At 38.2% G+C, this 72089-nt stretch overlaps 1 protein-coding gene and 4 pseudogenes across 1 annotated transcript; 1 reads left to right on the top strand and 4 right to left on the bottom strand.

Annotated features, from left to right (window-relative positions):
* Positions 1-558: 558 nt before the first annotated feature.
* Positions 559-4542, bottom strand: LOC128870629 (cytochrome c oxidase subunit 1-like; annotated as a pseudogene).
* A 25904-nt stretch (positions 4543-30446) lies between these two features.
* On the bottom strand, positions 30447-31266 carry LOC128870642 (cytochrome b-like; annotated as a pseudogene).
* Positions 31267-31270: 4 nt separating this feature from the next.
* On the bottom strand, positions 31271-33306 carry LOC128870628 (NADH-ubiquinone oxidoreductase chain 6-like; annotated as a pseudogene).
* A 114-nt stretch (positions 33307-33420) lies between these two features.
* LOC128870627 (NADH-ubiquinone oxidoreductase chain 5-like) lies at positions 33421-35006 on the top strand (annotated as a pseudogene).
* A 10339-nt stretch (positions 35007-45345) lies between these two features.
* Positions 45346-45843, bottom strand: LOC128870626 (uncharacterized). Its single transcript, XM_054113266.1, has one exon. It carries the CDS (start codon positions 45841-45843, stop codon positions 45346-45348), a length of 498 nt encoding a protein of 165 aa, XP_053969241.1.
* Between the last annotated feature and the right edge of the window lie 26246 nt (positions 45844-72089).

The following is a 72089-nucleotide window of genomic DNA, read 5'->3' as shown; positions in this document are numbered from 1 at the left end:
AATATAAATTTATTTATTCTATTCGCTATAGTAAGCCACCTGGAATGAACAATTTTTTTGGGGCTTTTTTTTTTTAAGCTGTCGTTGCAATGTCCACTTATAATAGCACTACAAATATCAAATAGGTATTTTTGCGCCACAAGGTAAGCACTGCTTTTTTTCACGAGAAATCAGCACCCACAAGGAAAATTTATTTCCTACAAGTTTGCACCAACAACCAAGCGCCACAAGATATGCAGTGCCTTTTCTCACTAGAAATTCGCGCCCACAAGGAAAATATATTTCCTACAAGTTTGCACCAACAAACAAGCGCCACAAGGTATGCAGTGCTTTTTCTCACTAGAAATTCGCACCCACAAGGAAAATATATTTCCTACAAGTTTGCACCAACCAAGTAGCGCCACAAGGTAGGCAGTGCTTTTTCTCACTAGAATATAGAAAAAGGGCAACGCGTCACTTCCGTCAGCGTACACTTCCGGTGATTCCCACGATTTTACTACCCATATTTTTCATAAAATGGGCCTTATATATCGTTTCTTAAGGAGTAAACTCCAAAAATCAAAATAAATGTTGGTATAAAACTGGGTCTCCTCCTCCAGCAGGGTCAAAAAAGGATGTATTTAAGTTTCGGTCTGTTAATAATATAGTAATTGCACCAGCTAGTACTGGTAAAGATAAAAGTAACAATAGAGGTGTTAATACTACAGCTAATACAAATAGTGGTATTCGATCAAATGTTATACCAGTAGATCGTATATTAATGACTGTTGTAATAAAATTTACTGCCCCTACGATTGACGAAATTCCGGCTAAATGTAATGAAAAAATAGCTAAATCCACTGAAGCTCCTCCATGAGCAATTACAGATGATAATGCAGGGTAAACAGTTCATCCTGTACCAGCTCCGTTTTCTACTATATCACTTACTAGGAATAGTGTAAGAGAAGGAGGTAATAATCAAAATCTTATATTATTTATTCGTGGAAATGCTATTTCGGGTGCTCCTAATATTAAAGGTACTAATCAATTTCCAAGGGAGGATGGTTCCATGTGTAGAAGTCCACGCAAGTGGGGAAAGTTACTGATCGCCATTCACTTGGGAATGGCCAGGACGATTCTTCTGCATATGGTTCAAGCAGCTCACAACGGCCGGGATTAGCCCACGTATCCTCTGGGTAGCTTCCGAACACCCGTTCGGGAGTGAGCTAACGTGAGAAGGCGAAACATTCCAGGATAGCTGGTTGTGCGTTGGGTTTGGGACCCGCCACTTAAAAATCCCCCCCCAATGAAAAGTTTGAAAAAGCCTCGGATGAGACCTCCCTATGCTGATGACGACCCCTGCAAACGAAATAAGGAATATGATTTGAGGGCATGCACCTGGAATGTCCGGTCCCTTAATGGGGAAGGTGCCTCTGCCCGGCTGGTTGATGTCCTCGTGAGAGTAAAGGCTGACATCACTGCCATCCAAGAGATGCGATGGACGGGGCAAGGTAAGAAAAACATAGGACCTTGCGACGTCTACTACAGCTGCCATGTAAAGGAGCGCAAATTCGGTGTCGGATTTGTTGTGGGAGAGAGACTTCGTCGCCAAGTACTGTCGTTCACTCCGGTGGACGAGCGTCTCGCAACAATCCGCATCAAAGCCCGTTTTTTTAACATATCGCTAATTTGCGCCCACGCCCCGACGGAAGAGAAGGACGATGCGACCAAAGATTCTTTCTATGAGCGCCTGGAACGCTCCTATGAGCGCTGCCCCCGCCACGACATAAAAATCGTGCTTGGCGACTTCAACGCCAGGGTGGGCAAGGAGGGAATTTTTGGTCCCACAGTCGGAAAATTCAGCCTGCACAACGAAACATCCGGTAACGGACAGAGGCTGATCGACTTCGCCGGGGCCCGAAACATGGTAGTCTGCAGCACCAGATTCCAGCATAAGAAGATTCACCAAGCCACCTGGCTGTCTCCTGATCGAAAAACACGAAACCAGATCGATCATGTTGTGATAGATGGAAGACACGCTTCTAGTGTATTAGATGTACGTACGATCCGAGGACCCAACATCGACTCGGATCACTACCTTGTTGCAGCCAAACTGCGCACACGCCTCTGTGCAGCAAAAAACGTGCATCTACCTACGCAAAGAATGTTCGACATCGAAAAGCTGCAATCACAACAGACAGCCAGAAGATTCGCCACTCGACTCTCACTCCTGCTCTCAGAGAGTACTGCCCAACAAACCGGCATCCACGAACAATGGAGCAACATTTCTCGTTCTCTACGTACCGCCGCCGAAGAAGAAATCGGATTCCGGCGAGCCCGAAAAAACAATTGGTACGACGAGGAATGTCATGCTGCCGCAGAAAGAAAGGATGCCGCCTATAGAGCCACGCTGCGATCGGGCGCAACGCGAGCCATGTGGGATCGCTACAGAGAGCTGAAAAAGGAAGAGAGACGTATTATCCGACAGAAGAAACGAGAGGCCGAAATACGTGAGTGCGAAGAGCTTGAGATGCTGGCCAACAGGAACAACGCCCAAAAATTCTACCAGAAAGTTCGGCGGCTTACAGAAGGTTTTAAGACCGGGGCGTTTTCCTGTAAGAACAAAGACGGCGAACTGGTGACTGACGTACAGAGCAATCTTAAATTATGGAGGGAACACTTCTCGAACTTATTAAACAGTGACAGCTGCGCATGTCACCGAGAAAGTGAAGATCCCGATACCCCAATCGTTGACGACGGAATTGTCGTTCCGCTGCCCGATCATGACGAGGTGAGAATAGCGATAACGCGGCTAAAGAACAACAAAGCCGCGGGCGCCGACGGACTGCCGGCTGAGCTATTCAAACATGGCGGCGAGGAGCTGGTAAGGTGCATGCATCAGCTTCTATGCAAAATATGGTCGGATGAAAGCATGCCTGCCGATTGGAATTTAAGTGTACTCTGCCCAATCCATAAGAAGGGCGATCCTGCAATTTGTGCCAATTACCGCGGGATTAGTCTTCTAAATATCGCCTATAAGGTTCTAGCGAGCGTATTGTGTGAAAGGCTGAAGCCCACCGTCAACCAACTGATTGGGCCTTATCAGTGTGGCTTCAGACCTGGAAGGTCTACCATCGACCAAATATTCTCAATACGCCAAATCTTGGAAAAGACCCATGAAAGGAGAATCGACACACACCATCTTTTCGTCGACTTCAAAGCTGCATTCGACAGTACGGAAAGGAGTTACATGTATGCCGCGATGTCTGAATTTGGTATCCCCGCAAAACTAATACGGCTATGTAAGATGACGTTGCTCAACACCAGCAGCGCCGTCAGAATTGGGAAGGACCTCTCCGAGCCGTTTGATACCAAACGAGGTTTCAGACAGGGTGACTCGCTGTCGTGTGACTTCTTTAACCTGATGTTGGAGAGCATCGTACGAGCCGCAGAACTTAATCGCTCAGGCACAATTTTTTATAAGAGCGTACAATTGTTGGCGTGTGCCGATGATATTGACATCATCGGCCTTAACAACCGCGCTGTTAGTTCTGCCTTCTCCAAACTGGATAAAGAGGCAAAGCGAATGGGTCTGGTGGTGAACGAGGGCAAAACGAAGTACCTCCTGTCTTCAAACAAACAGTCGGCGCACTCGCGTATCGGCACCCACGTCACTGTAGACAGTTATAATTTCGAGGTTGTAAAAGACTTCGTCTATTTAGGAACCAGCATTAACACCGATAACAATGTCAGCCTTGAAATCCAACGTAGAATCTCTCTTGCCAACAAGTGCTACTTTGGACTAAGTAGGCAACTGAGCAGTAAAGTCCTCTCTCGACGAACAAAACTAACACTCTACAAGACTCTCATCATGCCCGTCCTAACGTATGGCGCAGAAGCGTGGACGATGACAACATCCGATGAAGCGACGCTTGGAGTGTTCGAGAGAAAGATTCTGCGTAAGATTTTTGGACCTTTGCACGTTGGCAATGGCGAATATCGCAGACGATGGAACGATGAGCTGTATGAGCTTTACGACGACATAGACATAGCGCAGCGAATAAAGATCCAGCGGCTACGTTGGCTGGGTCATGTCATCCGAATGGATACAAACGCTCCGGCTTTGAAAGTATTCGATGCGGTACCAGCTGGTGGTAGCAGAGGAAGGGGGCGGCCTCCTCTGCGTTGGAAAGATCAGGTGGAGAAGGACTTGGCTTCACTTGGTGTGTCCAACTGGCGCCGGTTAGCACGAGAAAGAAACGACTGGCGCGCTTTGCTAAACTCGGCCAAAATCGCGTAAGCGGTTATAGCGCCAATTAAGAAGAAGAATCAATTTCCAAATCCTCCAATTATAATAGGTATTACCATAAAAAAAATTATTACAAATGCGTGAGCTGTTACAATTACCTTGTAAATTTGATCATATCCAATTAAGGCTCCCGGGTGTCTTAATTCAGTTCGAATTAGAATTCTTAGAGATGTTCCTACTGTACCGGCTCATGCTCCAAAGATAAAATATAATGTTCCAATATCTTTATGATTTGTGTAGAATAATCATTGTCGCGATTAAGACAATTAAAATATTCTTTATTATTAAAGAGTAACAAAGATTAAATGGCTGAAGATTAGGCGATAGATTGTTAATCTTCTATATATATAAAAATGAAAAGATGTTCGTTTGTACGCATTTTTTTGGGCCGATACGAGGCCAATTTTATTCGTTCTTTTTTCATATTATAGGGATCCTCTAGGGGAAGGTTTTTAGCAAAAAAAATTTTCTTTTAAATATTTTCTTCATATAAAAAAAGAAAAAATCAAAATATTGTACAAAACAAAACTTGCTCGATTCTTAGATTAAAGTAAGTTTCGAATCGACATTCATTTTATGTGTACAACTTTTTTTGAATTTTTCGTTATTGTATACAGAAATTTCAAATGATTCGAATGAAATTTTTTTTTTTTTTTTTTATTTCTTCCATAAAATATTACACCTGTCGTTATACAATAAGTAATTTGATTTACAAAAAGATGGAATGAGAGTGATATTGAAGAGCCAATGCCCCCAAGCTCATTTAGAAGTAATATATACATATTATTGTATTTAAAAACAAGTGGTTAACAAACAATGACATATACGATTAGTTGACAATTGATTACAAAGATTTTGCAAGATCTGTTGGTGTTTGATGGTTAAGCCGACTTTGGGTAGATTTTTCTTTATTTGGTAGTCTTCTCATCATAGGATTTGTATGCGTTAATAGTCTATTTATGTGTCTTCTGCTAGCGCTTTGTATTGTTTCATCAATAGTATCGATGTCAAGGTCGCGATGAATATCTGCGTTAGGTATGTACCAAGGTGCATTAGTTAAGGTCCTAAGTATTTATGAAAATAATGTTTCAATTCAATTGAGCAATGCTTTCTTTGACCAATTCTATATGGAAATGAATGCGTTTGCAAACGATGTTTTCGGCTATGAACAAATGTTGGAATCGAATGAAAGAGGAAAGAAACGCGAAATGATAAAAAAAATTCTTGGAAAATTTAAAATGAATGGTGCTTCATTGGAAAAATTCAAAGGTAATAAGAACATACACAAGATAAAGTTAGAATTCGAATTTTTAGATTTATTTTGTTTATTTCTCATTTTTTCAGAAGTACACCACACAACAACTCATTCCAACTCTGATTTTGAAATCCTGTTGGAATTGGTGATCGATAATTTTGTCACTATAATGGTCAATGGAAATTTGCGTCTATCAGACCCTGCATATTATTTACCATATCAACTTTTTGTGGAACATATGGACCAAATGAACACAAAAAAATAATTTAGTTTTGTTTTGATTTTTTGCAACATTTTGGTTTTCAGTTAATACAATAAAAACAATACTGTTTTTTCGTGAACACAAAATTCTAAATTTATTACGTTGTTTGTTTAGAATTTTTTTAGAAAAAAACTAAATTTTTTGGTTTTGAGGAAATTTGTTTATTGTTGCTATTTGTGAAAGCGTAGATATTTGTAAGTATTTGACTATAATCCTAAAAGTTAATGAAATACCACTATGACACATAGAAAACATTTTTTCAAAGGGGTGTTTTTCGAAAATTATAAAAAAAATTGTTTTCAAAAATTTTGAAGAAATAAAGTAAAATAAAAAAATTTCGAAAGCATGAAATTTTTTCAAAACCAAATTTTCCTCGAAAAGATAAAAGAAATTTCTTCGAAAAAATTTTAAACAAATAAAATAAAATAAAACTTTTTCAAGGCTATGAAATTTTTTCAAAACAAAATTTTCTGAAAACCAAACAAAATTTAAAAAAGAAAAATTCCTGTCTAACGGTTAGACGCGATAGAAGTGAAACCTTCCGTAAAACAAACTGAGAGAGAATAAGACGAAAGCAGCATTAGGAGCGGGATAATTATAGGTTTATTATAATATTGCTATAAAGTTCATATTTTATTTTCTTCATTTTATTATTATTCATCCTCAATGTTTTCAATTTCAACAAATGATACGATGGCTTATGATAGCTAAAATATGATACAAATGCTTTGGTTTCGATGTTGTCAACATATCTTTGAAACATATATTTAAAAATGAAATATTTACGAATATAAAAATACTGACGCAATACAGCACACGCGGTTGCTATTATGCGCGTCGTAACGCGTATAATACACAGACGTTCTAACATACACGCAAACATTCGTAAGACGCTTGGTTTGAATTTTTTATACATATGTATGTATGCTATACTATGGCCTAGCTTATGTACGTACATACATATTTGTGTTCTGAACTTCCAGCAAAACAATGCTTATTAATATACACATATGCATCTACATACAACCGCACACACAGACCCCTCACTTTATTCCTGTAAATGCGTATGTCGTCCAAAGCTAAAACTCTATGCCTAGCGACTACAAGAACAAAATGCATTAATAGGCGCAGGCGTAACGGCCATCACCCTAGTTGCCATAGCGCTGAACAGTCGCGGCGGCGCCGAACAGTTTCAACTATTGTACTGTGCAACAAAAACTCATCATCAAAAAATTGATTTATAAATTCGAGCTCATAGTTCTAAGAGCAAGTTCTTTCATTCATAAAACGAGCCGCCCATATGCTAATTTTCTCGACAATTCGAAAATAGTCAATATTGGAATATTTCGCGTAGAATTATTTGCCAATATTCAATTTTTGTCAAGTCGAGTGCCCGCGGCTCCGTAAATATGTTTGCACCCATATATGTATGTAAATATATGTTTCTAAATGCTCGACAACCGCAGCTGCCTGTTCAAGGTTACTGTACATTAGGCCGGGTCGATTTGTGGGAAGGGAAAAAAATCGCCCTTTGCTCTGTGAAAATCATTTTCTCTGGATCAGAATAAGAAATTTTGCCGAAGGAACCATACCTCTAAAACGATTTCTGATGTCCCCCAATATGGGTTGAACTTTTTAGTTTCTTTTCTATAACTCACATTCATTCATTTACATATGTTCTGACTAAATAAATTTCTTAAGAGAAAAAATAGATAATAATAATAATAAAGAAAAAACATAGCCATTTAGGTGATTTTTTCATGTAAAGGCCAAAAATGGTGATATTTTGAAATTGGGGGACATCAGAATTCGTTTTAGAGGTATGGTTCCTTCGGCAAAGTTTCTTATTTTGATCCCTAGAATACGATTTTCATAGAGCAATTAGCGAGTTTTAAATCGACCCGCCCTACTGTACATGCAATGCTGTGCCTATGAATGCGCGCTGGATTTCTTGAGAAATTTTACCGTATGTTTTGCTGTGGCGAGGCACATATGTACATACACACAACATATATACATATATCCGCATATATACATACATATATAAATTCACAAATTTAAATTTGCCTATGCCATCCTTCTGTGTGCCTGGTAATGAAGCATTTTCTATACATACATATATATACGTATATCTTTTTTCTTCTTCTTTTTGGTGTCGCTTTTTCGTTTCATCGAGTCTCAAATCACTCCCAACGATTCTAAAGAAGTTTTCACTTCAAAAATGGTGTTTTCAAAGCATTTAATATTCCACTATTAATAAAGAATACGTTTTTTCGAGGGGGTGTTTTTCAAAGCGGAAAAAAATCTTTTTTAACAAATCAATTTAAACTTGTTAAATTAAAAAAAAAATTGTTTTTTCAAAATATTTAATTTTCAGCAATTAACTGAGAAGAAATTTGTTAGAGCGAAGTGTTTTTCAAAACTTCAAAAAACACTTTTTAACCAAAAAAAATAAACCTTTTTTCAAAAACAACAGGAATGATAACATTGCCTAACAATTTTGCACTTTTGCACAGTCTAAAGAGGCATTGATACAGAGTGTATTTCCAAACATAGTTCAACATTACAAAAACCATGATTGACTCAGCGAAAGAGCAATTTTAGCTGGGAAAAATAAGGACGTCAATGATATAAATTCAGCTATTTTAGATCAAATACCTGGTGACATAGTTGCGTATAAGTCAATGGACACTATTACTGATCAAAATGAGGTCGTAAATTATCCAACTGAATTCTTAAGCTCACTCGATTTGCCAGGCTTACCACCTCATAATTTACGATTAAGAATTGGAGCACCGATTATTATGCTGCGCAATAGTAATGTGCCCCGACTTTGCAACGGTACCAGACTCGCTGTAAAGAAGCTAATGGGTAACGTTATCGAAGCAACAATTTTGAAAGGGAAGTACAAAGGAGAAGACATTTTGATACCCTGAATACCACTGATTCCGGCGGATTTACCATTCGATTTCAAACGTTTGCAGTTCCCTATTCGCCTTGCCTTCGCTATGAGAATTAATAAGGCGCAAGGACAGTCTCTACAAATGTGCGGTATTAATTTAGAATACCCAATTTTTTCTCATGGACAATTGTATGTAGCTTGCTCACGAGTTGGCAAACCATCGTCATTATTTACGCGAAAGATGAAAAAACCAAAAACGTTGTCTACCAAAAAGTGTTACAATAAAGTTCGAATGAAATTGTATCAAAGAATTTGCTTTGTTTCGTATTAATTTTATTCTCTTTCAGCAAATCATTGAATTTATCGTCTAGCGAAGCGGGCGAGGGTACGCTAGTCTATTTATAAGAATAAATTCTTTTTAATCAGAAATTTATTTATAAATAAATTCTTTTATCAGAAAGTTTATTTCTATAAGGGTTTTAAATATTTACTAAATAAATAGATTTAACTAAATTTTTAGTTTAGAGCTTTATAGTCAATAATGAAATGACATTAGACTGCAATTCTAAAGGAGTACAAATATAGTAGTACTAAGGCTTAAAAGGAGGATGGTTCCATGTGTAGAAGTCCACGCAAGTGGGGAAAGTTACTGATCGCCATTCACTTGGGAGTGGCCAGGACGATTCTTCTACATATGGTTCAAGCAGCTCACAACGTCCGGGATTAGCCCACGTATCCTCTGGGTAGCTTCCGAACACCCGTTCGGGAGTGAGCTAAAGTGAGAAGGCGAAACATTCCAGGATAGCTGGTTGTGCGTTGGGTTTGGGACCCGCCACTTAAAAATCGCCCCCAATGAAAACTTTAAAAAAGCCTCGGATGAGACCTCCCTATACTGATGACGACCCCTGCAAACGAACTAAGGACTATGATTTGAGGGCATGCACCTGGAATGTCCGGTCCCTTAATGGGGAGGGTGCCTCTGCCCGGCTGGTTGATGTCCTCGTGAGAGTAAAGGCTGACATCACTGCCATCCAAGAGATGCGATGGACGGGGCAAGGAAAGAAAACCATAGGACCTTGCGACGTCTACTAATGCTGCCATGTAAAGGAGCGCAAATTCGGTGTCGGATTTGTTGTGGGAGAGAGACTTCGTCGCCAAGTACTGTCGTTCACTCCGGTGGACGAGCGTCTCGCAACAATCCGCATCAAAGCCCGTTTTTTTAACATATCGCTAATTTGCGCCCACGCCCCGACGGAAGAGAAGGACGATGCGACCAAAGATTCTTTCTATGAGCGCCTGGAACGCTCCTATGAGCGCTGCCCCCGCCACGACATAAAAATCGTGCTTGGCGACTTCAACGCCAGGGTGGGCAAGGAGGGAATTTTTGGTCCCACAGTCGGAAAATTCAGCCTGCACAACGAAACATCCGGTAACGGACAGAGGCTGATCGACTTCGCCGGGGCCCGAAACATGGTAGTCTGCAGCACCAGATTCCAGCATAAGAAGATTCACCAAGCCACCTGGCTATCTCCTGATCGAAAAACACGAAACCAGATCGATCATGTTGTGATAGATGGAAGACACGCTTCTAGTGTATTAGATGTACGTACGATCCGAGGACCCAACATCGACTCGGATCACTACCTTGTTGCAGCCAAACTGCGCACACGCCTCTGTGCAGCAAAAAACGTGCATCTACCTACGCAAAGAATGTTCGACATCGAAAAGCTGCAATCACAACAGACAGCCAGAAGATTCGCCACTCGACTCTCACTCCTGCTCTCAGAGAGTACTGCCCAACAAACCGGCATCCACGAACAATGGAGCAACATTTCTCGTTCTCTACGTACCGCCGCCGAAGAAGAAATCGGATTCCGGCGAGCCCGAAAAAACAATTGGTACGACGAGGAATGTCATGCTGCCGCAGAAAGAAAGGATGCCGCCTATAGAGCCACGCTGCGATCGGACGCAACGCGAGCCATGTGGGATCGCTACAGAGAGCTGAAAAAGGAAGAGAGACGTATTATCCGACAGAAGAAACGAGAGGCCGAAATACGTGAGTGCGAAGAGCTTGAGATGCTGGCCAACAGGAACAACGCCCGAAAATTCTACCAGAAAGTTCGGCGGCTTACAGAAGGTTTTAAGACCGGGGCGTTTTCCTGTAAAAAAAAGACGGCGAACTGGTGACTGACGTACAGAGCAATCTTAAATTATGGAGGGAACACTTCTCGAACTTATTAAACAGTGACAGCTGCGCATGTCACCGAGAAAGTGAAGATCCCGATACCCCAATCGTTGACGACGGAATTGTCGTTCCGCTGCCCGATCATGACGAGGTGAGAATAGCGATAACGCGGCTAAAGAACAACAAAGCCGCGGGCGCCGACAGACTGCCGGCTGAGCTATTCAAACATGGCGGCGAGGAGCTGGTAAGGTGCATGCATCAGCTTCTATGCAAAATATGGTCGGATGAAAGCATGCCTGCCGATTGGAATTTAAGTGTACTCTGCCCAATCCATAAGAAGGGCGATCCTGCAATTTGTGCCAATTACCGCGGGATTAGTCTTCTAAATATCGCCTATAAGGTTCTAGCGAGCGTATTGTGTGAAAGGCTGAAGCCCACCGTCAACCAACTGATTGGGCCTTATCAGTGTGGCTTCAGACCTGGAAGGTCTACCATCGACCAAATATTCTCAATACGCCAAATCTTGGAAAAGACCCATGAAAGGAGAATCGACACACACCATCTTTTCGTCGACTTCAAAGCTGCATTCGACAGTACGGAAAGGAGTTACCTGTATGCCGCGATGTCTGAATTTGGTATCCCCGCAAAACTAATACGGCTATGTAAGATGACGTTGCTCAACACCAGCAGCGCCGTCAGAATTGGGAAGGACCTCTCCGAGCCATTTGATACCAAACGAGGTTTCAGACAGGGTGACTCGCTGTCGTGTGACTTCTTTAACCTGATGTTGGAGAGCATCGTACGAGCCGCAGAACTTAATCGCTCAGGCACAATTTTTTATAAGAGCGTACAATTGTTGGCGTGTGCCGATGATATTGACATCATCGGCCTTAACAACCGCGCTGTTAGTTCTGCCTTCTCCAAACTGGATAAAGAGGCAAAGCGAATGGGTCTGGTGGTGAACGAGGGCAAAACGAAGTACCTCCTGTCTTCAAACAAACAGTCGGCGCACTCGCGTATCGGCACCCACGTCACTGTAGACAGTTATAATTTCGAGGTTGTAAAAGACTTCGTCTATTTAGGAACCAGCATTAACACCGATAACAATGTCAGCCTTGAAATCCAACGTAGAATCTCTCTTGCCAACAAGTGCTACTTTGGACTAAGTAGACAACTGAGCAGTAAAGTCCTCTCTCGACGAACAAAACTAACACTCTACAAGACTCTCATCATGCCCGTCCTAACGTATGGCGCAGAAGCGTGGACGATGACAACATCCGATGAAGCGACGCTTGGAGTGTTCGAGAGAAAGATTCTGCGTAAGATTTTTGGACCTTCGCACGTTGGCAATGGCGAATATCGCAGACGATGGAACGATGAGCTGTATGAGCTTTACGACGACATAGACATAGCGCAGCGAATAAAGATCCAGCGGCTACGTTGGCTGGGTCATGTCGTCCGAATGGATACAAACGCTCCGGCTTTGAAAGTATTCGATGCGGTACCAGCTGGTGGTAGCAGAGGAAGGGGGCGGCCTCCTCTGCGTTGGAAAGATCAGGTGGAGAAGGACTTGGCTTCACTTGGTGTGTCCAACTGGCGCCGGTTAGCACGAGAAAGAAACGACTGGCGCGCTTTGTTAAACTCGGCCAAAATCGCGTAAGCGGTTATAGCGCCAATTAAGGAGAAGAAGAAGGCTTAAAAGATTTAACTTGTATTTATAGCTTTGAAGGTTATTAGTTTTTTTAACTTAAAGCCTTTGATTTTATAAAAAATAACAAAATAAAATTAAATTAATAATTAGGAATTTATATTACTAAAAAAATAGATTTAACTAAATTTTTATAAGGTTATATAGATAATAGATACTAAAATTAATCTAAATGTGGAAATAAAAGATAAAATTATTATGCATTTAAATGAAATTTTGTTAACTTGCATATAATTTGTTCAGTTATTTTCATTATAATTTAGTATAAAAGCTGCGAAACATAAACGTAAATAAAAAAGAGGTTGTCTGTAAAGTCGGTTTACTGACGATAGTTTAACGTGATAACGTCATATGAAAATACTGATTGAATGGTTGCATTTTTCAAAAGAAAATTTTAATTTTATTTGTTTGATAGATATTTTGTATGGATATAGAGAATGAGTTAACATAACATAACATAACATAACATAACATAACATAACATAACATAACATAACATAACATAACATAACATAACATAACATAACATAACATAACATAACATAACATAACATAACATAACATAACATAACATAACATAACATAACATAACATAACATAACATAACATAACATAACCTAACATAACATAACATAACATAACATAACATAACATAACATAACATAACATAACATAACATAACATAACATAACATAACATAACATAACATAACATAACATAACATAACATAACATAACATAACATAACATAACATAACATAACATAACATAACATAACATAACATAACATAACATAACATAACATAACATAACATAACATAACATAACATAACATAACATAACATAACATAACATAACATAACATAACATAACATAACATAACATAACATAACATAACATAACATAACATAACATAACATAACATAACATAACATAACATAACATAACATAACATAACATAACATAACATAACATAACATAACATAACATAACATAACATAACATAACATAACATAACATAACATAACATAACATAACATAACATAACATAACATAACCTAACATGACATGACATGACATGACATGACATGACATGACATGACATGACATGACATGACATGACATGACATGACATGACATGACATGACATGACATAACATAATATAACATAACATAACATAACATAACATAACATAACATAACATAACATAACATAACATAACATAACATAACATAACATAACATGTCATAACATAACATAACATAACATAACATAACATAACATAACAAATTACCCCGTATTAAAGCACTTATCAACAGCTTTCATTTGATACCCATATTGTACATACACAACCAAAGGTTACCCGGGTCCACGTTTTGACCTATATCTCGAGACCCCAGTCACGGAGCGGCATGAAAAATACTCTGTACTAAAGCATTCACCAACAGCTTTCATTTGATACCCATATTGTACATACACGTCCGAAGGTTACCCGGGTCCACGTTTTGACCTATATCTTGAGACCCTATCTACCAATAGGTATTCAAACTATACGGAAATCATATTCAATACCTACTTAACAATGTGTGTAAGTTTGGTTTAATTCGGTTCAAAGACACGGCGGGTCCACGTTTTGGCATATATTTCGAGACCCTAGTCATCAATAGGTATGAAGATTACCCCGTATTAAAGCACTTATCAACAGCTTTCATTTGATATCCATATTGTACAAACACATTCTAGGGTCCATTTCCTTATTTCCAAAATAAAATATAATCCATGTTACTCGTGGAGGATGTAGCTTTCGAATGGTGAAAGAATTTGCAGTTCATTCAATGCAATGAGCAAGGTAACTACATATGAGCAAGGTAACACTAATGAGCAAGGTAACACTAATGAGCAAGGTAACACTAAAGAGCAAGGTAACACTAAAGAGCAAGGTAACACTAATGAGCAAGTTAACACTAAAGAGCAAGGTAACATAACATAACATAACATAACATAACATAACATAACATGACATGACATGACATGACATGACATGACATAACATAATATAACATAACATAACATAACATAACATAACATAACATAACATAACATAACATAACATAACATAACATAACATATCATAACATAACATAACATGACATAACATAACATAACATAACATAACATAACATAACAAATTACCCCGTATTAAAGCACTTATCAACAGCTTTCATTTGATACCCATATTGTACATACACAACCAAAGGTTACCCGGGTCCACGTTTTGACCTATATCTCGAGACCCCAGTCACGGAGCGGCATGAAAAATACTCTGTACTAAAGCATTCACCAACAGCTTTCATTTGATACCCATATTGTACATACACGTCCGAAGGTTACCCGGGTCCACGTTTTGACCTATATCTTGAGACCCTATCTACCAATAGGTATTCAAACTATACGGAAATCATATTCAATACCTACTTAACAATGTGTGTAAGTTTGGTTTAATTCGGTTCCAAGACACGGCGGGTCCACGTTTTGGCATATATTTCGAGACCCTAGTCATCAATAGGTATGAAGATTACCCCGTATTAAAGCACTTATCAACAGCTTTCATTTGATATCCATATTGTACAAACACATTCTAGGGTCCATTTCCTTATTTCCAAAATAAAATATAATCCATGTTACTCGTGGAGGATGTAGCTTTCGAATGGTGAAAGAATTTGCAGTTCATTCAATGCAATGAGCAAGGTAACTACATATGAGCAAGGTAACACTAATGAGCAAGGTAACACTAAAGAGCAAGGTAACACTAAAGAGCAAGGTAACACTAATGAGCAAGGTAACTACATATGAGCAAGTTAACACTAAAGAGCAAGGTAACACTAATGAGCAAGGTAACTACATATGAGCAAGGTAACACTAATGAGCAAGGTAACGACACATTTTTTCGTGCGTGCAGCCTGTTAAATCGAATTATAAGACGTTATCACGTCAAAAATAATGTAATTAAAGTTATTACGGTTATAATTGATATAAGAGTATGCTGATTATTTAAACTTAATAATTGAATAACTAATCATTTTGGTAAAAATCCAATAAATGGTGGAAGTCCACCTAAGGATAATAAATTTAGAAATAACATAAATTTTAAAATTTTTGAATTTAAAAATGAATTAAATAATTGATTAATATGGTATATTTTAAAATTATTAAAGATAAATGTTAAACTAAATGATAAAAATGTATAAAATCAAAAAAAAACTATTCATATTGATTCATTAACTTGTATTGCAGCTAATATTCATCCTAGATGATTAATTGATGAAAATGCTATTAGTTTACGTAAGGATGTTTGATTTAATCCTCCTATTGATCCAATAATTGTTGAGAGGCTAATAATTGAAAAAATAAATGTATTTTGTTGAATTGTAATATATGAAATTAATATAATCGGTGCAATTTTTTGTCATGTTATTAATACTAAAGCGTTTATTCATGATAATCCTTCTATAACATTAGGGAATCAAAAATGGAAAGGGGCGGCTCCGCTTTTTAGTAAAAGGGAAGAGTAAATAATTATATTATGATATATTGAGTTTGATTGAAATATAGGGAAATTATTAAGATATATCATAATAATAGCAAATAATAGAACAGCGGATGCTATTGCTTGAGTTAAAAAATACTTAAGAGAGGCTTCGGTTGATATTAAGTTATTATCTCTTATTAGGGGGATAAAAGATAATAAATTAATTTCTAGACCTATTCAAGCACTTGAATTTGAAATGAATTTGAAAAGGTCGAGCCAAGGAGCACCAGGAGATTTGGTGGCTCCTAAAACACTCAGGCTAAAAAGCCCATTGTATTTAAAGCTCCGGAAAGGGGGTAGGTAGTCAAGGAGGGAGGGAGAAAAGTATCATAGAAAGAGATAGGAAAGAATAGAGACAGAGATAGAGATAGTTAGTCCTGTGAGAATTTTCCAGATTCTTTGACAAATTTGTAAATATCCTCCAGTTTTAGAGAACGAATAATACTCATTCTCATGACATCGGAACCCAATACTCGTAGTCACGCTCTAGCAAAGGCAGGACACTCACAGAGAAAGTGCTCAGTGCTATCCGCCTCCTCCAAGCACGACAGGCATACCGGGTCCTCGATGATTCCAATGGTGGTCATATGCTGACCCCATGGGTTGTGTCCTGTAATGATGCCGGCCATCAACCGAACGTCTTTCCTTCTAAGTTTTAGTAGAAAGTTTGAAAGTTTTCTGTTCGGACTTGTCACAAAACACTTTGCAGTTCTGCAGCGTTCTAGACCGGACCATCGCTCTTTATGTAGATTGCCTACATAATCGTTGATCCAGTTCTTGATTCCTGCGGGACTGATTCCGATTATTGGCTCTGGCCCCTGTGGGGGCACCGCTGATCCCCGGTTGGCCAATTCGTCGGCAATTTCGTTTCCTTGAACACCGGAGTGTCCTGGAACCCATATAAGTACAAGCCTGTTCTGTCTTGCGACAGAATTAAGCTTCTTCTTACTTTCTTGAACAATCTTTGAGGTTTGCTTCGCGTTCTCCAGGGCCTTCAATGCAGCCTGACTGTCACTGAAGACTCCAATGTGTTTCCCGCTCCATCTCCTCTCGATTATCCATTCGGCTACTTTTAGGATGACAAAAACTTCTGTTTGGAAGACAGTTGCCATTCCCCCCATAGCAAAGTGATACTTATTACTATCGTTTAAGTACCATCCGGCTCCAGACCTTATTTCAGTCTTGGACCCATCGGTAAAGAAAATATCCGTCAAACCTCCCTGCATGCCTCCTGGATTGCTCCATTGCTCACGCAATGGAAATCTGACATCAAATTTCCTTCCGAATGAAACTGTGGGTATCAGGTCATCTTTAGGTGCCAAAAACAGTGGATACTGCTCCGACAGCAACTTAAAGATTTCTTTGTGTCCCGAAGCTCCATCTTCGTGCCAGAAACCATATTTATGGAGTCTACACATAGCTTTTATTGCTTCCTGTTGTATCTTAAGATCCAGTGGGAGCAAATCAAGCATAGCATTTAGGGCATCTCCAGAGGTTGTACTCATGGCACCCGTGATGCATAAACATACACTTCTTTGCAGCCTGTATAGTTCCCGGATTGTGGACTTAACCATGCTCCGTCGCCACCAGACCACAGAAGCGTAAGTGATGATTGGTCTGATAAGTGCCGTGTATATCCATAGGACCACAGCAGGTTTCAGACCCCAAGTTTTGCCAAAGGCTCTACGGCATTGCTGAAAAATCTTGAATGCACGATTCACCTTTAGTGAAACGTGTGTCTCCCAAGTCAGCTTCTTATCCAAGATTACTCCTAGATATTTAACTTCGTTGGAAAGACCAAGTGTCACACCTTTCAGTGTTGGAAGACTGAGTCCATCCAATTTCCGTTTTCTCGTAAACAAGACTATAGTTGTTTTGTTCGGATTAACGGAAAGACCTTGTCTCATGCACCAATCATCGATTTTGTCAAGAATCCTCTGCACTTTCGTGCAAAGCCTCCTTAAGGATTTATCCGATGTTAGCGCACAGACGTCGTCCGCATATGCTTGGACGTGAAAGCCGAGTTCCTGCATCTCCACTAATAGGGAGTCTACGACGAAGCACCACAGCAGCGGAGAAAGAACACCCCCTTGGGACATCCTTGCTTGGCCCTGACTGTGATTTGCTCGAAATCGCTCCCACCAGCGGTTAACAGCCTCTCAGAGAGCATGGAGTATATCCATTTTATAATGGCTTGATTAACTCCGTGTCGTTCGGCAGAAGAACATATCGAGCCGAAAGTGGCATTATCAAAAGCCCCCTCAATGTCCACGAACACGCCCATTGTGTATTCGTCAGCTTCCAGCCCAGCTTCAATCTTGCTAACAAGATCGTGTAAGGCTGATTCACATGATTTTGCACTCTGGTAAGCGTGTTGATTTCTACTAAGTGGACTTCTCGGCAATACCCCCACTCAAATATGTTTCTCCACCACTCGTTCCAGACTTTTCAACATGAACGATGTCAAACTGATTGGTCTGAAACTTTTTGCTAGGGAATAGTCATCTTTTCCTGGTTTCGGAATAAGTACTACTCTTACGCGTCGCCATTGGGATGGTATATAACCAAATGCAAGACAGGCTGTGAAGATCCTTTTCAGGGCCTCAATCAGCCTGTCTCCTCCTCTTTTAAGCATTGCTGGATATATTCCGTCAGGTCCAGGGGCCTTAAAGTTCTCAAAAGGAAGATAAGGAAAACCTTATCGATTCCCTTGTCACTATCCGACTAGCAATATACCAGCTGTACCTAGAGGTTCCACCGTTGCCACCGTTGTTGTTCATGCCATTCTCAACTTCAGAGATAGTTCTACTACCCGGAAAGTGGGTTTCGAGTAGAGCATTAAACGTTTCCGATTTGGAAATGGTGTATGAACCATCAGGTTTTCGAATGAAATCCAGCCTTACTGAGCGGTCTAAATGAAGGGCCTTACAAAGTCTCGCTGTTTCCCTCATTTCTTCGACGTTACTTCTATAGGATTCAAGTTTGGCTTGCCGTACTTTTTTCTTATATTCTCTCTGTGTAAGTCGATGATTGGCCCAGTCCTCTTCTGTTTTGGTCTTTAAGGCCTTATTAAGAAGTTTCCTGGACCGTACACGAAGCTTCGACAGTTCAGGGTTCCACCAAGGAACCGCTTTCCCCTGTCTGCTTTGCCTGAGTGGACACAGTTCCTCAAAGCAATTGATTAAAGTACCTTCTAATTTCTTAGTCGCATCTTCAATCATTTCTGCTGATTTGAGTTTTTTCAGGTTTGGTAATCGCTCTGTTACAAGCTCACCATACCTGTCCCAGTCCACATTTCGAGGATTCCTACCGGAAGGTATTGATATTGTGTCGATTCCCAGTCGGAATTCGATAAGACGATGATCAGAAAGAGAGTCCTCCTCCAAAACTCGCCATCGGTTGATTTGATTTCCAACTGACCTATTGGTAAGTGTTAAATCAATCACCTCTTGTCTCCTTCTGGTCACAAAAGTTGGTTTGTTACCAGTGTTTTGAATGACCAAATCGGATGACAGGATAAAATCCAGTAGCTTGAGACCTCTGGGGTTGCATTTGCTGCTTCCCCACACAATGTTCTGTGAGTTTGCGTCACAGCCCACTATTAGCCCCAGATTATTGGATTCTGCGTACTTGACCACTTCTCTTAGCTCCCTCGAAGGAGGTGGCTGTAAAGAGTCGTAGGGTAGGTAGGCCGAAACTATAATAGCTTCGACACTGTTCCCACTTTTCAAGTACTTTATTTTTGCAGCAACGATATCTCCGGAGCATAGCTCTTTTAACATCGTGTGTTCGATCAACCTCGGCATGATAATACATGCTCGCGGTCTCACATTCCCTTCACAATGAAGTATTTGTCCCCACGACATATCACTTAGACCACAGATACGCTTGTGACATACCCATGGTTCTTGTATAAGTATTATGTGTGGGTTTGTTTGCAGTTTTGCATGCCTACGGCACAAGAGAGCCGTAGACGCTTTGCTATGCTGCAGATTTATCTGTGTAAATATTACTTCAGTCATGAGACTGAGTATATTTACGCTTTGTCCTCCACCTTATCCTGGACGCGGAACTGGATCCGCCCCAGATGTAGGTGGGGACGGCACCCGTACTTCGACTTAAGAACCTTGAGGGACCCAAGATCGATACCCAGTACCAGGTGGGTACAAGCACTTAATCGAGAATTAGATGATACCGTAATTAATGTTCCTACTATTAAAATAAAAAAAAAATTATTTTGGTAGAATTATTGAAAATTAAAAAGAAAAGGATTAAACCCTTTATAAATGGGGTATGAACCCAGTAGCTTAATTAGCTTGTTTTTTTACTAAATAAATAGATTTAACTAAATTTTTTATTACTATTTTTACAAATAACTAAATTTTTTATATATTATGATATATATACTTTGGTGTATGATGCACAAAAGTGTTTGATGCCTTTAGAAATAGTTTAATTCTATTAAATATAGTGAATGTAAAGTTATTACATAATTTACCCTATCAAGGTAACCCTTTTTATCAGGCAATTCATTAAAGGAAAATAACTTATTTGAAATGAAATAGGCTGTTTTCATTGAATTGTTTTTTTTTGTTTTTTTTAATAGTTGATTTATTAAAAAGGGGATACATTTAATTAAACTTGTTTATTTAATTATAATAATTAAATATAGTAAATTAATAATTATAGGATTTTATTTATCTAAATAATTAAAAATTCCAATATAGACATCTCCGAGAGGTAAAAGTACAACTCATAGATAAATATATAGATGAATATAAAAAATTTAATTTTTATTATTAATTTATACAAATGTCTAACGTTAGATCAAAGTATGTGCCTATACATGTAATATACAATTCTGCATCTTCTAATTTAAAGGGGTTTTTTAACAAAATTAATAGGCATCTATTAATTAATTAAATATCTATATACATATAGATATTTATTGATTTAACTTAGTATACGTCTTATTATTATAAAATATATTATTTAAGAAAACAAATGTTTTTTAAATTAAAAAATAAGAGGATTATTTATCAATAAATGTTAAAGTTTAATAAATATGAAAATTAAAAAAAAAAAAAAAATTTAGTTAAATCTGTTTATTTAGTAAATTCCTAATTATTAATTTAATTTTATTTTGTTATTTCACTAAATTTATTATGATAAATAATTTAAACTAAATATAATTATTTTATACTTATTAGTTCTATAAATTTATTTATATAATATATATTAATTTAAATTTTATTAACTTATTAAATTCAATGAAAATATTTGAAATGAAATAGGCTGTTTTAATTGAATTTTTTATAATGAAAAATAGTAAATTTGATTAGGGGTATTTTTACTTTTTAGGAGGAAATACTATAATATTTTATTAAATATAAAATTTAATTATAAGCATTTTTATACAAATAATTGCTATTTTTGATTTTACTAAATAAATAGATTTAACTAAATTTTTAATTAATTTTAATTATTAATAAGTTAATTAATTAATAATTTATACGTATTGTGTTGATTTTGTTGAAATGCTACTTTATAAAAGCAACCCTAGCAATGCATATGTTCATGTTCGAATTGTCGAACATATGTATTAATAAGAAAGCACATTAATTTTAAACTTGTTTCGAATGTAACCACGACTTGCGTTCTGTCAATAAAAGCAACAGGTTATGGGCCCAGGTACAAATTCCTGGAATCCAAATAAAGTGTATTGTTGAACTAAAAGTGTCAAGATGAGTTCTTCGCTTTTTAACATTGAGAAGTTGGACGAATCCAACTATGACTCTTGGAGTATACAGCTAAAGAGTGTGCTAGTTCATCAGGAGAGAACCTTCGAGAATTTGGTTGTAGCATTAGAATCTCGTGACGAATTACCCAAGCTTAGTGCTATAAAGATAAAGTTAATAGAAGAAGGAGAACGTCGTAATTCTAGTAGTGTGGAAAACACCGAAAGTAATATGTAGCAAGCATTTGCAGCGAAGTCGACGCAGGGTAGCGACAGAGAAAAGAGAAACGTTAATTTCAAAAATGTTACTTGCTATCGTTGTGGGCAGAAGGGCCACATAAAAAGCAATTGTCCGAAATCAATCAAGTTCGTGAATTCAACGAAAGAAGATTCAGCGAAGAAGCGTCAACGACAATGTTCGTTCACTGCCTTAGGTGCAACAGACTTCGACACGTTCGGCAGAGGAAAATGGTGCTTAGATAGTGGTACGACTGCGCATATGTGTTGTGACCGTACGTTGTTTTCGAACTTCGTGAATCATACAGAATCGATCGCATTGGCAGGTGACAAGAGCATTCGTGCCGAGGGTAAAGGCGATGTTAAAATACAAACTGGCATGTGTGATTTAACATTGAAAGATGTTTTATACGTACCGGGTATGAGAGGCAATTTTATATCAGTTGGCCGTGCCGTCGAAATGGGTTGCGCAGTAAGCTTCAACAAAAAATATGGAACGGTGAAAAAGAACGGTGATGATATTTTTCGACTCAAACAAAGCAACAACTTGTTCATGTTTGAAGATAAGCGCAGCAGTTGTTTTGGTGCCATACAAAAGCAAGCAATCATATAGCATAATAGGTATGGGCACTTGAATCATACCAGCTTGAACGAACTTGCACACAAATCTTTAGTTCATGGGATGGAAAAAATAAGTTTCTCGGAAAAGCCAGTATGTAGGACATGTATGTTATGCAAAATTCATACACAACCGTTTCCAAATACGAGTGAGCATACATCAAAGAATTTGCTAGATTTGGTGCATACGGATGTATGTGGGCCTTTTGATACACCATCGCTAGGTGGATCAAAATATTTTCTGACATTCATAGACGATATGTCAAGAAGGCTATTTGTCTATTTTATAAAATCAAAAGCTGAGGTGTTCAACAAATTTGTCGCATTTTGTACTATGGTTGAGCGACAAACAGGTAATCGTATTAAGGCGGTAAGAAGCGACAACGGCGGTGAATATATAAATAAACAGTTAAATGATTTTTTCGAGAGTCGAGGCATTATACGTCAATTGTCAGTTCCCTACACTCCGCAGCAAAACGGGGTAGGGGAAAGGGCCAACCGCACGTTGGTTGAAAGGTCCAGAAGTTTGCTGGTGCATTCGGGTATGCCCGATTCGTTGTGGGCAGAAGCGGTAGCGACGGCAGCGTATTTGCTCAATCGTGCGCCGACCAGAGCGCTCAGTAATGAAACGCCTTATGAGGCGTGGTATGGCAGGAAACCATCAGTGCAGCACTTAAAAGTATTTGGTTCTGTGGCGGTGGCGTTGGATAAAACGCATCATAAGAAATTCCAACAAAAAGGCGAGCAGTATGTAATGGTTGGATATTCTTTGGTGTCAAAGGCATATAGGCTATATGATGCAGAGTTGCGGCAAGTAGTCGAAAAGCGGGATGTGTTGTTCGATGAGGCAAGTTGCGTTGAAGGATCTGGTAGTAACGGAATAATGTTTGATTTTGAGTGCAAGCGGCAAGTTCAGATAGAAGCCAATAACAACAACAACAAATCTGGTGACACAAGGGAAGTAGTTAATGAAAAAGACAGCAGCTGTGAGAGTGACGCGAATGACAGCGATGATGGTGTTAGAGAAATCAGCAGCGAAAATGACGAATTTCTAAGTGCTGATGAGCAGCAGGTGAAGCGTGGACCAGGAAGGCCGATGCTGGTTCGGACAGGCATGCCAGGTCGTCCCAAGAAGAAATTTAACGTATTGAATGCTATGGACACGAATGAAATAGAAGTACCAGAAACATATGAAGCAGCAGTGGCTGGTAAGCAAGCGGATATCTGGAAAAAGGCGATGGACAGGGAGCACCAGGCTCTCACTTCAAATCAGACTTGGTCATTGGTAGATGTGCCTAAGCGGCAATCGGTAATCGGCTGCAAATGGGTGTATAGCATCAAAAGGGACAAACACGGCAACATTGATCGTTATGAGGCGCGTTTGGTGGCGAAAGTCTGTTCGCAGAAGTTTGGCGTAAATTATGAAGACACTTTTTCTCCTGTGTGTCCTTTCGAAACGGTACGATTTCTATTAGCGTTAGCGGTAGAGCTGAAAATGTATAGACATCAGATGGATGTGTGCACAGCGTATCTCAATAGTGAGTTTAACGATGTCGTTTATATGAAGCAGCCAAAAGGGTATTGCAGCGGTAATAATCAGCAAAAGGTTTTGCGGTTAAATAAAGCGATTTACGGTCTAAAGCAAAGTGGTAGAGAATGGAATTCCAAGCTGGATGCGACGTTGCGTGATTTGGGTTTCATTCAGTGCGAGAGCGAGCGATGTCTGTATAAGAATGATGTAGAAGGTAATCTTTGCCTAATACTTGTATATGTAGATGATCTCCTTCTAGCGTGCCAGTCAAAAGAAGTTATAAAGAAAGTCAAAAGTAACATATGCGAAAAGTTTGTGTGCGTTGACAAAGGTTCAGTACAGATGTTTTTGGGCATGCAGATTGAGCGAGATGGAGAACTGGGTGATATATAGGTTGAACGATCACAGTACATCAAGATCGTATCGATTCATGCAGACCGGCATCGACACCCCTGGACGCAGGTTTCCAGGTCTCGTGTGACAGCAAAAACTGTAAGAGGGTTGACGGAACGTCTTATCAGTCTATAATTGGGGCGCTGATGTGGCTAGCGTTATCTACGAGACCAGACATCTTTCACTCAGTATCGAAATTGGCGCAGCGTAATAAAGATCCGCATAGTGAACATATGGCAGGTATTATCCATGTGTTACGGTATTTAGCAGCTACGACCGATATGAAGTTACATTATCGTGCATGCAAGCAACCATTGAAAGGGTATGCTGACGCGGATTGGGGTGGCGATAGAGTTGACCGCAGGTCTTATACCGGCTACGTGTTCCTTCTGGCTGGTGGTCCGATATCCTGGAAGTCGGAAAAACAGGACTGCGTCGCCTTAAGTAGTACCGAGGCGGAATATTTATCTATGTCATCTGCAGCAAAGGAGGTGTTACACCTGCGACGTATTATCATCGAAATTGGTTGTGGCGATGCGAAGACACCAACTGTGTTATTTGGAGACAACCTCAGTGCTCAACACCTTGCAAAGAACCCTGTGCACCATGCAAGGACGAAATTTTAAAGATTAAAAATTTGATTTTAGCTCTAAAGTATGTACACATCGCCCGTCGCCCTTACTATTAAGATAAGATAAGTCGTAACATAGTAGATGTAGCGGAAAGTGCCTCTAGAATGACAATTTAAAGCTTATTAAGTAAAGTATTTCATTTACATTGAAAAGATTTTTGTGCAAATCAATATAAATTGAGTTTTAATATTTATTTATTAATTTTTTTTTATTATTAATATAATTTATTAAAAATAATTATATAAAATAATGTTGTAGTAGGTTTTAGTGAAAAAATAATTTTAATAATAGTTTATTATGTATTGTGAAAGAATATTGAAATAAATTGAAAACTTTTTGATTAAAAAGAAAATTTAGTTTATTGTACCTTGTGTATCAGGGTTGATGAAATAATTAATAATTATTTATTAATCTCGATTTTATAAGAGTTAATAATTTATTAAAGTTAATGTGTCAAAATTATTTTAAATAAATTATTAGAAATAAAATGTTATTCGTTTATAAAGGTATCTAGTTTTTTTAGAAATAAATTTAATTTACAAATTTTTAATTTTTAATTTATTTTTTAAATTTAAAAATTTATTAATTTGAATATTTTAAGGGATAAGCCTTAAAATAAAATATTAAAAATTATTGAATAATTGATTTAAAATGTATGCATCGAATTAGCAGTCATTTATGAGTTTGTTATAAATAATTTTATAATTTATATTAATTAATTCTGTTCTCATTGAATTTATATATTAAAATTTTTTTTATTATTTATCTATGTCATCTGCAGCAAAGGAGGTGTTACACCTGCGACGTATTATCATCGAAATTGGTTGTGGCGATGCGAATACACCAACTGTGTTATTTGGAGACAACTTCAGTGCTCAACACCTTGCAAAGAACCCTGTGCACCATGCAAGGACGAAACACATTGATATTAGATATCACTTCGTGAGAAATATTGTTGAGAGAGGCGACATTAAATTAGAATATGTATCAACTAATGAAATGATCGTAGATATATTAACGAAGAATTTGTCAAAAAAGAAACACAATGAATTTTTGGAATTGTTAAGCCTTAAGTAATGTAAAAATGATTTTGTAAGAACAGCTGCATTGAGGAGGGCTGTTGAAATGCTACTTTATAAAAGCAACCCTAGCAATGCATATGTTCATGTTCGAATTGTCGAACATAAGTATTAATTAGAAAGCACATTAATTTTAAACTTGTTTCGAATGTAACCACGACTTGCGTTCTGTCAATAAAAGCAACAGATTTTATATAAACAGTTAAATTCAATGAAAACATTTGAAATAAAATAGGCTGTTTTCATTGAATTTTTTATAATGAAAAACAGTAAATTTGATTAGGGGTCTTTTTACTTTTAGTGAGGAAATACTAATTAATTATTAGTTTATATAGATTTAACTATTTTTTTTTTATTTTACTTTTGTTAATAATTAGGAATTTACTAAATATTTGTTTGATTCAAATTTATTTAATATTTATATATTAATTATTAACTAATTAATGTTACTAAATAAATAGATTTAACTAAATTTTTAAAATATTTTTTTGATTTATTTAGTTATTAAAGTTTTATTTTGGCTTATATTTTTGTTATTGATTTATTTTACATGTAAATTTTTGTGTGAGATTTTATTTATTTTAATAATAATTAATTTTTTTTTATTCGCAGTAATTATATTAATTTTATAAATCAAAGAAATTTGGAATTAGTAATTTTATATAGTATTGGCTAAATTTGTGCCAGCAGCCGCGGTTATACAAATAATACAAATAAAATATTTTTGGTAAAAGTTAAATTTTATATAAATAAAATATGTATAATTTTATTAGCTGAAATTTTAAAATTATTTACTTTTATTAAATTTTAATTGAAGCTTCTAAATTTTATAAATAAACTAGGATTGGATACCCTATTATTTAAAATGTAATTAATAAATACTAAGGTAGAAATAGTTATGTTCTTGAAACTTAAAAAATTTGGCGGTATTTTAGTCTATTCAGAGGAACCTGTCCTGTAATTGATAATCCACGATGTACCTAACTTAAATTTGGTTTTCAGTTTATATGCCGTCGTTATTAGAATATCTTATTAGAGTAATAATTTTCAATAATTTTTATTAAAATTTATATCAGATCAAGGTGTAGCTTATATTTAAGTAGAGATGGGTTACAATAAATTTATTTAAATGGATTTAAATTTGAAATTTTTTTTTGAAAGTGGATTTGATAGTAAAATTTTAAAGATTAAAAATTTGATTTTAGCCCTAAAATATGTACACATCGCCCGTCGCTCTTACTATTAAGATAAAATAAGTCGTAACATAGTAGATGTACCGGAAGGTGCCTCTAGAATGACAATTTAAAGCTTATTAAGTAAAGTATTTCATTTACATTGAAAAGATTTTTGTGCAAATCAATATAAATTGAATTTTAATATTTATTAATTAATTTTTTTTTATTATTAATATAATTTATTAAAAATAATTATATAAAATAATGTTGTAGTAGGTTTTAGTGAAAAAATAATTTTAATAATAGTTTATTATGTATTGTGAAAGAATATTGAAATAATTTGAAAAATTTTTGATTAAAAAGAAAATTTAGTTTATTGTACCTTGTGTACAATAGTTTATTGTACCTTGTGATCAAATAATTAATAATTATTTATTAGTCTCGATTTTATAAGAGTTAATAATTTATTAAAGTTAATGTGTCAAAATTATTTTAAATAAATTATTAGAAATGAAATGTTATTCGTTTAAAAAAGGTATCTAGTTTTTTTAGAAATAAATTTAATTTACAAATTTTTAATATTTAATTTATTTTTTAAATTTAAAAAGTTATTAATTTGAATATTTTAAGGGATAAGCTTTAAAATAAAATATTAAAAATTATTGAATAATTGATTTAAAATGTATGCATAGAATTAGCAGTCATTTATAAGTTTGTTATAAATAATTTTATAATTTATATTATTTAATTCTGTTCTCATTGAATTTATAAACATTTTTTTATTAATTTTAAATAAAAGGTAATAATGATTAAATTAATATAGTATATTTAATTATTGTTAAAATATTTTATATTGAAAAGTTTATATAAAGAACTCGGCAAATTTTATTTTTATACTCGCCTGTTTAACAAAAACATGTCTTTTTGAAATATTATGTAAAGTCTGACCTGCCCACTGAATAATTTTAAATGGCCGCAGTATTTTGACTGTGCAAAGGTAGCATAATCATTAGTCTTTTAATTGAAGGCTGGTATGAACGGTTGGACGAAGTATAAGCTGTTTCATATAAATTTAAATAATAAATTTTATATTTTAGTTAAAAAGCTACAATTTTATTAAAAGACGAGAAGACCCTATAAATCTTTATATATAATTTTAACAAAATTTTTTTGATTTATTTAATATTAATTATTTCGTTGGGGTGATATTAAAATTTAATGAACTTTTAATTTTTTAAAATCATTAATTTATGAATTATTGATCCATTAATAGTGATTATAAGATTAAGTTATTTTAGGGATAACAGCGTAATTTTTTTTAAGAGTTCATATCGACAAAAAAGTTTGCGACCTCGATGTTGGATTAAGGTATAATGGGTTGGGTGTAGCCGTTCAAAAATTAAGTCTGTTCGACTTTTAAATCCTTCCATGATCTGAGTTCAGACCGGCGTAAGCCAGGTTGGTTTCTATCATTAATAAATTGTAATATTTTAGTACGAAAGGACCAAATATTAAAATAATTATATTTTAAATAATAGAATATTATTAATATAAATTACTGTTTTGGCAGATTAGTGCAATAAATTTGGAATTTAATTATGTAGTTTATACTACAAATAGTACTTGATTTTTATGGAAATAGTTTTATCTTTTGTTGGTAGATTAGTTTTGGTAATTTGTGTTTTAGTAAGAGTAGCCTTTTTAACTCTTTTGGAACGTAAAGTATTAGGTTATATTCAGATTCGTAAGGGTCCTAATAAGGTTGGTTTAATAGGAATTCCTCAACCTTTTTGTGATGCAATTAAGTTATTTACTAAGGTACAAACTTATCCTCTTTTATCAAATTATGTTTCCTATTATTTTTCTCCTATTTTTTCTTTAATTGTTTGATTATGTATTCCTTTATTTGTGAAGTTATTCTCTTTTAATTTAGGAATTTTATTTTTTTTGTATTGTACTAGATTAGGAGTTTATGCTGTTATAGTTGCTGGTTGATCATCTAATTCTAATTATGCTTTGTTAGGTGGATTACGGGTTGTTTATTACCAAAGTTACATTTGATTTGTCGTTATTATATTTCCAGTTAGACTTGTTTGATTTTGTATTTGTTTAGCTGAAACTAATCGTACACCTTTTGATTTTGCTGAAGGTGAATCTGAATTAGTTTCTGGGTTTAATGTTGAATATAGAAGTGGTGGATTTGCTTTGATTTTTATAGCTGAATATGCTAGAATTTTATTTATAAGTATATTATTTTGTGTAACTTTTTTTGGTTGTGACTTGTTTAATGTAGTATTTTATTTAAAATTGGTTTTTATTTCATTTGTTTTTATTTGAGTTCGTGGAACTTTACCTCGATTTCGTTATGATAAATTAATATATTTGGCTTGAAAGTGTTTTTTACCTTTTTCTTTAAATTATTTATTATTTTTTATTGGAGTTAAATTATTTTTGATATATTATATGTTGTTAATTGATTTTAGTAAAGTTAATAGGAAATTATTGTTCCTATATTATGTTTTCAAAACATATGCTTGTTCAAGCTCATTAACTAATTAATTAATTAAATTGTCTCATCATTTATTAATAAGTGGATTAATAATATAATATAAGAAGTAAATTACTGTTAAAATTTGTCCAACTAGTACATAAGGATCTTCTACAAGTCTAGTAACTACAGTAACTACTATAATTCAAAATAGAATTTTATTTACAGGATAAAATTGGACTCCTCGGAAGTTTTTTAAATGATAGAATGGTAAAATTGCTAGGATTGCAATTGATAGAACTCATGCAATAACTCCTCCTAATTTGTTAGGAATAGAACGCAAATTTGCATATGCAAATAAAAAGTATCATTCAGGTTGAATATGAACTGGTGTTACTAAAGGATTAGCAGGGATGAAATTATCAGGATCTCCTAACAAATAAGGGTTAATTAAAGTTAATAATAGAAGTGCTATAATTATAATAATAAACCCTACAATGTCCTTGTACGTAAAGTATGGGTGGAATGGAATTTTGTCAATATTAGAATTTAATCCAATTGGGTTATTAGATCCTGTTTGATGAAAAAATAATAAATAAATTAATGTTATTGCTAATACAATAAATGGTAAAATAAAATGAAATGTAAAAAATCGGGTAAGAGTGGCATTATCTACTGCGAACCCTCCTCAAACTCATTGAACTAAATCAATTCCTAGGTAAGGAATTGCAGATAATAAATTTGTAATAACTGTGGCTCCTCAGAATGATATTTGTCGTCATGGTAAAACGTAACACATGAATGCTGTTGCTATAACTAAAAATAAAATCAGTACTCCTACTAGTCATGTAGGTGTAAATAAATATGAGCCATAATAAATTCCTCGACCATTATGTAGAAAAATACAAATAAAGAAATATGATGCACCATTAGCATGTAATGTTCGTAATAATCAACCATAATTTACATCTCGACAAATATGATTAACACTATTGAAAGCTAAATTAATATCTGCTGTGTAATGTATAGCTAAGAAAAGTCCTGTTAGAATTTGAATAATTAAGCATACGCATTAATAGTGATCCGAAGTTTCATCATACTGAAATATTAATTGGGGCTGGAAGATCTACTAGAGCATTGTTTGCAATTTTAAATAATGGGTGTTGGGTTCGTAGAGGTTTCATCATTAGTTTAATTTATTAATCGTAGGTGTCCGTGGAATAATTTAGTAAGTTTTACCACTGCAATTAATGTAATTAATAGGTAATTTATTAATAAGATGGTAATTAAATTTGTTGGATAATTGTATAATTTATGAAGATTTAAAGAATTTTCTTCTGTAAATATATTTAAATTAATTATGGTTTGTATTTCATTATTTTGAATGAAGGATGAAATATATAGTTTATCTATAAGTCATCTGGTACTTAATAATAAAATGAAAATTAATATAAATGAGAAGGCTGTTTTCATTGAAAGAGAGAATATTTCATTTGATGCTAGGGATGTAACGTAGATGAATAATACTAATACTCCTCCTAGGAAAATTAAAAATAATACATATGAGAATCAGAATCTTTTAGTAATCCAGTTAGAAGACAAATTTGTATTGTTTGAATTAATAATATTAGTCCTATTGCTAATGGAAGATTTATTTGAATGAAAATAAGACTAGAGATTAATGTTGTGGAATATAAAGTTAGTTGTATAATATCAGGAGGTAGTTTATTTAAAATATTAATTTTGGGGATTAATGATAAAGTTATTTCTTTTCTCTTCAAGTTTTAAAAGATTAATTCTTATTTTTGATTTACAAGACCAATGTTTTTGTTAAACTATTAAAACTAATGTTAATGTTATTATATTGGGGATTACCTTGTTTTTTAATTTTAATAGAAGTATTTGTTTCTGTTTTTAATCGTAAACATTTATTGTCTATGCTTTTAAGTTTAGAATATATTGTTTTAAGTTTATTTTTTTTTACTATTTATTTATTTGAATTTAATAGATTTTAGAAGATATTTTAGTATCATATTTTTGACTTTTAGTGTTTGTGAAGGAGCTTTAGGTCTTTCAATTTTAGTGTCTATAATTCGAACTCATGGAAATGATTATTTTGAATCATTTATTGTATTACAATGTTAAAGTTAATTTTTATAATAATTTTTATTGTTCCTTTTTGTTTTATAAAAAATTCATTTAGAACGGTTCAAAGTTTACTATTTTTGGTAAGTTTTATTTTTATTTTAATGAATTATTGTACAAATTATTTTGTAAATGTTTCTTATTTTTTGGGATTTGATGAAATTTCATATGGATTAATTTTATTAAGTTTTTGAATTTGTACACTTATAATTACTTCTAGTGAATCTATTAATAAATATAGTAATTATGAAATTTTTTTTTAATTAATGTATTAATTTTATTATTATGTTTAGTTTTAACTTTTGGTAGAATAAATTTATTTATGTTTTATTTATTTTTTGAAAGAAGATGGATTCCTACTTTATTTTTGATTTTAGGGTGAGGGTATCAACCAGAACGTTTACAAGCCGGTATTTACCTTTTATTTTATACTTTATTAGTTTCTTTACCTATATTAGTAGGAATTTTTTATTTATTGTATATAATACTTTAATAACATTAAATTATTATCTTTTGATAAATTATGTTAATTGTTATGATTTATTCTATTTATCTTTAATTTTAGCTTTTTTAGTTAAAATACCTATATTTTTAGTTCATTTATGATTACCAAAAGCTCATGTAGAAGCTCCTGTTTCTGGTTCAATAATTTTAGCTGGGGTTATATTAAAATTAGGTGGATACGGATTGTTGCGAGTTTTTTCTTTTTTACAAGTAAGTGGTATTAAATATAATTATATTTGAATTAGAATTAGATTAATTGGGGGTGTTTTAATTAGTTTGGTTTGTTGGCGTCAGACCGATTTAAAGGCTTTAATTGCTTATTCTTCTGTTGCTCATATGGGAATTGTTTTACGGGGTTTTTAACTTTAAGATATTTAGGATTTTGTGGTGCTTATACATTAATAACTGCTCATGGGCTTTGCTCTTCTGGACTTTTTTGTTTAGTTATATTAATATTACATATGAGCGGTTAGGGAGTCGAAGTTTATTAATTAATAAGGGTTTATTAAATTTTATACCTTCTATAACATTATTATGATTTTGGTTAAGAGCTTGTAATATAGCTGCACCTCCTTCATTAAATTTATTGGGTGAAATTTGTTTATTAAATAGAATTGTTAGTTGATCTTGATTAACAATAATTTCTTTATCTTTGTTATCTTTTTTTAGAGCTGCCTATACTTTATATTTATATGCTTATAGTCAGCATGGTAAATAATTTTCTGGGGTAAAATTCCGGAATATTATTTATTATTTTTACATTGATTCCCTTTAAATTTATTAATTTTGAAGAGTGATATTTGTATAATTTGACTTTAATTTTATTTAAATAGTTTATTTAAAATATTGATTTGTGGTGTCAATGATATGATTTTTAATCATTTTAAATCGTGAGAAAGTATTTATCTATTTGTAGAATTAGGTTTCTGGTTTTAATTTTATTTAGAATTAATTTGTTTTTTTTTAGATTATTAGTATTAATTAAGGATTTTTGTATAGTATATTTATTGAATGAGAAGTGGTTAGATTTAATTCGTGTAGAATTGTTATGACTTTTTTATTTGATTGAATGCGCTTATTATTTATATCTTTTGTTTTATTAATTTCTTCTTTAGTTATTTATTATAGAAAGGAGTATATGGGGGGAGATTTAAATATTAATCGTTTTATTATATTAGTTCTTATTTTTGTTTTATCTATAATATTATTAATTATTAGTCCTAATTTAATTAGAATTTTATTAGGATGAGATGGATTAGGGTTAGTTTCTTACTGTTTAGTAATTTATTTTCAGAATGTAAAATTTTAAAATGCTGGTATATTAACTGCTTTATCAAATCGAATTGGTGATGTTGCCTTTTTATTGGCTATTGCTTGAATGTTAAATTATGGAAGTTGAAATTATATTTTTTATTTGGAAACAATAAAAAATAGAATTGAAATAGAAATTATTGGTAGATTAATTATATTAGCTGCTAAAACTAAAAGAGCACAAATTCCTTTTTCATCTTGATACCTGCTGCAATAGCAGCTCCTACTCCTGTTTCTGCTTTAGTTCATTCTTCTACTCTTGTTACTGGTGGAATTTATTTGTTAATTCGATTTAATATTTTATTATGTAATCCTTGAATAGGTCAAGCTTTACTTTTATTGTCTGGTTTGACTATATTTATACCTGGATTAGGAGCTAATTTTGAATTTGATTTAAAAAAATTATTGCTTTATCTACTTTAAGTCAGTTGTGTTTGATAATAAGAATTTTATCAATAGGCTTTTATAAATTAGCTTCTTTTCATTTATTGAGTCATGCTTTATTTAAAGCATTATTATTTATGTGTGCTGGAGCTATCATTCATAATAAAAGGATTAGGAATTTTTATACCTTTAACTTCTGGTTGTTTTAATGTTGCTAATTTAGCTTTATGTCGTATACCTTTTTTATCAGGCTTTTATTCTAAGGATTTAATTTTAGAAGTTGTGTCTTTGAGTTACATTAATATATTTCCTTTTTTTCTTAATTTTTTTCTACTGGATTAACGGTATGTTATTCTTTTCGGTTGGTTTATTATTCTATAACTGGTGAACTAAATTGTGGTTCTTTAAACATATTAAGAGATGAAGGATGAGTTATATTGCGTGGTATAAGAGGATTATTGATTATAAGAATTATTGGTGGTAGTATACTTAGATGATTAATTTTTCCTACTCCATATATAATTTGCTTACCAATTTATTTGAAATTATTAACTTTATTCGTTTGTATTAGTGGCGGATTATTAGGGTATTGAATTTCCAATGTCTCTTTATTTTATTTTAATAAGTCTTTAAATAATTATTTAGTGAGTTATTTTTCTTATTCAATATGATTTATACCTTATATTTCTACTTATGGTGTAATTAATCCTCCTTTAGTTTTAGGTAGAATTGTTTATAAATCTTTTGATCGAGGGTGATCTGAATTTGTGGGAGGACAGAATTTATATAATAAGTTGGTTGAATATTCTCAATTAGTTTATTTTTTACATAATAATAATTTAAAAATTTATCTTTTATTATTTGTTTTGTGAATTACTTTTCGTTTTAGATTTTTTTTCTTATTTTATTCAAGTATCTCAAATTATAGAGTATAACGCTGAAGATGTTAGGGTAATTGTTTAATTCTTGAATGTAGTGAATAAGTTATAGTAAATTAGGAATTTACTAAATAAATAGATTTAACAAAATTTATACACATACATAATTTATTTAGTTAAGCTTATCTATTACTATGTATGTATATAATATATTCACAGATAAATGTGGAATAACTTATTTGAAATGAAATAGGCTGTTACATTATTTTTTTTATTTAAGCAGTTTTTAATTTGTTTTATAATAAATAATAGTTTATTATAAAACAAAATTTAGTAGTTTTATTGATAAATTAATTTAAATAATAAAATTAAGTAATTTACAAAAAAAAAAATCACCAGTCTAACGGTTAGACGCGATAGAAGTGAAACCTTCCGTAAAACAAACTGAGAGAGAATAAGACGAAAGCAGCATTAGGAGCAAGATAATTATAGGTTCTTTATAATATTGCTATAAAGTTCATATTTTATTTTCTTCATTTTATTATTATTCATCCTCAATGTTTTCAATTTCAACAAATGATACGATGGCTTATGATAGCTAAAATATGATACAAATGCTTTGGTTTCGATGTTGTCAACATGTCTTTGAAATACCGCGTCAAAGGTGGTTTTTGATCGTGTTGTCGATTCAGTGCGATTGTTACACATTTTTAAATTGAATGTTGTATTGAGAACGTCAATTAAAGGAACCGCTGTGTCCAATGCAAAATTTACGTTAAAATCGCCACTTAAAATCATTGGAACTTTATTGTAATCTTTTCTAAGTATCCGCGATACTTCTGGTGTATACTTTATTAAATTTTCGTGAATGAATTCCGTGATGCTATTTATTGATTTTTTTTTCTGTCGATATTCACGACACTTTTCTGCATTATTTTTCGGCATAATTGTGGTAAATATTTAAAAATGAAAATATTTACGAATATAAAAATACACACGCGGTTGCTATTATGAGCGTCCCCAGCAAAACCTGCGCGACCGAAACTCTAACACAATTACATTTTTTTGAATGTTACAAACACATATGCACGCAGGTTTTACTGGGGCGTGACCGAAACTCTAACACAACTACACATATGCACTCGTATTTGTTTGAAAATCGACTTTTTTTTTGGTTCTCCGTCACCTTTGGAAAATGTGTAAACAGTAAGCAAACTTTGTTCATATATTTTTCCTCATTTTTGCATCAGTAAAATTAAACAAACGCCGTAGCCGAATGGGTTGGTGCGTGACTACTATTCAGAATTCACAGAGAGAACGTCAGTTCGAATCTCGGTGAAAACACCAAAATTAAGGAAAACTATTTTTCTAATAGCGCTCACCCCTCAGCAGGCAATGGCAAAACATGTGTATTTCTGCCATGAAAAAAAGCTCCTCATAAACATATCATAAAATAAAATAAAATAACTGTATAAAAAAATTTTTTTCTTGTGATTCGAACCAAGGATTTTGGATTGGAAGCTCACATTGCTAGCCGCTCGGCTATCGCACCATGCTGTCGGCGCTGGCCTAAAAGTTATTTAGTTCGTCGCTACGTGTATATGTAATATTCGTAGCCAAGAGTGTCGCTTTTTTCGTTTCCCTTTTTCTCAAATCACTCCCAACGATTCTAAAGAAGTTTTCACTTCAAAAATATTTTTAATTTTACAATGAAAATGTAATGTTTTTGTTAAACTATATAAATGGAAGTATAAATGGAATTTAACCAATACAAGATAAAAGTTCTAGATAGTACCATCAAAAGTTGATAGGGCAGACATTTGAAAGATCTGTCGTCGGTACGGGACCATACGATCTGCAAGTTATCTAGAGTTCAACAAATTTAACGATCATTTGATCGCTTGGTTTTAGTCTAATAAAAGCACACGTTCCATAAGGTCCGTGTTTATATTGCATGTATTAGCTCTAGAAATACCACAGTTATCCAAGTAACTGTTAACGTCTATGGAACCATAACTGACATAATGAGTCTTTTGCGGTTTCACTTTTAATTTGTTTGTACTAAGACATGCATGGCTTAATCTTTAAGACAAGCATATAACTACTGGCAGGATCAACCAGAATAATATTTTTATTTATATATTTTTCTTTGTTTTTCATATTTTAATTTTCATAAATTACGGTGTATATAAAAATTAAAGGGGAAAACACACATATAATAGAACCTAATTTTAGTAACACAATTTATTTATCATCATTATTATTTATTAATCACGTGTTTTTATTTGTATAAAATATTTGTATTTTATTTGGTCTTCTTTGTTGTGTTTTTCTTTCATTTTCTTTCGTTCAATATGCGCTCCCGCCGACCCCTTTGGCTTTTCTTATCAAAATTCAAAAACCGTTTTTTATGAAAAAGAATTTTCGTTCTCTGTATATATTTTATATAAAAATATAAGACCGACATTTCTTCTTAATATTTGCCAATTTTCAAAGAATATATCATTTTTAGTAACATTTTACTTTTTCTTCAAATGCATTTTTAATGTAATAATTTCATATATTACATAATTTTTCTCTCTGAATTGAAATTAATAATTTCATAATTCTATTTTTTAATCATAAATATATATGATTAAAAAAATTTCTCCTTTTTTTTCTTTTGTTTAAAATTTAATTTTTCGTATAATTTTTGTTTGTGTTGTTTTTTTTTTCTTCATCTGTTTAATTTCCTGTATGTATACAAGAAACAAACAGTTGAGGATAATTTCTATGTAATGCTAGTATAGAATATAAAATTTTCAATTGAAAAATTTATTTCTATTTGAACTAACTATAGAAAACCAGGAGTAAAATACAATAACACTAATATGCCAAGGTTACATTCCATCATATGTTACTATACAATATAAATTCTTCATATATGTACATATTTTCGAAAATTGTTTCTATTTTAACTATCGTATGGAAAACCAGGAATAAAATCACAATATCACCATTTTGACATAACTGAAATTCAAGTTTCATATAGTTATGATTCGATTTATGATATATGCTTCAATATCATTGGTTAGTTAAATTTTGAAATTTTCATATTATTCACATGCCTTCACAGTGAGTGTTTTTTGCCATGCACACCACTCATTGAGAAAAATGTATTGGAAAAATTCAATTCAATACGTTTCAGTTTGATTTCATATAATTCAATTACATTTTATATATTTCAATAATATCATCGATTTAACCAAATATATATTAAAATCATAAATTATATATATGATGATGGTTAGGTTAGGTTAGGTTAAACGGCTGCCCTAGCTAAAGGGCTCACTTGGACAAATGTTAAGAAATTCGTCCGTTGTGGTGCCATACATGGGAGAGGAGAGAGGAGATGGGAAGGATGAAGGAGCCTTGGGATTAGATACGATGATGACCATACATTTTACGACGGCGCCGACGCGGGCTGATTTACGTTCGTAGTTAGCCGTATCAAGCTACTAAAGCTGAGAAGAAGGTGTTGAGCTGATTCCACCTCGTCCTCCAGACAGTTTCTGCAGAACGGACTTGAGGTAATCCCAAGTCTTACAGCGTGAACACCTAACGGACAATGTCCGGTAAGGATGCCCACCAAATTTGGGAGCTGGGGCTTTGTTAGCCTTAGGGGTTCCCTTGAGCGTCCCCGATCTACCTGTGGCCAGAAGGATCTCGCTCGCTGAGTTGTCTCGAGGCCCATCTTTCCAGGAGCAGACCACAGGTTCTCAGGGAACCCCAATTCTCTCATTACGCGATGAAACCGTCTCCAAAGTTCCCTGTCTAGCCAGCTCATCAGCCCAGCAGTTTCTCTCTATGCCGCTGTGACCGGGAACCCAAATGAGCCTGGTGATGAAGTATTCGGATGCAGTCGAGAGAGAAGCCAGACATTCCCCGACTAATCTCGAACGCACAAACAGCGGGCCCAAGGCCCTAATTGCCGATTGGCTATCGGAGTAAATATTTACTTCCTTAACGGTAATTACCGAATTAAGCAACCAGTCCACCGCTTCCTTAATTGCGGATACCTCCGCTTGGAAAACACTACAGTGGTCCGGGAGCCTAAATTTAAGTTTGATGGGAGGCTCCTTACAGAATACTCTCCCACCAAACCTTCCGTCCAACTTCGAGCCATCCGTGAACATGTTTGCCATGCCTTGCCGCCGAATGTTGCACCCCGCCCACTCATCCCTTGAGGGAATGTGAGTAGAAAAAGGTCCGCTCGGACCTAGCGTGGGTGTACAGTGGTCCACCACCGTAGGGATGAACTCAAAGTTTTTAAGAATGCTAGAGTGTCCGCAACTTAAGTCTAGCCTATGGCCCGAACACATTAATCTGATTGCGGCGCATGTAGCGGTAGTTTTTCCTACATTGTCCACGGGCTCCACATTCAGCATAGCGTTAAGTGCTAGAGTAGGAGTGGTACGGAGAGCCCCACTGATTCCAATGAGGGCAGAGCTTTGTACCCTCTCCAGCTTCTTAGCTGATACCATCCTTTCTAGCGAGTTCCACCAGACAAGGACTCCGTATAGCGAGATTGGTTTTATAATCGTATTATAAAGCCAAAAAGTGACTTTAGGCGAGAGGCCCCATCTTTTGCCGATAGCGCCCCTGCAACCATACAAGGCGACTGTTGCCTTTCTGATTCTTTCCTCAATGTTTGGCTTCCATGTAAGACCTCTGTCAGGGATGAGTCCCAGGTACTTCACCTTGTCAGAGAGCTTCAACGGAGCGCCCAATATTGAGGGGAGAAACACTCTTGGTATTTTGTATTTCCTCGTAAATAAGACGAGCTCCGTCTTCAGAGGATTTATCGATAGGCCGCAATTTGCGGTCCAATTTATAACTAGATTCAGATAACCCTGCATCAGTTCCATCAGAGCATCTAGAAACTTGCCTCTGACAATAAGTGCCACGTCATCCGCGTATGCAATCACCTTACAGCCCCTCCCCTCCAGCTCCACCAGCAGACCGTTAAGTACGGCAACCCAGAGTAGTGGCGAGAGAACACCGCCTTGCGGAGTGCCTCTGTTCACTTGCCAGCGGATAGAGGTGTCACCCCATTCTGCCACGATCGTCCTATCGGTAAGCATCGTGTGGATAAGACTTATGAGTTCGGTTCCGACTCCTAGTTTACCTAGCGACCTGGTGATTGCCTCCGGGAGGACATTATTAAATGCCCCCTCAATGTCGAGGAAGGCACCCACAGTGAACTCCTTCTAGTAGAAGACACCTCGATATCCTTAACAATTGCATGCAAAGCAGACTCTACCGATCTGCCTTTACAGTAAGCATGTTGAGCGTACGATAAACGCCCCCGAGGAATTTCACTCCTTATGTGCAGATCAATCAGCCTCTCCAGGGTTTTTATCAGGAACGAGGAGAGACTGATTGGTCTGAAATCCTTAGGGGATACATGTGAAATCTTTCCTGCCTTGGGTATAATGCCATCGGGCCCAGGTGACTTGAAAGGCTTAAAAGAGTCAATCGCCCAAGCCAGGCGTCGCTTATTCAGCCATCGGTGGTGGGTGCGTGGAGTGCTATGCGCCCTATCCCAGCCGATATTAAGCGAGTCCGGATTTGTCGGAAAATGGGCGTGAAGGAGTAACCGGAGTGACTCCTCGCTGCTCATGGTCCGGCACCCCGAGCTATCTTTCAGGTACCCCATAGGCGTGGAATTCCTCGAGAGAATACGTCTGAATCTCGCGTACTCATGACAGCCTTCCACGCTTTCGCAGAATCTCCGCCATGAGTCTCGCTTCGCTTTCCTGATTTCGGACTTGTAAATTCCCAGTCCTACTTTGTACAGTTCCCATCCCGAGGGAGACTTAAGTCTTCTGGCTCTATTAAAAAGCCGCCTACAAGAAGCCCTGATTTCCGTGAGCTCGGTTGTCCACCAAGGCGGCTTTTGCTTTTTGGGGGGCGATCTTAGTGGACAAGCGCTCTCGAGAGCTCTGTTGCACGCAGCGGTGAATGTCTCCACCAATGTATCTATAGATTCTTCCGAGAGATCCGCGTTTTCTTGCGGTGCTTCCGGAAGGAGAGCCTGCAGGTTTCTGCAGTATAGGTCCCAGTCCGTGCTCCTAAGGTTCCTGTAGGAGGATCTATTCGGTTTGGTTTCATTCAAAGAAAACTGGATGTATCTGTGATCCGAAAAGGAATGAGCGCAGAGCACCCTCCAATCAGGTATTCGACACCTAAGTGTAGAAGAGGCTAAGGTGAGGTCAAGCACCTCTTCCCTAACCGCCTTAATGAAGGTTGGGTCCTTACCTCTATTGCAAATAACCAAATCTTCGCTTAAAATGAAATCAAAAAGTGACTCACCTCTTGAGTTGATATCCGAACTTCCCCAGCAAGTGTGATGGGAATTTACATCGGTTCCGACAATGACGTCGATTTTTCTCCGCCTCGCCTCAGCTAGGGCCTCCCTTAGCAGTAACGGAGGTGGCTCCACCTCGTCAGCGTGTGCCATATAGGCTGAGATCAGCCATAGTCTCCCGGTGGTGCTCTCTAGGCTTATAGAGACAATGTCCTCATTGCTGAAATTAGGCAAAATGAATGCTTTTAGTTCTTTTCTGATGAGTATGCAGGATCTTGGTTTAGCTGCACCACTGTGAACCATCAGTAAATAGTTTTTCGTCCTAATTCCAGAGATACAGCTACTGCTCAGCCACGGCTCCTGGATTAGGACTACGTCAACTCCACCTTGCTCAAGGTGGATTAGTAAGTTAGCGGAAGCTGCCTTAGAGTACTGGAGATTTATTTGAAGAATCTTCATCTTCAATAATCTTCTCCAACATCCGGAGGTCAGCCTGTCGAACAGTTGCCCGATACTGAAGACTGACCCCGCTAGAGAGCGGACGTCGTCAGCACTGCCCCCATCCGACATGACAGATTCCACGTCCATCTCCACGGGAGCTTCCTCTACCGTGGGCCTATCCCCTCCCAGCATTACCGGAGCTGCAGAGACATCACCTCTGGCATCGGTCTGGTAAACCTTCATGACTACCTTCTCGAAGCCATAGGTGATGATCCCTTTAGTTTCAGCGAGAGGCCCGAGAGACTCTGCATTTAGCAGAATCAGCGCTTGCCGAAAATGTCCTTCGGACTTCGCCACCTTGCCTACCTTCCAGTTATGCGTGGGAAGTTTGGGGTTACAGTAACGGAGCAGAGGGCTCTGAGGGAAGCCAGACCCGGGCGCGTGGACGAAGAGGTAGGTCCTTTTTGTCCACAGCTTCCAGCTGGGCTCCCTTCCACACCTCCCCCACCAGAGCTACTGCCGCCCTATACATTGTGGCCGACCGCTCATCGGCACACACAATTCGCTTAAAGGTACCGTGGTGCCACCCGGCACTCTCACAGCACGGTGAAGGTCCAGGGTTTTCCCTTACCACCTTCATAAACACCGCAGAGATGACCGATGCCACTACTTTCCACTCGTCCCTGGGAATGGCGCCATCTTCCCTGCTGTTGTCGACCACCCCCAGAGTGATGGATCCCGCCTGCTTAGCGACTTCGCTAAAAGATTTCGGCGGACCGCCCCCAGTCCTCGGTTTCTTCGGCCGGAGAATTTCCTCCTCTTGAGAGCGTTGCCGCTTCACTGCTGATTCTACTGGCTGTGCTACCGCACCCACCCTTTCCACTCTGCCTTTCTCTGCCCCGCTAAGTACCATCCTGGCCCACTCAAGCGTCCTTAAATACTTCTCAGGTACCTGCGAAGCATTTTGGCCGCCGTAGCGTTCCAGGATTTTAGCGGCTATGCGTTGGTCAGAGAAGGCTTTCCTGCTCTGTCCTGGCTGCCGTTTAGGCCTGGCAAGGGACCCCTGAGAAGAAGTCCCAGAAACCCCCGGAAAGCTTGGGGAAAACCCCTTACTGGTACTGGCCATCCCCTCCAGTCCTACCTCACTACGGGTCGCAGGCGGTTCCGCAAGCGACCGCCTACCTACGTAAAGCGGGTTCCCGCTCACCCCCCCTGGGATGGTGCTCGAAGTCGATTCCGACTTCCACCCAGATCACGCTTTGAGCGTCGACTCCGACACTCTTCCGCACCTACTTGTTTTGTCCCCCGGGTTTGCCTCTCGGTTAGGGCTGGTTAGAGAAGGCGGTTCCGCCCCTCTTTCCTTAAGTGACCCCCAAGGTCTCGGCTCCGAATCCCCACTGCCGCCTAAAATTTTCGGGTCTTTGCTTTCAGTTTTGTTTTTGTTGTTGTTGTTGTTATTATTTATGTTTGTTTTATTGGGTCCCCACTCGGAGCCGCTATCCATGACTCGAAAGTGTAGTCGTCCCTAAGTGATCCCACGGTTATCTGTGCCGAGGCAGGGAGGCCGTGCTAGGGTTGACGCATACCCTTATGAGGTATGCTTTTAGAGCCAGATCGGACGCAAAGTGGGAGTCATCTCAACCGCACCTACACCACCAACCCAATGGCGACGAGTTTGGAACGTACTCCGAGGCCTGCCAGGGTTTTTACCGCAACCACCAGCTCAGGAAACGAAGTTCAAGACCATAGAGTAGAGAGAATGCCAAAAGAATGCAGGGTCGTCACCGTTCAGGTTTAAGGCCGTTAAGGCCGCAGATCATTTGGCGTTACCCAGGGTGCACCACGAGGAGGCGATCTGCCCTACACCCCAATATATGATGATATTTTCCATATATTTCGAATGTGTTTATTATATATTTATTCAGTTTACCATATGAATGTATTGTGGTAAATTTGAATTTCATACATTTAATCGAATATAGTGTCATATAAATTCGATTTCATTTTCTTTCATATATTTCACATGCCTTCACCGTGAGTGTTTCTGACAATGGACACAACGCATTGTGAAAGATGTATGGGCAAAATTTAACTTAATACAATTCAATATATTTCAAATGTCTTTCTTATATATTTATTCAGTTTATCATATGAATGTATTGTGGTAAATTTTAATTTCATACATTTAATGGAATATAGTTTCATATAAATTCGATTTGACTTTCTTTCATATATTTCACATTTCTTCACCGTCACTTGTGAAAAATGTATGGGAAATTTTACATTTGAATTTGATTTGTTATAATTCAATTTCATTTTATATATGTCAATATCATCGGTTAACCAATATATATTAAAATTAATAAACTATATATATGATGATATTTTCCATATATTTTTTTATCATATTATATATACCCCAATGCCATTATCATAGATATGTCTTATTTTCGTAAATTATTTTGATATCATCGATTAGCCAAAATTTGAAAATATATAATATATATGAGATGATATTATGATATTTTTATATTTTTGATATATATAAATGTATGTTAAATAAATATTTTTATATAATTTTTATTTGCTTTTCTTAATTAATTATTTAATAACATAACATTTATATTTATAGTTTGATTATAAGAGATTTCATATTTGAATCAAGTCCTATTAAAGTTATATTATATTTATATATTAATAATTAATATATATATATATACTAGTTGACCCGGCAGACTTCGTACTGCCTCATCGATAAATAAAATACCTAATCTTTTGTATAAAATGACTTTAAAACAAACAAATCGAATCCGTATTTAATAAAAAAGAATTTATTGAATAAAGCATGAAGTTTTATTATTATTTTCGATACATCATGTAGCTTACTTAGAAAACAGAGTTTTCCTGAAATACTGGCTATTTATAAGGTTTAAATTTGATATTCACAGACACACACTGTTAAAATACAGTCTGTTAATTAATTTAAAGCTTTCTCATAAACTATATTTTTTGTTTTGTTTTGTGGTGCGCTAAACAAAACAGACGGTTTTCCGACGCGCGAACACGCGACGTATAATTGTCCATGCGCGAAACAGGGAAACTCCAAGTTGATCCCACAAACTTCTAACGACTGTCCTTGCGATTTATTTATGCGTTTAAAATCGAATGGTAAGTCCTTTGGAATCATCGGTATCCGCGGGATCAAGACATCCTCTCCTTTGTATTTTCCTTTTATGATTGTCGCCTCAATGACGTTATTCATCAGTCTTTTCACAGGCAGTCTTGTTCCATTGCATAGTAAAGGGTTGATTAATGTTACGCAGCATATTGACAACTGATCCTACTTTTAACTGCAAATTGTGAGGTGGTAATCCAGTCGATTCCAGTGAATTTAAGAACTCAGTGGGATAGTTGATTACGTCATCCTGGTTCATTACGGTGTCGACTGATCTGAAGGAAACCAACTGTCCTGGAAGAAAATTCTGAATGGTCGCATTAAGATCCTCCACATCTTTATTTTTCGCTGCTAAAATTGCTCGTTCAGCCAGCCAATTATGGTTATTGAACTTTTGCGCTATATCTGGGAAATTTCGCTGAATAAGCTCCACTTTTGAGTCTGTGATGTGACAGAAATCTGTAGGTAATGTGATGAATTCGGTCGAGGTGTCCACTGCAATTTTATTATTTCCAATGTCTAACATCTGCTTCGCAAACACATTTGCAGTTTCATCTTGTTGCAAAAGTACTCGCATGTTAGTTGTTAAGTGGAGTGTCTTTACGTACTGCCACAAATTTGATGATTTTAGGCATGCATTTAGTTCATCAGCAACAGTTGATCGGGGAATAACTGGAAGAGTCTGACGAAAATCACCTGACAACAGAATCATGGCCCCACCGAAAATATTTTAGTTGTCACGAAGATCTTTCAACGTTCTGTCCAGTGCCTCCAGTGACCTCTTATGGGCCATTGTGCATTCATCCCAAACAATCAATTTGCATACCTGTAGGATCTTGGCCATTGCGCTATTTTTGGCGATGTTGCAAATTGGTGTTTCGGTGATTTGCATGTTTAGTGGTAATTTCAAGGCAGAATGTGCAGTTCGCCCGCCTTCTAGCAGAGTTGCAGCTATTCCAGATGAAGCCAACGCTAGAGCAACATCATTTCGCGATCTGATCCTCGCCAAACGCAATGAAATTTAAAACGTTTTTCCGGTTCCTCCGGGAGCATCAAGGAAATAAATTCCATCAGATCCACTGTTCACAGCCTCTATAAAAGTGTCGTACGCAATTCTTTGCTGTTGATTTAATTGTGGAACATTTGACGAACTGTTTCGGCCAATGCTTCAATGTCGTACTGATGTTCTCTTTGCAACTCGTGGTTTAATGCATCGTGTATATGACGATTGGGTGCTGTCATTCCCAAACACGACAATACTTTATTTGCCATCAATAAACACATATCTTCTATCATGATCAATGTGTCATTGTAAATTTCTTCAGTCATTTGTAGTGTAGGATTCAAAGTTTGACGGCGCACACGATGCAAAACATCCTCAGACATGTCATCTCTATACTTAACCCACAAATCTTTTGGATTCGAGGGGAAACATGTCGATATGGTAATCGCAAACAATGTACGAATTTGATGCTGCGACGAAGATATTACGGAATCCTTGAGCGTATCATCCCAGTGCGAATCGTTCTCAAGTAAATGTAATAGTTGACATGCCTCACGGTAAGTCGCACACAGCTGTCCATTAACTGTTCTCAGTTGTTTAAAAGATGTCGGACCACGAACATTCACCAACAACAACCGCAAATAATTACATTCATCGTTATTTGGATGTACTGTGTAGATGCGACCCAGAGCATCTGAAGCAAATACATTTGGATGTCCTTCAACTGGTGTTCCTTGTTTTCGACGCTGAAACGATTTCGATGATGCGTTCCATGTGTAATAGCGTGGCATGTCAGCATACAGCAAAGTGCGAGCAAAATCATCAGTTTGACAGACTGTGAAGAAACTTGTTAATGTTGTCGACGGTGGATGTGCCGTCCTGTCTGCCGCGTTAGATTCATTAAAATAAACTCGTTGACCATTTTCTAAATGGACTGCCAAATGGACTATTGTAGGGTGTCTTTCATGGATCGCAAATGAAAAGATACGCCAAATAGCTTCGTTGCTACTTACATAGCGACCCATCTGGTACTGTGATATTTCATCATTTGCATTGGTTACACCGAAGACAGCCATATACCATTATTAACATATTTACATATGTACTTAATCGACTTCGCAGAATTACAATATTCCACATTGAAGTGAGTCTCAAAAGCTTTGGACAATATTGGCGGGTATGGCACAATCCAACGATTGTCTACATCAACATTTGGTCCTCTTACCTTCACCGATCGCCCACTGTCCGCAACTGATCGCCGACGATACAATGGGTATCCATCATTTCCCGTTATGGTTTCAGCAAGCAGGTCTCTTGGGTATGGCTTGGAACACCTACCGTCGACCATACAGGGTGAATTGTAGTTGAAATGTCCGCAAGGTCCATGTATCATGTGTTTGGTAACTACTGCATGCAATTTTGGGTCAGCTATATCATCTGGAATTTCAGCTGAAATTATGGAATCAATCTCATCTGGCCTTATTTTGTCCACTAGTCAGACTAAAATGTGCGCATGTGGCAATCCACGCTTTTGCCATTCTACAGAGTACATCTAACAACGGACTCGGCCATACACACAATGCTTTATTAAGAAATTCATGAGAGATTTTAATTTTTGTTTAAAAACTCTGGCAGTTATGTCATGTCTATCAACTGGTGTTTGGCTATATAGAAATTCCTTCTCGATTTCGGACCATTTTGGATTACATGTGAATGTAACAAATAAGTCTGGGCGGCCATAATGCCGAACTTATGACATAGCATCCTGAGCATATTCATGCATATGGCGTGGGCTTCCTATATAAGTAGCTGGCAAAATTGTCATTCTTCCTACATTATTCACATTGCCATCAGCATTTATAGCATCGCGGAGATGGATGTATTCCTCCGACCGTAGCCGTCGTTGGTTCAAACGGATGTATGTCAATCGTTCAGTCTCAATTTTGACATACAGGTCAACTGCAAACTGATGAAAAAGTCGTTGACACATCAAAACATGATTTACTTCACCTTGACGGATCATGAGTCTGTATGAATAGAAATTCATAGCACTAACTTTTTTGTTGGTTTCAGCACCTGCAATCAAAAATGATAAATGTTTAAATTGTTACTTAGATGAATTGAACTTAAAAATATTATTCAATCTTGTTCAATTCATTTACCTGTTACTTGATTTACCATTTTGATGTTAAAATGGTATCCATCTTCCCCCTGCCAGAAGATCAAAGGATATTGTAGTGCATCATAACTCCTGTGTGTTTCAGATACACGTTTTAAATCACTATTCCGACGATGAAGCACAATATCTCTAGATTGTAAATTTTCTCCCACAATGACAACAGCCACTTCATCAATGGTAGGTGAATTGAACCTCCTTGTGTGTTCACCGGCAGGTGATTTGTCAGCTCGAATAATAATATTATGGCTATCAGATGGCATCCGATCCAATGCTATTTTGAACATGTTTACTAAATTGTTATACTGATGAAGAAACATTTGTAATTGTTGGACAATGGTTCTCTTCACTGTTGGATTGTGAGCACAACGATTATTAATTTCCGCATCTGAATTGCCCATAAAATAAATTTGTAAAAATTGATGATCTGCATCAGGTAGTTATAACCGAGTTCCCAGTAAGTGATAAATTTGTCCTTGTATCTGTAATTTTTAAAAATTTGTCCATTAATTATTTCCGATATATATATTTTAGTACAAACTTGAATAATATAAAAAAATATTCTTATATAATACCTGGAAAGTGGGCATGAAATTGTCTTGTATAATATGTGTAGCACCAAATGATGTAATCTGGAAACAGTTGTTATATTTCTGAATGTTGGTCAAGAAGTGCTTAGAATCATTTCCAATCCCAGAAACTAAAGAGCGTAAAGGATCTGGTGGTGGGACCAATTGTGGCAATTTTACTTTGCCTTCAGCACAACATAATCCAGTAGATTCACCAGTGTATTTTAACGCCTTACAATATTAACAAATTGTTTTCATTTCCCCAATTGATACCGATTTGTCGGCACAATAATCAATTGCCGGATCATAGTGGAATGCAGCTCGTTCAAGAATCACAGGAGCACTGCGTCTGCGGATTCGCTCAATTTCATTATGTCTAGCTTGCTGTTGTTGTGTTTGATGTGCACGAACTCGTTGCATTCTAAGCCTATCTCCTACATTGTCACTCACTAAAGAACGCAATTCTGACATAGCAATACGACTATTTTCTTGATCTGTCTGTCTCTGGTCATCAGTGCGGTTAGCACGTGAGGTAGCTCTTCGCACATTTGATTGACTACGACGACCTAAGTCAGGTCGTCTTCTCCTCGGCATCGTAAATTGTAATTAATCAAAGTGAGAAAATTTCCCGCTCATTTAGCAGTAAAGTGTCACTATCGCAAAAAAGAGCACATTACTTGGAATGTCACTATCACAAAGGATCACCAAAGTAAAGAAAGTTCTCGCGCACGTAGCCACAAAGATAGATATAATATCGTAATGATCCTTTTTTTCCGTGCTCTGAAATGCGACACGATGGATTGACATATTAGTTGGTTGTCAAATCCAATGTCAAATATTATGATTGCGTTCAGAAATTTAACTTAAGATTTATAATTTAATTTGTGACAAAACTTAAGATTTATATTTCGATTTCCATATAGTCTTATTAAAAAAATAATCGGACAGATTAACAACTGAAGTTAGCTAAAATTGAGTTTCTCGAAGCCGACTACTATTTATGTACTATGTATTTTGAGACTATGCAATTTTGTAGCGTTCGCGATTCACTTTCACTTTTGTTGAGTTTCAGAACGCGATATTAGATCCTCCAACGCGCACGCGAATTTGAACTTTATGCAGCGGTAATAAATTACAAATTGACTCTCCATTTTATTTAGAAAACGTTTGTATGGGAAATAGAAAAATGTTGTTTTGAGGACTTTCCCGGCAATTATTCGAATTTTTCTCACCTTTTAAACCTTCCCTAGACCTCCACGAATAATTCAAGACCAAGATAAGGTAAATCCGTTCAGCCGTTCTCGAGTTTTAGCGAGACTAACGAACAGCAATTCATTTTTATATATATAGATAAATATATACACGTTATATTAATTAAATAATATGTGTGTGTATATATAATAAATATATATAGATATATATATTAGTAATATCGAATCATCAAGCAAAGGATAAGTTTCAGTGGATCGCAGTATGGCAGCGACATACAGGTGATATTTAATCCTCCCGCATTTGCTATGTTACAAATAACATTGGCATCACATATATCCATTGTCGTTTATAAATAAAATTTATAAACTTTAAATGGTTTAGAGAAGCCATACAATGCAATTGCCCCATATTTATCATTGCAGTCCAGCACGGATACGACCTTAGAGGCGTCCAGGTATAATCCAACGGACGTAGCATCATACCACTGTTCGCTCGAACAAGTATTGTACCATTGGTCCGTACCTGCGGTTCCTCTCGTACTACGCAGGAATGCTGTCGCAATAACAATTGTCATTAGTAGGGTAAAACTAACTTGTCTCATGACGTTCTAAACCCAGCTCACGTTCCCTTGAATGGGTGAACAATCTAACGCTTGGTGAATTTTGCTTCACAATGATAGGAAGCGCCGACATCGAAGGATCAAAAACCGACGTCGCTATGAACGCCTGGCCGACACAAGCCAGTTATCCCTGTGGTAACTTTTCTGACACCTCTTGTTAAAAACTCTTTAAACCAAAAGGATCGATAGGCCGAGCTTTTTCTGTCTCTGTGTGTACTGAACACCGAGATCAAGTCAGCATTTGCCCTTTTGCTCTATGTGTGGTTTCTGTCCGCACTGAGCTGGCCTTGGGACACCTCCGTTATTATTTGAGAGATGTACCGCCCCAGTCAAACTCCCCACCTGGCAATGCCCTTGAATTGGATCATACCTGAGTCTTGGAGTTATACCAAATTTTAATTATAATAATAACACATTAAAGTGATATCATTTTATTAAAATATGTTTACAATTATATAACAAACTCGTGATACTTTGATCAAGAAGCTTGCATCAAAACCCAATACCATAAGATATATAAATATATCCATATAATGGCTAAGCAATGATACACGTTCCATTTAATCAAGTAAGTAAGGAAACAATAAGAGTAGTGGTATTTCATTGTTGATAAAATAACCGAAATTATAATATCTCCCACTTATGCTACATCTCTTATGTCTCCTTACACTGCCAGACTAGAGTCAAGCTCAACAGGGTCTTCTTTCCCCGCTAATTATTCCAAGCCCGTTCCCTTGGCTGTGGTTTCGCTAGATAGTAGATAGGGACATCGTCGTCTAGGGTTTTTACGTGAGTTCCTGCTGGCGACAGCCCAAACCCACGGTGCTCAAAAGCACAACGGATCAAAACAATGCGTTGATCAGCGCCCCAAAAATGCAAAAAGCATTTAAGGATACCAATTGGTAGTGTGGAATGGACACACTAACCACCTTGGTAGGGTTCGAGGTCTATCTAACCCTCTCCCGTTCTATGGGTTCCGGCACCCGGTTGCAATGCAACTCCACATCGAGCCAAAAGGCTCTACCCGCATTTAGGTGTTAACCACAGTCACTACGATACTCCCCGAAGGGCCTACCTCAAGAACAGGTCGGAGCAAGCTCCGAGGGCCCCTGTTCCCCGTAGTACCAGATTTAAGTCTCCGGTCAAACCTCGTAGCGTAGACTACTACCAGTTGAGCTTTCATACAACTCTGGACTGGTAGCCATTCCCCGTGTTTAATCCCCAATCACGTAGCAGAATAACTAGACAAAGATAACTAGAACCTAATCAACTGAACGTCTAATATTTCTTCACCGCTTAAAAACCGCTCGCGCATATTGCCCTAACATTTCGACAATCCGACGGTTGGCAATCACACCACTCGCATTAGCATGGACTGCGATTTTTTTTATTTATTTTTATTTATAACAAATGTCAATTTTTTTTTTGCATATATTAATTCAAAAAGTAAAATTAAATAATAATAATAATATATAAATTGATTTTCTTTCAATAATATATACCAAATATATTTAACTCTAAACATTTCTATTAAGTTGCGAATGTCTTAGTTCAACAATAATACAGTGGTGGTATTTATTATGATTCATTATTTTGTATTTTTTAATCATTTTATGTATATAATAATGAATATATACCACTTTTGTTATTGTGAACAAATTAACTTATCACTCAATCAAATATATGTGATGAATAATAAGTACAACTTTTTATTTTCATGTTTAAAGGTTTTTAAAAGAAAAAATAAGAAAAAACATTACAAAATGTACCATCATATTATATTTAATATGATATGACTGTTGGATCACAAATTGAATGAAAAAGAATAAAAAGAACATGGTTTCAAAATAATTATATATTTCTATTTTTTTTCTTTTGTGTGTTTTTGTTTTTTTTTTGGCATGTACTATTTTTTGTTTGTTTGTTTTTTTTTCTTACGGATATGGAACACAATAATGATCCTTCCGCAGGTTCACCTACGGAAACCTTGTTACGACTTTTACTTCCACTAAATAATCAAGTTCGGTCAACTTTTGCGAAACAACCGTGACATACGAGGCGTCACAGTGATCACGTCCGGAGACCTCACCAAATTATTCAATCGGTAGTAGCGACTGGCGGTGTGTACAAAGGGCAGGGACTCAATCAATGCCAGTTAATAACTCGTACTTACTGGGAATTCCAAGTTCATGTGAAAAGTTTCAGTTCACAATCCCAAGCATGAAAGTGGTGCAGCGGCCGCAATTTGTCCATTTAAGAAGCTAGTGTCCTTATAATGGGACAAACCAACAGGTACGACTCCACTTATATAAACACATTCAAACACTTGTACATTCAAGATGTACGCATGAAAGAAGGCTATATAAGTCTCAACATCATAATCCTGAAAGCATCTATTTAATATATTTGAGCCTCGTTCGTTATCGGAATTAACCAGACAAATCACTCCACGAACTAATAGCCCCTGGTGACAGTCCAGCATTGCTTGTCCAGCACCTTATATGTGTGCGTGTCGGGTGCTTGTCGTTTGCCCGGTGACGTTCAAAACAAAAAGCGAAAATTCGAATTCGAAAATTGTTTCTATTTAAACTAACGTATGGAAAACCAGGAATAAAATCACAATATCACCAGTTTAACATAACTCAAATTCGTGTTTCATATAGTTATGACTCGATTTATATGCTTCAATATCATTGGTTAGTTACATGTTGATATTTTCATATTATTCACATGCCTTCACTGTGAGTGTTTTTGCCATGCACACCACACATTGTGAAAAATGTATGGGAACAATTCAATTCAATACATTTCAGTTTGATTTCATATAATTCAATTCTCTTAATTGGCGCGATAACCGCTTACGCGATTTTGGCCGAGCTTAACAAAGCGCGCCATTCGTTTCTTTCTCGTGCTAACCGGCGCCAATTGGACACACCAAGTGAAGCCAAGTCCTTCTCCACCTGATCTTTCCAACGCAGAGGAGGCCGCCCTCTTCCTCTGCTACCACCAGCTGGTACCGCATCGAATACTTTCAAAGCCGGAGCGTTTGTATCCATTCGGACGACATGACCCAGCCAACGAAGCCGCTGGATCTTTATTCGCTGCGCTATGTCTATGTCGTCGTAAAGCTCATACAGCTCATCGTTCCATCGTCTGCGATATTCGCCGTTGCCAACGTGCAAAGGTCCAACAATCTTACGCAGAATCTTTCTCTCGAACACTCCAAGCGTCGCTTCATCGGATGTTATCATCGTCCAAGCTTCTGCGCCATACGTTAGGATGGGCATGATGAGAGTCTTGTAGAGTGTTAGTTTTGTTCGTCGAGAGAGGACTTTACTGCTCAGTTGCCTACTTAGTCCAAAGTAGCACTTGTTGGCAAGAGAGATTCTACGTTGGATTTCAAGGCTGACATTGTTATCGGTGTTAATGCTGGTTTCTAAATAAACGAAGTCTTTTACAACCTCGAAATTATAACTGTCTACAGTGACGTGGGTGCCGATACGCGAGTGCGCCGACTGTTTATTTGAAGACAGGAGGTACTTCGTTTTGTCCTCGTTCACCACCAGACCCATTCGCTTTGCCTCTTTATCCAGTTTGGAGAAGGCAGAACTAACAGCGCGATTGTTAAGGCCGATGATGTCAATATCATCGGCATACGCCAACAATTGTACGCTCTTATAAAATATTGTGCCTGAGCGATTAAGTTCTGCGGCTCGTACGATGCTCTCCAACATCAGGTTAAAGAAGTCACACGACAGCGAGTCACCCTGTCTGAAACCTCGTTTGGTATCAAACGGCTCGGAGAGGTCCTTCCCAATTCTGACGGCGCTGCTGGTGTTGAGCAACGTCATCTTACATAGCCGTATTAGTTTTGCGGGGATACCAAATTCAGACATCGCGGCATACAGGTAACTCCTTTCCGTACTGTCGAATGCAGCTTTGAAGTCGACGAAAAGATGGTGTGTGTCGATTCTCCTTTCATGGGTCTTTTCCAAGATTTGGCGTATTGTGAATATTTGGTCGATGGTAGACTTTCCAGGTCTGAAGCCACACTGATAAGGTCCAATCAGTTGGTTGACGGTGGGCTTCAGCCTTTCACACAATACGCTCGCTAGAACCTTATAGGCGATATTTAGAAGACTAATCCCGCGGTAATTGGCACAAATTGCAGGATCGCCCTTCTTATGGATTGGGCAGAGCACACTTAAATTCCAATCGGCAGGCATGCTTTCATCCGACCATATTTTGCATAGGAGCTGATGCATGCACCTTACCAGCTCCTCGCCGCCATGTTTGAATAGCTCAGCCGGCAGTCCGTCGGCGCCCGCGGCTTTGTTGTTCTTTAGCCGCGTTATCGTCATGGTCGGGTAACGGAACGATAATTCCGTCGTCAACGATTGGTGTATCGGGATCTTCACATTCTCTATGACATGCGCAGCTGTCACTGTTTTACAGGTTCGAGAAGTGTTCCCTCCATAATTTAAGAATGCTCTGTACGTCAGTCACCAGATCGCCGTCTTTGTTCTTACAGGAAAACGTCCCGGTCTTAAAACTTTCTGTAAGCCGTCGAACTTTCTGCTAGAATTTTCGGGTGTTGTTCCTATTGGCCAGCATCTCAAGCTCCTCGCACTCACGTATTTCGGCCTCTCGTTTCTTCTGTCGGATAATACGTCTCTCTTCCTTTTTCAGCTCTCTGTAGCGATCTCACATGGCTCGCGTTGCGCCCGATCGCAGCGTGGCTCTATAGGCGGCATCTTTTCTTTCGGCGGCAGCATGACATTCCTCGTCGTACCAATTGTTTTTTCGGGCTCGCCGGAATCCGATTTCTTCTTCGGCGGCGGTACGTAGGGAACGAGAAATGTTGCTCCATTGCTCGCGCATGCCGGTGTGTTGGGCAGTGCTCTCCGAGAGCAGGAGTGAGAGTCGAAAGGCGAATCTTCTGGCTGTCTGTTGTGATTGCAGCTTTTCGATGTCGAACATTCTTTGCGTAGGTAGATGTACGTTTTTTGCTGCACAGAGGCGTGTGCGCAGTTTGGCTGCAACAAGGTAATGATCAGAGTCAATGTTGGGTCCTCGGATCGTACGTACATCTAATACACTAGAAGCGTGTCTTCCATCTATCACAACATGATCGATCTGGTTTCGCGTTTTTCGATCAGGAGACAGCCAGGTAGCTTGGTGTATCTTTTTATGCTGGAATCTGGTGCTGCAGACTACCATGTTTCGGGCCCCGGCGAAGTCAATCAGCCTCTGTCCGTTACCGGATGTTTCGTTGTGCAGGCTGAATTTTCCGACTGTGGGACCAAAAACTCCCTCCTTGCCCACCCTGGCGTTGAAGTCGCCAAGCACGATTTTTATGTCGTGGCGGGGGTAGCGCTCATAGGAACGTTCCAAGCGCTCATAGAAAGAATCCTTGGTCGCATCGTCCTTCTCTTCTGTCGGGGCGTGGGCGCAAATTAGCGATATGTTGAAAAAACGGGCTTTGATGCGGATTGTTGCGAGACGCTCGTCCACCGGAGTGAACGACAGTACTTGGCGACGAAGTCTCTCTCCCACAACAAATCCGACACCGAATTTGCGCTCCTTTACATGGCAGCTGTAGTAGACGTCGCAAGGTCCTATGTTTTTCTTACCTTGCCCCGTCCATCGCATCTCTTGGATGGCAGTGATGTCAGCCTTTACTCTCACGAGGACATAAACCAGCAGGGCAGAGGCACCTTCCCCATTAAAGGATCGGACATTCCAGGTGCATGCCCTCAAATCGTATTCCTTATTTCGTTTGCAGGGGTCGACATCAGTGTTGGAAGTTCTCATCCGAGGCTTTGTTGCTGTTTTCATTGGGGGGGCTTTTTAAGTGGCGGGTCCCAAACCCAGCGCACAACCAGCTATGCAGGGAACCTTCGCCTTCTCACGTTGGCTCACTCCCGAACGGGTGTTCGGAAGCTAACCAGAGGATACGTGGGCTAATCCCGGACGTTGTGAGCTGCTTGAACCATATGTAGAAGAATCGTCCTGGCCACTCCCAAGTGAATGGCGATCAGTAACTTTCCCACTTGCGTGGACTTCTACACATGGAACCATCCTCCAATTCAATTACATTTAATATATTTCAATAATATCATCGATTTAACTAAATATATATTAAAATAATAAATTATATATATGATGATATTTTCCATATATTTGAAATGTCTTTATTATATATTAATTCAGTTTATCATATGAATGTATTGTGTTAAATTTTACTTTCATACATTTAACCGAATACAGTTTCATATAAATTCGATTTGATTTTCTTTCATATATCTCACTTGCCTTCACCGTGAGTGTTTTTGTTTGGCGATGTATGTGTATACACAAGCATTGTGAAAAATGTATGGTCAATATTTAACTTAATACAATTCAATATATTTCAAATGTCTTTATTTTATATTTATTCAGTTTATCATATGAATGTATTGTGGTAAATTTTAATTTCATATATTTAATCGAATATAGTTTCATATAAATTCGATTTGATTTTCTTTCATATATTTCACTTGCCTTCACCGTGAGTGTTTTTGTTTGGCCATGTATACACAACGCATTGTGAAAAATGTATGGTCAAAATTTAACTTAATACAATTCAATATGATTCAAATGTCTTTATTATATATTTATTCAGTTTATCATATGAATGTATTGTGGTAAATTTTACTTTCATACATTTAATCGAATATAGTTTCATATAAATTCGATTTGATTTTCTTTCATATATTTCACATGCCTTCACCGTGAGTGTTTTTTGCCATGCGCACCACACATTGTGAAAAATGTATGGGAAAAATTCAATCCAATACATTTCCGTTTGATTTCATATAATTAAATTACATTTTACATATTTCAATAATATCATCGATTTTACCAAATATATATTTAAATAATAAATTATATATATGATGATATTTTCCATATATTTCAAATGTCTTTATTATATATTAATAAAGTTTATCATATGAAAGTATTCTGGTAAAATTTAATTTCATACATTTATTCGAATATAGTTTCATATAAATTCGATTTGATTATCTTTCATATATTTCACATGCCTTCACCGTCACTTGTGAAAAATGTATGGGAAATTTTTAATTCAATACATTTCAATTTGATTTGTTGTAATTCAATTTCATTGTCATATATGTCAATATCATCGGTTAACCAATATATATTAAAATTAATAAATTATATATATGATGATATTTTCCATATATTTTTTTATAATATTATATATACCCCAATGCCATCATCATAGATATGTCTTATTTTCGTAAATTATTTTGATATCATCGATTAGCCAAAATTTGAAAATATATAATATATATGAGATGATATTATGATATTTTTATATATTTCATATATATAAATGTATGTTAAATAAATATTTTTATATAATTTTTATTTGCTTTTCTTAATTAATAATATAATAACATAACATTTATATTTATAGTTTGATTATAAGAGATTTCATATTTGAATGAAATCCTATTAAAGTTATATTATATTTATATATTAATAATTATATATATATATATATATATATATAAATATATACACGTTATATTAATTATATAATATGTGAGTGTATATGTTTGTGTTGCTCTCCAATTAAAATAAAATAGATTTAATGTTGAATTTCTTTATTTAAAGCACTTCCTTGTTTATATAAATGTTTAATGTATAGTAAGAAAATATTCGTATAGTTATCGATCTGATTGTTATAACTGCACTGGCATCAGCTAACTATACAACAGTTAGAAAATAAAAAATATGAATATAGGAATGAATACAATATATGAACAATATAATAAATGAATGATGAAAAGATTAACAGGGTTGTATTTTAGACATTCCGCCCACCTCGTCGACCATACGACGAAATTATTTTTCTTTACCGCCCACCGTCTGAAGGGTAGATACTTGGGCAGAACTGTCCTCCATGCTCATGTCGACACTTGCCTGTTCATCATTGGGTAATACAGAAATTTTGGTAATAGGCCTCTTAAGGGTTGTGCTTTGTGTTTTAATTGTAACTACTCGAACAGCTCCGTCTGCACCAGCATGTGTATAAACTATACGACCTAATGCCCAATGCTGCGGAGGCAATCGCTCATCACGAATCAATATGAGCTGCCCAATTTTCACATTTGACTGAGAAGTACGCCATTTGCGTCGAGCCTGTAGCTGTTGCAAATATTCATTGGACCATCTTCGCCAGAAATCTTGTTGGACCTGCTTCAGTAATTTCCACCGAGTTTTTCATCGAGAATGTTCTGTTCAGGGATCGCCGTTAATGCTCGTCCAACCAGAAAATGACCAGGAGTCAATGCCGTTAGATCTTGAGGGTCGTCACTTATCGCTGCCATTGTCGTGAGTTCAAACACGCCTCCACTTGCTTTAGAATGGTATAAAATTCTTCGAAGGTTAACGGAGTGAGATTAATTACACGTTTCAAGTGATGCTTCATGCTCTTAACCCCGGCCTCCCATAAACCACCAAAGTTTGGTGCTCCAGGGGGTATAAAATGCCAAGTTATGCCAACTTTTGAACTATAAGTGACGGCTGCTTGCAACTGCATTTTGAACGCACGCACCTCCTGCTGCATCAAAGCATTCGCTCCAACAAACGTGGTTCCTTGGTCGCTGTAGATATCGGAACATAGTCCTCGTACCGATACAAATCGATTCAGCGCTGCTAAAAATGTTTCAGTAGTCAAATCACTGACGAGTTCTAGATGGATTGCTCGTGTAGCCAAAAAAAACAAAAAGTGCCATATATTCTTTGTAAGTGGTGTGGCCTCGACCTTTTGTTGTTTTTACGTTAAAAATGCCAGTCTGCATGAATGAAAGTGAGACATTGCAGCGTCCTGCAGGTAAGTCACCCATGATTTGAGTCTGAGGGACACATACGTATCGAAAACATTGCATGCAATGTTTAATAGTTCTCTTAACTGATATTCGGCCATCAATTACCCAAAATTGTTGACGAATATAGTGAAGTGTAGCTTGCGTACCACCGTGCAATGTTCGTTGATGTGCCTGTCTGATGATCAAAGTGGTAAGATGGTTCTCCTTAGGAAGAATAGCAGGATATCGTTGGGAAAATGGAATGTTTGCCTTTGCCAGGCGTCCACCGATCTTTAAAATACCCTCAGAATCGAGTATAGGGTGTAGCTTATAGAGAATGCTACTTTTGTTGACAGCGCTATACTTCGTAATAGCCAATAAATCTTTTTTAAAGACAATGTTTTGAACATATTTTACCCAGAAAGTTAACGCAGATACTCGCTCCGGCCATAAGCGCATTGGTGATGATTCATGCTGCTTGCCACGAACAGCCATCGAAAATCGTAGACACCAGGCCGTAACAGACAGTAGCTTATCTAACGATGAGTATTGTTCTAAGATAAACCAGTCGATTTGAGTAGTTTGCGCTATCGCACTTTGTACCGACTTGCGCTCTATAATTGTATCTGGATTCTTAAGAGCTGATTGGAGCCAGCTTGCTTCGGAACGTAGCAGCCATTCCGGTCCACGCCACCATAGTTGATGGCTCATGAGTTGTTGCGTGCTCACTCCTCGTGAAGCGCAGTCAGCAGGGTTATCTGACGTTCGAACATATCTCCAATTGCTAATAGTAGTCACAGCGTGAATCTGACCTACACGATTAGCGTCCCAGGATCAGATCGTATCCACCATTTGGTTGTGGTGGAATCGGACCAACAATAGGTAGATATAGGATGTCAGTTTAACGTAGCCCGTACCTTATCACACAATTGTGCAGCTAAGACAGCTGCACACAGTTCGAGTCGTGGTATTGTAACCTTCTTCAAGGGCGCAACTCTTGTTTTGGATATAATTAGGTGAATATTCACCGATGTATGGGAAACGACCTTTAAGTAAACCACCGCCGCATAAGCATGTATGGATGCATCTGCGAATGCGTGTAGCTCATATGAATATGCTGCATTTATTTTTCATATATTTATCCAACGATCAACTTGTATCGGAGGCACCAACTAAAGTTCATTGCGAAAAGTGACCCACTCCGCGTTAAGGTCGTCAGGTAGGATGTCATTCCAGTCTAATCCGGTAAGCCAAAGCTTCTGCATAAAGATCTTGCCTCGGATAATAATAGGAGCTAAAAACCCTAGTGGATCAAACAGCTTAGCAATATCAGATAATAATTGACGTTTCGTGAAGGTAGTAATAGTATAAGCGAGCTTTAACGTAAAAGTCAGACAATCTGATTTGGGGGTCCATACTAGACCCAATGTATTGGACTGCTCGTCCATTTGAAATTCATGTGAAGTTTTAAATTCGAGATGAGTTGGGTTAATTGTTTGCAAAATTTCGGTTGAATTAGAATTCCACTTATATAAAGTGAACCCTCCTGCTTGAAGTAAAGTCTGTCATATAGCAGACTAACCAGACAAAGATTACTAGAACCTATTCAACTGAACGTCTAATATTTCTTCGCCGCTTAAAAGCCTCTCGCGCATATTGCCCTAACTTTTCGACATACCCACGGTTGGCAAGCACACTGCTCACATCATACCGTCCGTCAGTGCAGCTAATCCCTACACCCACAAGATCTCTAGTGTCTGAGTACATCGGGCATTCACAGAGAACGTGCACCCAGTCCTCTCTTGCCGACCCACATACACATTCCTCACTTGTAGACAAGTGCCTCTCATGCAGATACGCATTAAGAGACCCATGTCCAGTAAGGAGGAATCCTAGGCTGAGGGAAAATCGAAAATCAGGATTTTCCCCGACAAATGAAACATCCCGAATGTACTCGTATGTCACGCGACCTTTGGAACTATTGTCCCAACGGTTTTGCCACCCACGAAGCATACACTCATTCAACAACCTTTTACATTCTAAAAACCCCCTTCCTACATCACGGTCGGATAACCATCCCTCTACCAGCAGCAGGCCTAGCCTCCTTCTCAACCTGAAAGCAACAGCACCCATCAGTACCTGCAATGCATCCGTACCTACTGTACGGCATACAGGCATGCAGGCAAGCAGCATAATGCGCTGGCACGCCATCAAATGACGTTGGCCACCAGTCGTTAACGCTGATTCGTACCACACAGCGGCCCCGCAAGTGGCACAGGCCACAAACAAGCCCCGATATATGGTGCGAACCGCGCGACGGCTTAGGCCCCAGTCACATCTGACCACGCGACGAACTTGCCCGACAATTGACTGCAGCCGCTCCTTCAATAACACTAATTGTGGAGTAAAACACATCCTTTCACTCATAGTTAACCCCAGGTATTTGACTTGCGTCACATGTCCATCGATATGTCTACTCCCACGTCTACCCCCCAATTGTGGGTTAATGTAAGGAGCTGCCCCCCCCCCCCACTAGCTCCAGTTCATCACGCGAACGACCCTCCACCAAAATGAGAAGGTCCTCCGCATACGCACAGGACTTACAGATTGGCTCTAACTGCCGAAGCAGAGAGTCCATCATGAGGTTCCAAATGAAGGGACCACAGATGGATCCCTGCGGACAGCCTCGAGCCACCCCAATCTCCACACTTCCGCCCACACCTACAATAGATGCTTTTCCGTCCGAAAAATAACTCCGCCATAGAGTAATTTCCGGACAGCCAAGCTCTTCTAGCCGTTGTAACACACGGTCCCAGCGGAGATAGTCAAATGCCCCCTTGAAGTCAATAAACATGCCAAGGACATATTTATTGGCGCTTTCACTTACTACATTCTGGACACACAACCACGCATCCTCTACACTACGTCCTTTCCTGAAACCATACTGCCTATCCGACCTAACACCCCGAGTTAGCTCCTGAAGGCGTTCTACCATAACTCTTTCCGGCACTTTTAGAAGTATTGGAAGGAGGCTGATACCACGATAAGATCAGGAGCGATCCTCGATCTTATCGGGCGATTTCAAGAGTACAACGACCCTAGAAACTTTCCATTCACGTGTAAAATATCCCTCCCATATGCATTTATCATAAATGGGCTCCAAATATTCCGGAATGAACTTCCACAAGCATTTGCACATCTCTCCGTTCAAACCATCGAAACCTGGAGACCTTTTAGACCTGACCAGGCCAAACGCGTAAACCAATTCTCCAACGTCTAGCGGACGGACAGGCACCTCTTTTGCAGGAGGAACCTGAACCTCAGCCCAAGGAAAGGATTCGCCTAACAAAACATTGGTGCACTCTCTCCACGTCGATAATACAGTGTCACCTACGCGAAAAGAGCTAGCCATCTCATTTCGACGACCCCGACATATCCTAAGGACTTGTCTCCAAGGGTCGTCCCTATTTTCCCCCACAAATCTCCTCCACTATTCCTCCTTTACTCTCACAAGCATCTTCGTATATTCTTTCATCCCTACACTAAATTGATACTTGAGCTGAGACAGATTCTCCGAATTGGTCCGCCTGGCGCGTTGAAACAACCGCCTCAAGCGTCGGACAGACCTCCTCTTTGAATTTAACTCACTCGTCCACCATTTCACACCTTTCATTCTCACAGCTCTAGCTTTCCTAAACACTGAGTCATTCACTCCCCAGACACATTCAGATAGACGAGCAATTTGCTCGTCAACCCCCAATTCCTCAAACTCACTAAGCGGTATACCCAATACCGCTTCCCTAACTGTATGCCCATATCGGTTCCAGTCAGTACACGAGGTACGCCATCGCCTCAATGGACTCCCCCCTTCTAACTGCGGGGTACGGGGGGTAACCATAATTTGTATTAAATTATGGTCACTAATTCCCCAACCACCCTTGACACTCCAACTACATTCAAACCTGCTCGCGGCTGCTTCATTCATGAGCGGCACGTCAATGTCACTCACTCCCTTAGGCCCATCAAACGTATACCATTCACTCGGTTCGTTTACAATGAGGAGGCTATTCACCACAACCCCTTCGCTCATATCCTCACCCCCATCGTGGCTCCGATATCCAGCACTATGCCTGGATACCTTGCTGAACCACATCGGGGAGGTAGCGTTCGCATCAAGACACACGATGGCAGGAATGCTACTCTCACGTAGTAGCACCGCATCTATGTATCTTAAATAGGGCTCCAGAGGCTCATCAAACTTGCAATACAAGCTGACGACATTCATTCTGCCGAATTCCCCCTCGACACACACACATACTGCCCACTGTGATGAGTCAACTACTACACAAGAGTAGCTTGGCTCACACACAGCTACTGCGGCATTGACTCCAAGGTCAGTAAAGACCCTGAAGCCCCCAAGAAGACCTCTCACCACCCCATTGGTGGAGTATGGTTCCTGGAGCAAGGCAATGCCGCAGCCCCCCTCCAACATACACGCCCCCAATTCACACATCACGGCATAAGCCCCCTGACAATTCAATTGATATAGTTCAACCATCAATGTCTAGCGAGCGCACGGGCAACAATGGCACAGTACACCGGGCAGACAGTGGACATCATCAGATGTCCGGCTGGCTTGCCCTTAAAAGCACAGTTGCGACAATGCGGGGCATTGCCACAACCTGCACTCCTGTGCCCTTCTTGCCCGCACCTTCGGCAGACATCCTTCTTGGCTCTGCATTCTGCCACCCTATGGTCGAACCCCATGCATCGGAAGCAGCCGGGCGTCAGTTGGTCCGGCCGTACCTGGAAGGAGAACCACTTTACGTAGCAACGACCTGCTTCCAGGAGGGCGGACATTAGCATGTCCGTGCCCTCAAGGACAACATTCGTCACCCCATCAGGGCTGACCTTCCAAGGACGGCTGACCATTATCACGTCCTTCTGCAGACACCCAGGGCTGAACTCCTTGAGGTTCAGCCGGAAGAGTTCCCCCATGAACTCATCAGGGGAGATCTCCGTGTGGACCCCCTGGACCACAACCCTAGGCCTCAGCTTCCGACGTATGCTCACATCGCAGGCGCCTGAGGTGCCGGCATCATCGCTGCACCAGCCAGCGCAGCTCCAGCCGTCCTCCGAGGTGCTTCCTCCTTTGTAATCTTCGTGGCTTCTAACTGGCCGCGAAGGTTGGCTATCTCCGCCACCATCTCAACGAACAGTTCCTCAAACTCCAAGGAGTATCCCAGGAGATCCCTCGCCACACTTTTCGGGACGCCGTCCATGTCTATGACGGCTCCACTGAAGGCAGTCACAATGGACTTAAAGCTACCCATAAACTGCCCCCCAACTTTCTTGCGTTCGGCATCCCCACCGAACGCTCCCAAGCCTTCCAGGGAAGCACCCAAATTGTTACAGAACTCCTCCAAGTGCTTCCCAGCTGGACCTAATTTAGCCCCTGTCTTACGCCCCTTTCTCCCACTCCCAATTTTACCACTTTCGGAAGCGCCTTCGCTTCCACTCACCCCCGACTTACTCGAAGGTACCTTTAAAACCCCCTTACCCAACTTTTCCACCGGGACCGCTGCACCCCCCACCGGTCTTCTTCTTAATACGAGGAGGAGACCGCAAAATCACCTCCTCCTCTCCGGCCGTCGTTTCGTCCATTGCCGACGATGGCACCACTGAACCACTTGGAAGAGGGGTGTTCGCTCTCTTCCGCAAACCTTCTTATTTGGGCATTGCCCAACGCTCCACCACTAAGGTTGCCGAATTCGCCGGATAAAGGTCTCCCGAGCAACAACAAAAATTGGGTCCCTTTTGGGCGACGGCAACTACTGCACGGCAGGAATGAACCCCGCACAGGCACGCACACAGCGGCTGCACCTATCGGCGAGCCAAAGCAAAGCGCGAGGGCGTAGCCCACAGCGCCAACCAAAGGTCTGGCAAAGGTCACCACCAATGCCTTGCCGGACGGAACACTGTTCCCCGAACAAGGACGGGTCGACCAAGGTGGAGCTAACGCCGAGCTCGACCTCAGGCAAAAACACAGCACGCTTTGGTCGTAACACCTGCACAAGGTATTCAACCTTGCGCAGTACTGTACCCACGCACAAAATTGGACGCCTTTTTTACCGTTGCCAAATATGGCAATATAGCGGCACGACTACCTAGTGTACGCCCGCACTGTACACCCACGCCGAAATGTAACAGCACGCGCACACGAAAAATACGCCGAAAGCTAACGGCACGCGCCAAAAATCACGCCAGCAATTAGCGGCACACACAAGTAATAAAGAACTTGGTATAGCGGCACTCGCTTGAGCGTCCCACAATATACCAACGGCACTCGCTTGAGTACAACAAAAGTACACTTGTACACAATTGTACAGTCACGCGAACAGTGGCGTCACTTGCACAACGGTACTCACTCACGCTATATATAGTAGCACTCACACGCACGCACAATGTGTCAATAACACGGAAAATAGTGGCACTCACTGGAGTGTCCAACAACACTACCGTACGGCACTCACTCAAGCGTCCAATAAATTCACCACGCTGTACGAAAACACGTACAGCCACGCAAAAAATTGGCGTCACTCGAAAAACGGTGGCACGCACCGGTATTCACACACGAATGTAACCGCAAAAGAAATCGCAAATCACCGCTCAACACACGAGACGTCCACACTATTCAACAGTCAGACTGAGAATGAATGGGTAGATAGGGACAGCGTCCGATTGTCTTTACGTGGGTCCCCACCGGCGGCGGCCCGACATCACGGTGCTCAAAAGCACAACGGATCAAAACAATGCGTTGATCAGCGCCCCAAAAATGCCGAAGCATTTAAGGATACCAATTGGTAGTGTGGAATGGACACACTAATCACCTTGGTAAGGTTCGAGGTCTATCTAACCCTCTGCCGTTCTATGGGTTCCGGCACCCGGTTGCAATGCAACTCCACATCGAGCCAAAAAGGCTCTACCCGCATTTAGGTGTTAACCACTAGACCGGAGTGATATATAAATATATAAATTCGATTTGATTATCTTTCATATATTTCACATGCCTTCACCGTCACTTGTGAAAAATGTATGGGAAATTTTTAATTCAATACATTTCAATTTGATTTGTTGTAATTCAATTTCATTGTCATATATGTCAATATCATCGGTTAACCAATATATATTAAAATTAATAAATTATATATATGATGATATTTTCCATATATTTTTTTATAATATTATATATACCCCAATGCCATCATCATAGATATGTCTTATTTTCGTAAATTATTTTGATATCATCGATTAGCCAAAATTTGAAAATATATAATTTTCATATATATAAATGTATGTTAAATAAATATTTTTATATAATTTTTATTTGCTTTTCTTAATTAATAATATAATAACATAACATTTATATTTATAGTTTGATTATAAGAGATTTCATATTTGAATGAAATCCTATTAAAGTTATATTATATTTATATATTAATAATTATATATATATATATATATATATATATATAAATATATACACGTTATATTAATTATATAATATGTGAGTGTATATGTTTGTGTTGCTCTCCAATTAAAATAAAATAGATTTAATGTTGAATTTCTTTATTTAAAGCACTTCCTTGTTTATATAAATGTTTAATGTATAGTAAGAAAATATTCGTATAGTTATCGATCTGATTGTTATAACTGCACTGGCATCAGCTAACTATACAACAGTTAGAAAATAAAAAATATGAATATAGGAATGAATACAATATATGAACAATATAATAAATGAATGATGAAAAGATTAACAGGGTTGTATTTTAGACATTCCGCCCACCTCGTCGACCATACGACGAAATTATTTTTCTTTACCGCCCACCGTCTGAAGGGTAGATACTTGGGCAGAACTGTCCTCCATGCTCATGTCGACACTTGCCTGTTCATCATTGGGTAATACAGAAATTTTGGTAATAGGCCTCTTAAGGGTTGTGCTTTGTGTTTTAATTGTAACTACTCGAACAGCTCCGTCTGCACCAGCATGTGTATAAACTATACGACCTAATGCCCAATGCTGCGGAGGCAATCGCTCATCACGAATCAATATGAGCTGCCCAATTTTCACATTTGACTGAGAAGTACGCCATTTGCGTCGAGCCTGTAGCTGTTGCAAATATTCATTGGACCATCTTCGCCAGAAATCTTGTTGGACCTGCTTCAGTAATTTCCACCGAGTTTTTCATCGAGAATGTTCTGTTCAGGGATCGCCGTTAATGCTCGTCCAACCAGAAAATGACCAGGAGTCAATGCCGTTAGATCTTGAGGGTCGTCACTTATCGCTGCCATTGTCGTGAGTTCAAACACGCCTCCACTTGCTTTAGAATGGTATAAAATTCTTCGAAGGTTAACGGAGTGAGATTAATTACACGTTTCAAGTGATGCTTCATGCTCTTAACCCCGGCCTCCCATAAACCACCAAAGTTTGGTGCTCCAGGGGGTATAAAATGCCAAGTTATGCCAACTTTTGAACTATAAGTGACGGCTGCTTGCAACTGCATTTTGAACGCACGCACCTCCTGCTGCATCAAAGCATTCGCTCCAACAAACGTGGTTCCTTGGTCGCTGTAGATATCGGAACATAGTCCTCGTACCGATACAAATCGATTCAGCGCTGCTAAAAATGTTTCAGTAGTCAAATCACTGACGAGTTCTAGATGGATTGCTCGTGTAGCCAAAAAAAACAAAAAGTGCCATATATTCTTTGTAAGTGGTGTGGCCTCGACCTTTTGTTGTTTTTACGTTAAAAATGCCAGTCTGCATGAATGAAAGTGAGACATTGCAGCGTCCTGCAGGTAAGTCACCCATGATTTGAGTCTGAGGGACACATACGTATCGAAAACATTGCATGCAATGTTTAATAGTTCTCTTAACTGATATTCGGCCATCAATTACCCAAAATTGTTGACGAATATAGTGAAGTGTAGCTTGCGTACCACCGTGCAATGTTCGTTGATGTGCCTGTCTGATGATCAAAGTGGTAAGATGGTTCTCCTTAGGAAGAATAGCAGGATATCGTTGGGAAAATGGAATGTTTGCCTTTGCCAGGCGTCCACCGATCTTTAAAATACCCTCAGAATCGAGTATAGGGTGTAGCTTATAGAGAATGCTACTTTTGTTGACAGCGCTATACTTCGTAATAGCCAATAAATCTTTTTTAAAGACAATGTTTTGAACATATTTTACCCAGAAAGTTAACGCAGATACTCGCTCCGGCCATAAGCGCATTGGTGATGATTCATGCTGCTTGCCACGAACAGCCATCGAAAATCGTAGACACCAGGCCGTAACAGACAGTAGCTTATCTAACGATGAGTATTGTTCTAAGATAAACCAGTCGATTTGAGTAGTTTGCGCTATCGCACTTTGTACCGACTTGCGCTCTATAATTGTATCTGGATTCTTAAGAGCTGATTGGAGCCAGCTTGCTTCGGAACGTAGCAGCCATTCCGGTCCACGCCACCATAGTTGATGGCTCATGAGTTGTTGCGTGCTCACTCCTCGTGAAGCGCAGTCAGCAGGGTTATCTGACGTTCGAACATATCTCCAATTGCTAATAGTAGTCACAGCGTGAATCTGACCTACACGATTAGCGTCCCAGGATCAGATCGTATCCACCATTTGGTTGTGGTGGAATCGGACCAACAATAGGTAGATATAGGATGTCAGTTTAACGTAGCCCGTACCTTATCACACAATTGTGCAGCTAAGACAGCTGCACACAGTTCGAGTCGTGGTATTGTAACCTTCTTCAAGGGCGCAACTCTTGTTTTGGATATAATTAGGTGAATATTCACCGATGTATGGGAAACGACCTTTAAGTAAACCACCGCCGCATAAGCATGTATGGATGCATCTGCGAATGCGTGTAGCTCATATGAATATGCTGCATTTATTTTTCATATATTTATCCAACGATCAACTTGTATCGGAGGCACCAACTAAAGTTCATTGCGAAAAGTGACCCACTCCGCGTTAAGGTCGTCAGGTAGGATGTCATTCCAGTCTAATCCGGTAAGCCAAAGCTTCTGCATAAAGATCTTGCCTCGGATAATAATAGGAGCTAAAAACCCTAGTGGATCAAACAGCTTAGCAATATCAGATAATAATTGACGTTTCGTGAAGGTAGTAATAGTATAAGCGAGCTTTAACGTAAAAGTCAGACAATCTGATTTGGGGGTCCATACTAGACCCAATGTATTGGACTGCTCGTCCATTTGAAATTCATGTGAAGTTTTAAATTCGAGATGAGTTGGGTTAATTGTTTGCAAAATTTCGGTTGAATTAGAATTCCACTTATATAAAGTGAACCCTCCTGCTTGAAGTAAAGTCTGTCATATAGCAGACTAACCAGACAAAGATTACTAGAACCTATTCAACTGAACGTCTAATATTTCTTCGCCGCTTAAAAGCCTCTCGCGCATATTGCCCTAACTTTTCGACATACCCACGGTTGGCAAGCACACTGCTCACATCATACCGTCCGTCAGTGCAGCTAATCCCTACACCCACAAGATCTCTAGTGTCTGAGTACATCGGGCATTCACAGAGAACGTGCACCCAGTCCTCTCTTGCCGACCCACATACACATTCCTCACTTGTAGACAAGTGCCTCTCATGCAGATACGCATTAAGAGACCCATGTCCAGTAAGGAGGAATCCTAGGCTGAGGGAAAATCGAAAATCAGGATTTTCCCCGACAAATGAAACATCCCGAATGTACTCGTATGTCACGCGACCTTTGGAACTATTGTCCCAACGGTTTTGCCACCCACGAAGCATACACTCATTCAACAACCTTTTACATTCTAAAAACCCCCTTCCTACATCACGGTCGGATAACCATCCCTCTACCAGCAGCAGGCCTAGCCTCCTTCTCAACCTGAAAGCAACAGCACCCATCAGTACCTGCAATGCATCCGTACCTACTGTACGGCATACAGGCATGCAGGCAAGCAGCATAATGCGCTGGCACGCCATCAAATGACGTTGGCCACCAGTCGTTAACGCTGATTCGTACCACACAGCGGCCCCGCAAGTGGCACAGGCCACAAACAAGCCCCGATATATGGTGCGAACCGCGCGACGGCTTAGGCCCCAGTCACATCTGACCACGCGACGAACTTGCCCGACAATTGACTGCAGCCGCTCCTTCAATAACACTAATTGTGGAGTAAAACACATCCTTTCACTCATGGTTAACCCCAGGTATTTGACTTGCGTCACATGTCCATCGATATGTCTACTCCCACGTCTACCCCCCAATTGTGGGTTAATGTAAGGAGCTGCCCCCCCCCCACTAGCTCCAGTTCATCACGCGAACGACCCTCCACCAAAATGAGAAGGTCCTCCGCATACGCACAGGATTTACAGATTGGCTCTAACTGCCGAAGCAGAGAGTCCATCATGAGGTTCCAAATGAAGGGACCACAGATGGATCCCTGCGGACAGCCTCGAGCCACCCCAATCTCCACACTTCCGCCCACACCTACAATAGATGCTTTTCCGTCCGAAAAATAACTCCGCCATAGAGTAATTTCCGGACAGCCAAGCTCTTCTAGCCGTTGTAACACACGGTCCCAGCGGAGATAGTCAAATGCCCCCTTGAAGTCAATAAACATGCCAAGGACATATTTATTGGCGCTTTCACTTACTACATTCTGGACACACAACCACGCATCCTCTACACTACGTCCTTTCCTGAAACCATACTGCCTATCCGACCTAACACCCCGAGTTAGCTCCTGAAGGCGTTCTACCATAACTCTTTCCGGCACTTTTAGAAGTATTGGAAGGAGGCTGATACCACGATAAGATCAGGAGCGATCCTCGATCTTATCGGGCGATTTCAAGAGTACAACGACCCTAGAAACTTTCCATTCACGTGTAAAATATCCCTCCCATATGCATTTATCATAAATGGCCTCCAAATATTCCGGAATGAACTTCCACAAGCATTTGCACATCTCTCCGTTCAAACCATCGAAACCTGGAGACCTTTTAGACCTGACCAGGCCAAACGCGTAAACCAATTCTCCAACGTCTAGCGGACGGACAGGCACCTCTTTTGCAGGAGGAACCTGAACCTCAGCCCAAGGAAAGGATTCGCCTAACAAAACATTGGTGCACTCTCTCCACGTCGATAATACAGTGTCACCTACGCGAAAAGAGCTAGCCATCTCATTTCGACGACCCCGACATATCCTAAGGACTTGTCTCCAAGGGTCGTCCCTATTTTCCCCCACAAATCTCCTCCACTATTCCTCCTTTACTCTCACAAGCATCTTCGTATATTC

This window comes from Anastrepha ludens, unplaced genomic scaffold (assembly GCF_028408465.1).
Source record: "Anastrepha ludens isolate Willacy unplaced genomic scaffold, idAnaLude1.1 ptg000018l, whole genome shotgun sequence".
In the NCBI taxonomy this organism is placed as follows: Eukaryota; Metazoa; Arthropoda; class Insecta; order Diptera; family Tephritidae; genus Anastrepha; species Anastrepha ludens.
Note: the sequence above shows the minus strand (reverse complement) of the source record. Positions and strands in the feature narration are given on the sequence as shown.

What these genes read in the sequence shown, in the direction of transcription:
- LOC128870626 (XM_054113266.1), bottom strand. Translation starts at nt 45,843, where the DNA reads ATGCGAGTACTTTTGCAACAAGATGAAACTGCAAATGTGTTTGCGAAG.